The sequence below is a fragment of the Peromyscus californicus genome, unplaced genomic scaffold (assembly GCF_007827085.1).
Source record: "Peromyscus californicus insignis strain IS unplaced genomic scaffold, ASM782708v3 Scaffold_6__1_contigs__length_162567912, whole genome shotgun sequence".
Taxonomy (NCBI): domain Eukaryota; kingdom Metazoa; phylum Chordata; class Mammalia; order Rodentia; family Cricetidae; genus Peromyscus; species Peromyscus californicus.
Genome location: NW_026294584.1, coordinates 12,113,320 through 12,185,408, shown reverse-complemented (window position 1 = coordinate 12,185,408; position 72,089 = coordinate 12,113,320). Strand labels below are relative to the sequence as shown.

The following is a 72,089-nucleotide window of genomic DNA, read 5'->3' as shown; positions in this document are numbered from 1 at the left end:
GGAGTTTCAGAAAGCTAATCATGTTTTCATGTACAAAAAAGGAAAGATGGGGAACATTCTTATTCACTCTGACTGACATTGCTGAAGATTTTTATCTACAAAAATACTTTAGTTAGGCATTTCTACCTCCCAGGTCCAAATCAGAATGTAGCCACTTTGCTGAGCACCAGTTTTCCCTGCTTCTGCTCCACCCACATTAAGATTATATCAATCAAATTGTCCCTTAGATCAATCTCATCGTGCAATTTTTCTGCTCAGAACTTTGAATATTTCTTCTTTTGCTGAAGTCAAACCCAGAATCGTAACCATGGCCAGTGTGATTGTCGTGTGCATACAGCATGTTTTTACCTTTCCAGTCACTACTCCTTACATTATTTCAAAATATTGCCTTCTCACAATCCATTTGATCTGTCTCACCACTCAGGCAGGCTCTGTCTCAGGGCTTTGTGTTTGTTATTCCATTTACCTTGGATATTTTTCTCAAGTTTCTTATATGGCCAGATTCATATCTTCACCATAAAGTTCCTGGTCATATTCTCTACAATGTATATGTTGTACATACCACCCCTCTCTTACTTTTTGTTCACAGAGTGTTTCTAGATATGCAGTACACATAGATTTTGTTTACCTCTCTTGTTAATTGTTTTACTTCAAACAGAAAATGTGCCCGAAGAGAGCAGAAAGTTTGGTGTACACTGCCATATTCAAGTATGAGAACAGTAATTGATATGTAGTGAATATTAGATGCTTATTGAATAAGTGAATATGTTTATTAAATTTTGATTCTATGCCCAAACATAAATGCATAAATAGTTAGCTCATAAATTAGACACTTACTTGAGATTTTATATTACTCTAAAATTTTAACTGTCTGCTTCTGGGCAAGTGTTAGAAATACAAGAGTCAATAAATCCTGTACATGCTTCTTAAGAACGGAATTCTTGTTATTTTTAAATGAGGTTTAGAAAATGTATGTAGATTTTGGAGAGGTAGAAACACCAGATTCCCCAAGGGGAGAATTGTGAGGTCATTATCTCGTGCTTCTTGGAGAAAGTAGAATTGATCCCTTCATAAGGGGATCAATTTGTACTTTCAACTCATGATGAAAGAGATGAACAAGCAGAGGTAAGAAAAAAAATCCTTTTAAAAAATATTATGTGTGAGTGTATGTGCAGTATGTTTATACTTCATGTCCGTGGATCCAGAAGAAATTATTATCTAGCTCTGATATTCTGGAGCTAGAGTTGCAGATGGCTGTGGGCACTATGTGGGTTATGGGAACCTAACCCGGGTTGTCTGCAACAGGAGCAAACTCTCTCTACCTCTGAGCCTTCTCTTCAGCTGCAAGAATAATTGTTGCTTTAAAATACAGGTGTCCCCCCCCCCCCCCAGGAACACAGTACTTGACACATGTTATGTCTTCATAGATACTGGTTGAGTGAAAATTAACTCTGCTCTTTATCTGGAGGAAAGTGAGGCCAGTGCTGACTCAAGGTTCAGGAGGAGTCTGTATTCCAGAACAACTCACAGGAGACACTACTGAGAAGTATGGTAGATTGTGAGCCAGATGAAGTAAGACCTTAGCCCTTACAGTTGCTGTTGAGTGGAGCCTCTGAAAAGATGCAATTCCAATCTGGAGCCTGCGGTCACTAGTAACAATCAGAGCTAGGTCAGTAATGGCAATTAGGGGTCACATGAAAACGCTCCAGTGGAAGGCACACAGCTCAAGAGGAAAACCCAACTAGCATTCACATGAGGGCTGTTCGTAAGCATGTGAAAATACAAATTCTGTAAACTGGACTTCCACATGAAAAACAGCCAGTAGAGCTTCAGGTCCTTGATGATTTAATTCATCCTTCCTTATTATCCTTCATATTTAACTCTGTACACACAGAGCATCTGGAAAGCGAGTTCCTGTGGAGTAACTGTAGTTTTAAGAAAAACAATTTTTTTCTTTATTCTTCCTGTCTTAGCGTTCTACTGCTGTGAATAGACAGCATGACCATGGCAACTCTTATAAATGAAAGTATTTAACTGGGGTGCCTTGAAGTTTGTCCATTCTCATCATGGCAGGGAGCATGGCAAAGTGCAGGCAGACTTGGTACTGGAGAAGTAGCTGAGAGTGCTGTATCTGGATCCACAGGCAGCAGGAAGAGAGCAGCTGGGTCTGGACTGAGTTTCTGAAACCCAAAGCTCACCCCCAGTAACACACTTCCTCTAACAAGGCCACAGCTCTGAATCCTTCCAAATAGTGACATTCCCTGGGGACCAAGCATTCAAATCTATGGGGGCCATTCTAATTCAAACCACCACACTTCCCCTCTTTCAAAAGGCTCAAACTGTATTTATTAGCTCAAGGTACTTTCAAAACAAGCTTGAGGTTTCTAAGGATCACATCTTTTGTGAGCTTGTGTGTGTCAGTAAATGTGTGTGCAGGTACACAGGCATGTACATAAGGAGGCCAGAGGCAAATGTCTAGTATCTTTCAAGTTTTTGATTGTTTATGGTGTGTCTCTGTGTGCATGTGCATGAGCATATGCGTGCGTGTGTGTGTGTGTGTGTGTGTGTGTGTGTGTGTGTGTGTGTGTGTGTGTGTGTGTGTGTATAAGGCTGATATCTGGTAATCCTACAATATTTCTTGTCTAAATTCAGAGCTTGGCAATATTGCTAGTCTTGCTAATGGGCCTGCTCTGGGGATCCTGTGTTGTCTGAAATCTCAGGTGGGCCACTCATTCCACCTGTGTATAATGGGCTCTGGGGTCAGAGAACTTGCCCGTGGGGTGCAGATACTTCCCCCACTGCCTTGTTTGTTTGTTTTGGGGTGTTCTTGTTTGCTTGCTTGTTTTGGGGTACTCTGTTTGGGGGTGCTCTTATTTGTTTTGGGGTGTTCTTGTATGTTTGGGGGTAGTTTTATTTTTTTGAGATGAGTTTTTCACTAAACCTGGAGCGTACTGATTCAGCTAGACTGGCTTTCTCCTCTTAATTCCTGAATTATCTCTGTAATTGAGTTTCCTTGTACTCTTATCCCAACATCAATGTTGTGCAGCTCTATTTGCCTGAGCTCCATTTTATATCGTGATCTAGATTTTATTAAGAGCTCAGCCAGAACCCTCTATCTGCACTTCACTGACCTTCTCCTGCCTCAGAGTCTGGTGCCTCACTGGGCATTTTTGTGGTTGCTGCTCATTTATAGGTCTATAGATAAGGATGGCATATATGAGTAAAGCTACTTAAAATCAGTTGATATGGCCAAACACAAAACAAGCTCAGTGGCATTTTTACAGGTTGTTTGTCTCATAAGGTTTTGACAGGGCTTTTATTTTTCCTCAACCTTTCAGGTCTTTGTGTATACATTACAGCTTCCGATTTTGTGTTTTTAGGGAATCCCTGTGTGTAAGAACATGAGCGTCTCTGCATCTACTGCTTTTTCTTCTTTTCGTTTGTTTGTTTCTCTTCCAATTTGTTTACTTTTGTTTTTATCTTATATTATTGTTCCTTAGATGTCTGCTTGTTTTCCAATGAGACAGAAAGGGGGTGGGAAGGTGTGTGTGGAAAGCTAGGAAGAGTAGAGGGAGGGGAAATTGTGATCAGGATATATCGTATAAAAAAAATCTATTTTCTTTTTTTTGAAATTTAACATTATTTTTTAATTGATTCTTTGGGAATTTCGCATCATGCACCCCAATCCCACTCATTGCATAGTCCTTCCATGTCTGCCCCTCACCCTTGTAGCCTTCCCCCAAAAAAGGAAATAAAAAAAGAAGAAAAACGTTTCTCACCTGCCTTTCCTGCCTCTCTGTCATGCATCTTTTGTTGTAGTGGCCTTGAAAGCTTCAGTGTGTTCTGCAGTAGACCCTTTTGCCAAAACAGCTTTACTTGCGGGGTGTCTGCACCGGCCTGTGGCTTTCTTCCAGTCTTTCCAGCAAAAAAACATCTATTTTTCAATAAAAGAAAGAAAAAAAATAAAACTGCTTGCTATATATTTTAAAAGAATATTTATTTTTAAATCTGCGATTTAGCATAAGAGTTTGAGGAATTTTTGAGCACCTCTCATTTATAAACTTGTCTTGAGCAAAAGTCAACATTCTTTAAGAATTATTTGAAACTAATTGAGCTTGAGAATTTGACTGGTGGACAAGGAGTGGAAAGACACAAACCAAAAATATTTTCCTTTGAATTATGGTTTGTTTATACTACTTTAAAATGTTAAGGACCACAATTACAGTGGATTAATTTTTATAGATAGTTTAATTCAGATTAAAACAAATTATATACACAAAGATATTATATGATATTGTAATTCCCTTACAATAGATAATTATAAAGATAAACTAGGGTATTAACATTCCATCATCTTGAATTTGCCTTATAAACAGTACATGTGGTTTTGATCTTTTAGGTTATTGTGTTTTTCTTGTAACTCATATCTTTTGCTTCAATATGAGGGTCAAAAACTCCTAGCACATATAGTACTCATGTGCAAATAAGTAAAACCACAGTTAATTTCCTGGCTTAATATGATTTTGTGTACACACACACACACACTCTATGTAAACTTTTTAGCTTTAATGTGGTTTTCCTGGCTAGTTTTTATTGTTAATTTGACACAAGATAGAGTTATCTGAGAAGAGAGAATCTCAGTTGCAAAGGAACCTTTCTAGGGCTGTAGGCAAGCCTGTAGGGCATTGTCTTAATTAGTGATGGATGAGGGCCCAGCCCATTCCACATGGTACCACCTCTCAGCTGGTGGCCCTGAGTTCTGGAAGAAAACAGGTTGAGCAAGCCAGTAAGCAGCCTCCATAGCTTCTGCATCAGCTTCTGCCTCCAGCTTCTTGCCAGGACTTCCTTCAATGATGAAGTGTAAATAAAATAAACCATTCTCTCCCCAAGTTGCTTTTGGGCATGGTGTTTTGTCACAGCACTAGAAACCCTAACTAAGCCAGAAATCTTTGCCTTAAAAAAATCATCACGTGAGTTATCAAGTAAAGATATGCGAAATTTCACATCCTGATATTTTTCGTCCTGTTCTTCTAATAATTTTAAATGATATTTTAATCCAAAGGCAGAAAAACTAGACAGTGAATACCAATTTCATATCTGAAGAAGCGTGATTTTTAAAGATGACTGTAACCACTGAAGTTCTCAGATTATCCCTGGAGAGAACAAGGTTGTGGAGAGAATGCATTTTTCACAGGGGCTGGAAGAGGATTTTCTTAAGTAATTAACTGCTTGTGGCTTTGAAGTGTGATGCAGTGTCTTCCCTGTAGTTGACACACAGGCGCTTTTTGCTCTGGGCTTTAACAGGGAACAGGTTAAGGACTTTTACCCATCCTGTGTCTGTGCTCTTTGTGTCTATGGGCCTGTGATTTTATTTTCTGGGATTCCTGCTCAGAGCTTCTAGCAAGCCTTTTTCACGTGTGGTCTTGATAAGTGATGTCAAACATATATGCTTGGTGTATATCTTCTTTATCATGTGAAATATTGAAAAACAATAATAATACTTTATAAAATAGTTTTAAGAATTAAGTAGAGCACAAACACCTGTGTTAAACCCAAGCCATGTTCATGCCTCACACTGATGCTCCACAAAATGAGACCCATTTTGTTCTTGTTGATAGGTAAACGGCTCTGGTCGAGGTGCCGGTTACCACGTGGAAAGTTCACAGTCACAACAGAACCCAGTGGTAGTTTTTAGAGCTTTATTAGAAGGGAAAAGGGGGAGAAAAAGAGGGGAGCCAGGCCTGGGGGGAGGGAGCAGAGCAGATCAGAGGGCCGAGAGGGAACAGAGAGAGAGAGAGAGGGGGGTGGGTCACACCTGGCTTTCTGAGTGACAGCGCAGCAGGTACTAGTCACCAGTGCCCCCTGATGATGCATGAGAAGCAAGACCCTGAGGAGTGAGGGCAGGATCCTAACACTTTGTTTCTCATCCTTTTCCTAGAGCAAAGATTCTTAATTTTTTAAACTATATTTTTAAATTAAAATTACATCACTTTTTCTTCCTCCCTCCAACCCCTCCCATCTCTCCTCTAGTCTCTTATCAAATTGATGGCTTCTTTTTCTCTATTATTCTCTCTCTCTCTCTCTGACACACACACACACACACACACACACACACACACACACACACACACACACACACACACACAGTGTCTGCTGACTTCATGTGTTGTTGTTTGTGCGTATTTGATTTCAAGACTGTATTGGATAAACAGTTAGGGATCTCATCCCTGTGAGAGGCTAATTCACTTCTTCTCAGCAGTCAGGAGTTGCCAGTAGTTTTTTGTCTAAGGGTGGGACCCTGTATTTCCTTCTTGTGCATTTACATGTCTATTTATACTGTTAATGTTCATGTCACATTTAGGCAGCCTTTCTTGGAAAACATGGTCTCATTGCAGACATCCTAGTCCTCTGGCTCCTACGATCTTCCGCCCCCTCTTCAGCCATGTTCCCTGAGCCTTAGGAACAGGAGTTATGCTATAGATCTCTCTGTTGGGGCTGACTCCCCACAATCCCTTGGTCCCTCCATTGTTACTAGTTGTGGTTTTATAATTGTTTATTTTGGAAACTCTTTATGCCTTGGAAGTTTGTACTGCTGCTTCTTGACTTATGGAATTGTAGAGATGGTTTATTTTCATCCTGTTGTGATAGCATAGGATTCAACACATTTATGTTATTATACACCTGCAAACTTTGCAACCAATCTACCTATATTATCCCTTTCTAGTTTCTTCTTTGACAATATTTGTAATTATGTGATATAAAGAACATCCAAGGGCTGGGTATCTAACCTAGTGGTAGAGTGTTTGCCTACCAGGCACAAGGCCTGGGATTCTACCCACAAACTCATCAAAATCAAATCTTACTATGGACTTTCTTTCCTACTTCAAGCAATAGTTTTTGAATCTATAGTTTTGCAATAAGACTGCTAAGACTCCTGCCTTTTGACCATTTCTTTCTCCATTCCTAGTCCTCAATTTATTTCATTGTCAAAAGCTGCTAACATTCAGATTCTGTTCATTTTTTAGATGGAGTGTTCTCTATGGGTTAACTCTAAACACTGAAACCAATAGAAAATATTTCCTCCATGAAGAGCAAATGAGTTCAGTAACATGCTTGTACTCTCCAGTTCCAGAATGAATGCCCACAGTAACCAGCAAGCTTTAATAAGTTCCTTTGTGGTTTTTGACAGCTGCCGGCCACATATGAGTTTCCATCATATTCCCAAGGCAATTCTCACATAGTTTTATCTTCTGGAGTTTCTGACTGCCCCTTTTTACTTTGAGGAAAAACAAACCTGCATCTTTATAAGCATAACCATTTTCTGATTTTTTTTCCCGTGTTTTGGAGTGCATTCTATTTTTTGAAAGACAATGAACATTGTACTCTATTGTTGAAATAATTACTGCCCCTGTGAACCTGGACTTCAGTAAAGCTTCTAGTGTAGTACTAACAGCTTCTAATCGCTTCTCATTTATTTTATCTTGTATTATCATCACTTTTCACTCAAACTATAAAATTTCAAATTTATGCTAAAAAGTTATCCATTTCTCACTTATTGTTTGGGGGTCAATACTGCCTCTTTGCTGCACTGTGTCTTTTATTCCACTCTGGATTGATAGTGATTGACTTGCAATTTTCTGATGTACAACCTCACATTCCCATCGTACACTCTTAGGTAACCGCACCAATTTGGACCATACAAGAGACCTATATCTGATCCTTCGTCACATAAAATGTTTCTGTTGTAGCCTCATAATAGTTAATATACTTGGCTGGAATCTGAAGCATTGTTTTACCACAGGCCTTTGAAGAAACTGCTCTGATTGTTGTCTCATCTTTAACATTGCTGGCTGAAATTCCCATGGAAGGCTGTTTCTCAATTCTTTGAACGTGACCATTCATTTTTATGGGTGGTTGTTGACTTCTGAAAACATTGAGTTATTCTTGGTGGTCTGAAAGTTTACAATGATATATATTTTGATGAATTTAAAAACAGATTCTAGTTGAAACACACAATCTATTTCTTCACAGTTCTTATTCCTTTTTATTCTAAAATATTTTGTCTTTATTTCTTTCTTTAATTTCCTTAGTATTTTTTTCTCATTTTGTTTTTCTGGAAGTACTGGTAATTGAACAACTGAACTATTGGATCAATCAAACTAATCTTTGATTATTTCATATGTATGTTCAATATTCATATATATATTCACATATATAAATGTATTATATTCCTTTATATTTCATATACATTCATATATGATACATATTATTTTATACATGTGTATAACTGTATTTATTTCTCCCCTGGGTGCTTGATAGAGGGCTGATTGCACTGAGCTAGTCAGGAACGTCAGCTTGGCTGCTTCTCAGGACCATGTGAGTTGCCATGGCTGGTCATCTGCTTTCTGCTGCCCTGAGCATGTGTAAGGTGTTCCTACCTGTGAAGTTAGAGGTCAATGTCATGTGTCTTTTAATTATTTTCCACCTTAAGATTTTGAGAAAGGGTCTCTCACTGAACCTGGAGCTCATAGGTCGGTTAGAGCAGTTGACAAGTGAGTTCCAGGGATCCACCTGTCATCCTCCACACTGCCCCATCCCCATGCTAGATCTACAGATATGTGCACCATGAATGGCTTTTACATGGGTGTTAGGCATCCAAACTCAGGACTTTATGTTTGCAGCAACAACTGCTTTTACCAGAAAACTCATTCTCCAGTCTCTCCTCATACATTTTGAGATTAGCCTATTACTATATGCATGATGTGAAAATATTTTCTCCCATTGTCATTTGATCTTACAATCTGTAGACTGTTTCATTCAGAATGCAGAAGGCATACTAATATGAGCTCGTTTTTCTGCTTTGGGTTTTGTTTCTGATGCTTTTGGAGTTGCCAAGGACAATGCCTGGAAGATTTTTCTTTTATATTTTCTTCTTGAAAGCTTATAGTTTCAGGTCTTACATTACAGACTTTGATCCATTTTGGATTGATTTGTTCTTCTGCTTTTGGATGCTCCATTTGTTAGAGATTGTTATTTATCCATTATTTGCTCTTGACAGGCTTCTCAAAGATCAATTGCCTGTATACATGTGAATTCATTTTGGTGATCTCTGTTTTGCTCCCTTTGTCTCTGTGAATACGGACCGGCTGGCCTTGTACTTGTGAATGCTGAGACAGCTCATGAGGCCTGAGAGGACAGGCATGGACCATTGTGCATAGCTTGGATAGATGTTTCTATCAAGTTTGATCCTTTCAGCACTTTATTGTGGTTGTTGTTCTCAGGGTTAAGCTGATGATTCATGGTTCTTGTAGTTCTGTATTTTCTTAGATTAATCAGGCTGTTCTAGCAAATGCCTCCCAGTGAGTATCTTTAAAAAAAAAAAAAAAAAACAAACCAAAGACTTGAGTTTTCAAAGTTATAGAGGCTAGGAGATGTCTGGTGAGTACTTGTCTATTGGTTTAGAAGGGTACATTCCTGCTTTATCTAAAGATGGTGGGAGTGATGAGTGAACTTTACAACTCTTTTATGATACTGACTAATCTCATTAGTGTCTACTTCATGATCTAGTTATTTCCCCAAAGGCCTCACTTCCCGAATACTTTACATGGGTGACTAGCATTAACATAAACTTTGGGAGGACACAAACATTCAACCATAGCATATTTGACAGTGACTTTTTTCTTTCTTCCTGATTTTGTACAAAATGAAACAGGGATTTAGATGGGAAGTTCATGTATTCTGTATGTTGCTTCAGAAGTATGGACATTTTGGCAATATCAAATTTTTAAATTCATCAACATGATATTCCTTTCCATTAGTTTTTTTAAATATTTTTTTTTGAAATTATACTAATTGCATCATTACTCTTTCCCTTTGCTTCACTTTAACCCCTCTCAGGTAACCTCCTACCTTGTTCTTGTTCAAGTGCATGGCCTCTTTTCCTTGAATTATTGTTATCATTTTCATCAATGTTTTGCAATTTTTGTAGGTTGTATGGTATTCCTTATCTTAAAATATAAATTTAAACACACACACATATACACACACAGAAAAAATTGAGAAAAAAGTTGAATTATTTTCTTAATTTTTTCCAGCTAGTTTATTGATACTGCATGGAAACACAATTAACTTTTGAATGCTGACATTACATCCTCTATTGCAGTGATTCTTCAGAACTGTTTCTTATGACTGGTCAATGGAGATCTCATCTGTAAAGGGGATGATTTAACTGATCCCTTTGTAATTTGGACAATTTTTTTTTCTTGTAGAAATTACCTAGGACTTGCACTAGTATGGTGGGTAGAAATGGCAAGCTGATATCCTTTCTTTGTTTTTCTGGGTCTGGGTTAGCTCACTCAATATAATTGTTTCTAATGCCACCAATTACCTACAAATTCCATAATTTCATTTTTCCTTAACAGCTGAATAATATTCTGTTGTGTAAATGTAACCCATTTTCATTATCCATTCATGAGCTGATGAACATCTAGGCTGTTTCCAATCTCTGGCAGTTATGAGTAGAGCAGCAATGAACATGGATGAGCAAGTGTCTCTGTGGTAGGATGTAGAGTCCCTTGAGTATATGCCCAAGAGTAGTATAGCTGGATCATGTAGTAGATCTACTTTCAGCTTTTTGTGAACCTCCACACAATTTCCACAATGGCTGCACAATGGTATGCACTGGTTCCATTGTCTTATTTCTTCAGTGTAATTGCTTTCAAAGTGGGAAACTGATGTTACAAACAGAAACTTCATGGAAATAAAATCAGTAGGAAAGAATGTGTTTGAGAAATCTTAATTACGAGAAAACCTGTCTCACAAAAAATCTTTAGTTTTTAACTAATTCACACCTGTGTACAAGGGGTCCAGATATTGCTAGCAATGCACAGAGTCTGCTTAAAGGGCAAAGAAATTTATTAGAGAAGGAAAACTCCCTACACAGAACAGAGGAATTATTGCAGGGTCCTGGAAGGCTGAGGCACAGTCTCATGCTGTTCTTTCACCTGGTCTGTCTCCAGCATCCAAAACCACGAGGGAGTGAAGAGAGAGGCTTGTATGCATATCCCAATTCTTAAGGGTCTCCAGTGGCCAGGCCCCAGGGGCATGTACTTCAAGGTCATAGACAGGTGTAACAGTTACCTACTACCTCACTAGGGGCGGTGCTTCAAGGTCATAGCTAGAACAGCTACCCACTACATGTGTACATTGAGCACATCAACCTTCTTTAGTGTCATATTCATAGACATCACTTTCATGGTTACTTTGGAACTTGCACATACTTGATATAACCTTCTAGTCTGATAGCTTAATCTCAATTGCATCTAACATTCTAAGTTAAGTCTCATCACCTCTATACATTGTGTTACTGTTATTAGAATTTACAGAGTTATAGTACACATCTTTAAAATACTTTTTAGGTTTAATTATTTTCAAAAATCAAATTTCTTTTATTAACTAGACTTAAAATTGAATTGATTTACTTAACACCATCGCTGTAACACAGTACTCTGTATTTATCGAAGTATTTTATTTTACTAATAAACTTTATATGTTCCTTATATATGCTGCTCAAAATTCTTTACTTTTATTTGTAGAACCCCTCTTGGTCTTTTCTACAGGAAGAATTATAAAAGTAATGAATTCTCTCAGCTTTCTTTTGAATCTAGGAATCTAGTGTGTCTTTACTTTTGAAGGAACATTTTCCTGTTGGTGTTATTCTTGGTGGATAATGATTTTCCATGAACACTTTGGGTGTATCTAACACAATATTTCTGGAGAAAAGGCCAGTGTTAGTCTTATTGACATTACCTTGAATATGATAATTCCTCTCTCTTGATTCATTCAAAATACCCAGTCTTTGTCTTTGACACAGTGTGATGATAGTGTGTCTTGGTATGAATCTCTTTGAGTCCTTCTTAAGTGGGGTCTTCTATGCTTCTTGATTCTTTACACTTATTTTAGAGGAGGCAGATAGTATTTCTTACACATACATACACACATACACACACATGGACTCATAAAGATGTAAACACTGTCATTGCTAAATGTGTCATTATACATGGGCTGTAGGAGCCTTTCAACTGATTTCTGAGTTTCTCACAAAAGGATTGGTTTAAAAATTGTTGCTAAACTAGTGTACATGTAAGGAGATAAAAGATGCAGGGCTGCTTTCTCCACCATCTTGATCAGGTGCAAAACACAATTTTTTTTCAACCATAATGTAAATACCATTTGACTTCATTACAAAGTATTATCAATTGCCTTCTCTGTTGAGTCTCATGAGGGTGGTGAATCTTTTTTAAGGCTCATTTTTTTTGTATTATATATCCATTTCTTCTGGAGCAATTTTCTTGCTTACTTATCTTGTTATCTGTGTTCCATGTCAAATACTCGCCCCCATACCTTGAGAATCTTTTCTAGTTAAAGAATATAAGAGTGAGTGAATAATGAGCTTTTTGTAGGTGGAAAAGATTTGTTAGAAAGTAAGTTTTCCTTTATAATGTATCTAAATTGTTTGTAGGATTTCTAAGCACTTAATTTAGGGAGTATCATTTGGGGATGTGATGCCAGTATATACCCCCTTGATTTGATAAATATCCATCCAGTTTTTCATTTATTTCGGTGATGAAGAAATGGCACAAGTATGCTCAGGTTAAGACTTTAGTAAAATAAAGTACTTGAATAAGAAACAAAATAGAGGCCATTATCTAAAGATCTGAGGTTTTAGACATAACCCATCAGTATCTTTTCTTTATAAAAAGAACATGCTTATTTTCACATTAAGAACTTCTAGTACATGTTCAAGTTACCTTGGGAAACAAGGTATATTCATTGAAGTATTTTATACCCCACTGGTAAGCATTATGGAGGTCCTAATAGGGGTACTTTATGTAGCTGCAAATTAATCTACCTGCACAGCAAAGATATTCCTGAACATGACATTTCCCTGTAGCAGCTGTCTTTATTACATGCAACCTGATATATGCTTCTTCTGCCTTGGTTGTTACTCTTCCTACCTCATTGCAGTTTTTCAGACTTATGTTGAAACATCTTGAATATTGGTAAACCAATGGGTTATTAGTTCATCTATTTTAAATAGACCTATGAAGGTAGAAAAAATAGTGAATAGTCCTGTTCCCTTTTCCACATTCCGACATTTAGAACAAGAACTGATCTCATTTTACAAAGACATTTTATGATTTTATATGTTGGTTTTACTTAGTAAAAGATAGAAGCATAGAAGTGCCTATTAGTGCACACTGGACTGGGTGACTATGTGAAACCAAGACTGTGAAGGTGACAGCTAGAACTCAGGAGCTCAGTGAAGTTTTTCCTTTAAGAAATGGCACTGAGTGTTTTGTTTATACAAAGCACATTTTCATAAGAAAACTAATTATTCTACATTTAATTTATATAAATTGTCCTAAAGGAGCTTGAACTGTCATGGATATGTCTTAACTCTTTCCTTCTTACGATTAATACATAGTTCATCAAGTATAAAATTTTAAGGTTTATAGCAAAAAGGTGAAGTCTGCTTTAGTGGGGGATGATGAATTTTGTTTTTGTTTTTTGTTTTTTGAGGCAGGGTTTTTCTGTGTAACTCTGGCTGTCCTGGAACTCACTCTGTAGACCAGGCTAGCCTCAAACTCACTGAGATCTGCCTGTTTCTGCCTCCTGAGTGCTGGGATTAAAGGCATGTATCACCACCACCCGGCTGATGACATATTTCTTAAACTAAATGTTAGAACTCTGTTAGTAGTTCCTAAATTCTGTGTTTAATGTCATTTCTATTTCTTTATAATCTTAGGATATACTACATGTATTATTTTAGGCAGACATGAAGTATTTAGTAAGGATAGCCTTTAGTAGAATTGAATATATCATAATTTTTAAGCCAAAAAAGGTATAATCCAATTTCTAAAACATGAGATTTACAAAAACAATCATTTAGATTAAACACTTGTTGTTACTTGTTGTTATTCATTGAGTAAGTTGATAATTAACCATGTTGCAAAGTTATTCTAAATGAAAAATGATTTTAGTAATAGGCTGCCTAAGCAGAAATTAAATTTATTTTATTTACTATAGAGCTTCTTGACATTTAAAACTCATTATTAATTCATAAGAATTATAGCACTGTCAGTGTATAATCTATTTGAATTATCGGCTCTTCAGATGGAACAATCTGTATGTCCTTAAACTGACCTATATATTTTAAGAGTTCTATAAAATATTGCAGTTGCTAAGGATTCACTGAGATTTTTATTTTAAAGTTTTCCCCTTCTGTTTGGTTGTATATCAAATAGACCTTAATGAAAAACTAATATCCAAATATTCTCATTAATACAAGGTGTGTGGTTCCCTGGAAAGAAATGCAATTATACCCTAGAGGTAAGCAGGTTTTTAAGACTTAAGTTTGCCACTTAAGCTGTTTTTAGCTACTTTGTTCTCCTTATTTTAGATTGTATTCACACAGAGAGACCATCTGTATTCTATACCAGGCTCTAAATATTTAACAAAGATTTCAATGTACTATTTAAAATGAAAGACTGTATTTCTGTATAGATTTAGCTCATTCTTGCTTTAGTCTTTTTTAATTACCTGGATTCAGAAAGTGTTTTTTAAAAGAAATATCTGGAGTTGAGAATAATGGCTCATACTTGTTATCCTAGCAGGTAGAGATAGGGGGATTGCAAATTTGAAGCATGGTGGAATACATAGGGAGTCTATCTCTCCAAAGAGTTATCTATGTCTATACCTGTCCATTGTAGCATCCAAGACTATAACAATAAAATAGAAGAATACTTCTCTTTGTATAGATTTTGAATAAACACAAATTGTTATGCTCAGTGCTAGAGAGATGTTTGAGGGATTAAGAGCACTTTGCTGCTCTTTCAGAAGGAACCAAGGTCAGTACCCAGCATCCAAGTCATGTGACTCAGAATTATCTATAACTCCAGGGGATCAAACACACTATTCTGGTCTCTGTGGGCACTGCACTTATGTGTCACACAAACATACATAGATAAGATACATACGTACACATAAATAAAAAAAATAAACCTTAAAATTTTATACTTGATGAACTATGTATTAATCGTAAGAAGGAAAGAGTTAAAACATATCCAGGACAGTTCAAGCTCCTTTAGGACAATTTATATAAATATAACGTAGAATAATTAGTTTCCTTATGAAAATGTGCTTTGTATAAACAAAACACTCAGTGCCATTTCTTAAAGGAAAAACTTCACTGAGCTCCTGAGTTCTAGCTGTCACCTTCACAGTCTTGGTTTCACATAGTCACCCAGTCAAGTGTGGGTGACTATGCCAACCTTGCACCCAGAAGAACTATCTCTTTTGAGAGAAGAGAGGTTGCCATTGTGCTGGTGGTTACCACCTTCACAGGGATGCTCCACAGGATTCATGGAGCTCCACCCTTACACATGGCCAGAACTTCTTTGCCTTATATTTGTGGTATGCAAGGTCAGTGTTAAAGAATAAGTTAATATAATTTTATACTTCCTGAATCTTTGTGCTCTTTTTCTTTTTCTTTCTTTTTTTATGTGTATGGGTATTTTGCCTGCTTGTATGGCTGTGTACCATGTACATGCAGGGCCCATTTAGATCAGAAGAGGGTGGTAGAGCCCCTGGAACTGGAGTTAGTGCTGCCCTGTTGGTGCTGGGAATCGAACCGGCTCCTCTGGATGAACAGCAATTGCTCTTACCCACTGAGCTATCTCTCCAGCCCCAATTTCCTGATTTTTTAAGGCTTATGCAAAATAGCTACCTTTTCACTATAAAATTAGCTTGATAATAACATTATACTTTTTATTTGATATATCTCAAACACGTCTTTATATTTTTGTACTGTTATCTTCTTTTGTTTTCTCAAAGTTTTATCAGAATATAATTCATGTAATAAATCTGAAAATTTTAAAGTGGACAATATGTTATGACTCATGTTGCTTCTGTGCCATCATGACTACAATTAAAACACAGAACTCGGGTTACTGAAACACTCTGTCATTTTAGTTTTGGGTCTCTGTCTCCCAAGTTTTGTTGCTAGCAACATCCTCAGGTGCAATTGAATGACTTTTTGATCATTATAGATTGCTTTGCATTTATTGAAGTTTCATAAATGAAATTAGGCAATATTAATTTCTTTTTTACCCAGATAACCAATTTAAGATTGTTTTTATTTTTAATTGTCCTAATATTTATACTTATTTATGGGATATAAATATGACAATTTAAAACAATATATAATGATTAAATAAAATATCAAACATTCCTCATATATAACTTTATACATTATAAAATACTATTTGGAAATGAAAAATTAATTGCTAATATACTTACTGATGATATGTTTCATTCTTTTTTGAAATTTAATGTATTCATGTATCAATACAAAACATTTTATTTGTTTGTTTTTAAATCCATTCACCCAATTTCACCCATTTAAGTGACTTTCAGTTTTGATCTTTATAGATGCAACAGATAGGAAGCATTTGCTTCATGTAACTAGATGGACATGTGTAGTGGGTAGCTGTTCCAGCTTTGACCTGGAAGTACTACCCCCATTGAGGCTTCTGGTAACTGTCACACCTATGAGGCAGGGCTGAGACAGGAGCCCTTAAGACCTGAGATCCAGAAGTGCTGGCTCTCTTGGTTCCTGGTAATCCTGGATGCCGGATGTAGACTGAGCAGAGTTCTCCAGAGAACACCGCTGGACTGCACCTCACCTCTCCTGGACCCTGTAACCTATCCCTATACTTGTAAGTTACTCCACAAAATAAACCTCCCTTTTAACTATGAACACTTGCCTTAATACTTCCACCAATAGAGAGCCCTTTGTTAGTAAGGACAATTGCACATTGTAGCAGTATATCTGACCTGGATTATGTTTTCTTAATTTTATGCAAAAAACCAACAGCAATATGCTTTACCTTTTGTTCAGTCTTAAAGAGGAAGGCTTACTCCTGTCAGTTAGTATGATGTAAGCAATACTTTAAGAACACATTTCCAGGTGAAGGTGGTTTTCTTGTAGTGCTAGTATAAGAAAAAACATGGTCAGGAAAATGTGATCAGAAAAACATGTAAATCAACACCCGTAAGCACATACTAAATGTTAACAGAGCAGGCCTTTCCCAGAATTTTCTCAGAACAGATCAATTTAAACACAATTGCTTGGATCATACTGTAGATTATATCTGGGAAGCATGAAACTAAGGCAGAAGGCCATATCCAGATTCAGAGTACACTGATGAGATTGGGTTCTGTAGCTACATTCTGACATCCAACAAGAATAAACATGCCTTATAAATTGAATGTAAATGCTTGTCACAGGAGGCGTGAAATCACATCTAAGAACATTTCAGGGAATAAAATGCACTTGAGGTAAACGGCCCTCTGCCTTTTTTTCCTGGAGTCTCTTTCACGGTGCCCCAAGGCATTGTTCACCATGCGTCATTTCTTTGGCCATGTTCCCATAGGTTGGTGTTTACCTTCTTCCTCTGGTAGCGTGCACCGTACCTTCCAGAACCATCGACACTAGTCAGTAGGGGTAGGAGCTCCAGCTAAGCAATAACTCAACTTCTCTGTGCTCAATGAGATATTGAAATGTTGTCTTCAGCAACAGGACCTTGCTATCAGTTTATGGAGAGCGACCAACAGCCTTGGCAATAGCCTAATATGTTTGGGGGTTTCCACGGGGCACCTTTGGCCAATGAATAGATGTAAGCCGTTCTTGGCACTGGAAGTTTCAGTTGGTAACAAAGGATGTCAGGTTGGGTCATTGGTTCCCTTGTTAGCTGGTGACTCTATTTATACTTCTTTCATACATGTATATATTTTAGTGAGCTTCTACAGTGGTAGGTTTCCATAAGAACCCTCAAACAGTCCTTAGTGTTACTTGACCCTCACCTTATTTCCTCTTCTACCCTCTCATTCATCCCCCTCCTCATTTAAGCTTCCTGTTTTAGTCTCCCCTGTCTCACTCTAACTATATATTCTATTTCCCCTTGCTTAGGGAGTCCTCACTTCCCCCAATCCCTTACTTTATACCCAACCTCAATGGTTATATGTATTTTAACATGCCAATCAAATGCTTAAAAATTATCATTCAAATATAAGAGGAAGCTTCCAATATTTGTTGTTTGGGGTCTGGGTTACTTCACTAGGGATGATTTTTTTTCTATCTTTATCCATTTACCAGCAAATTTTATAATTTTCAGTTTTTGTTAGCTGACCTACAACTGGCTATTAAAATCTTGCTTTAAATTTTCTTAGGTGAAAATGCAAGACATTAATCCAAGCTTATTTTTTTTCTGTACTACAGAAACAAAACTCCTGTTAATGCTATGTGTCTATGTCATGAAATTTTCTACTCTATTGGGAACAGACATCATTCCCAGGTCCAGGGGTACAGCAAGCAACCGTTTTCAGAGTGCCTTTCAGGTGACTCTGGTTTCCTCCCCACAGTCTACATCAGCACATCTTCAGGGCTCCCTCTCTGTGGAGCACTCTCCTCCTCATTGCTGGGACTCTCATCTGAAAACTCTAGCCTCCCTGATGTCACAGGACTCCAAGCTCTGTCTTTGGCACATTGTCAGATGATATTGGGCTTTTCTTCCATGAGTCACACAATGGAAACTTACTCTTGGCAGGTTGTACAATCCTGCTCAGTGCTCTGCTACCGTTCCTAGTGTCTAATGTTTTGAAGTTTTCCTTTTATACATTTTCTTTAGATTCTTTTTTTCTGGTGGAATAAATTTGGTGAATGTTTTTCTTTGCTGACTGAAAGCAAAAATCTTTCCCTCTTTTAATTTTTTAAAATATGTTGCTGTAGTGCTTATGTGAAAATTTAACTAAATATTGAATGACATAGCCTTTAATCTGATTATTAATAGGCGAATAAAAGTTCTATGGTTTTATTTTAAAACTTGACAAGATGAAATGCTCTCATTTTTAACATTTTCTATTTTTTTTTGAGACTTACATCATTTTCCCCTGCCCTTTCCTCCCTCCAAATCTCCCATGTACTCTATCCCCTTCATCTCGTTCAAATTCATGATCCTTTCCTTTAATTGTTTTACACACACACACACACACACACACACATACACACACACACACACATTTCTAAATACATATTGGCAAGACAATAAATAAAAACATTTTAACCTTGTTAGCTTCATGTTAAATCTAGAAAAAATTTAAAGTGGCAATTAAGAAATTATTAAGGTAATATTTTGATATCTTTTTCACAATTCTGAAGTAAGAAGAAAGTATAGCCAGGTATAAATGTTGTTATTTATTGAATTGCTTTAAAATTCACTCACTTAAAATGTTTGAGCTCTAGTTATTGAGTGGCAATAACACACTTGGTATTTGTTGAAAATGATATACAATAAATTGAGTAGAGTCATTTTATGTTTTACGTTAAATTCTGTATCTTAAATGATTTCTCCTTTAAAGTTTTAATTAAAACAAACAGAAGGTGCATTTTATTTATTTTTTATTTTTATTTATTTATTTTTTGTAGGGCATTTTCTTTTTTGTTTTAAATTAATTTATTATTTATTTATTTATTTTTCTTTATTAAGAATTTTTCTACTCACTCCTCATGCTATCCACAGACCCCCCTCCCCCCTCCTTGCACCCCCAGCCCTCTTTCCCAAGCCACCCTGCATCCCCACATTCCCCCAAATCGAGGTCTCCCATGGGGAGTCAGCAGAGCCCAGCACACTGAGCCTAGGTAGGTCCAATCCCCTTCCCACTGCACCAAGGCTGTGCAAGGCTTCACCACAGGCACCGGATCCCAGAAGTCTACTCACAGACCAGGGACAGATCCCGATCTCCCTGCCTGGGTGTCCCCCAAACAGTTCGAACCAAACAACCATCTTCTGTATCCAGAGGGCCTAGTCCAGTCCCATGGGGGCTCCACAGCCACCAGTCCACAGTTCACGGGCTTCCACTAGTGTGGCCGGTCATCTCTGCACGTCCTCCCATCATGATCTCCATGTCCCTCACCTGCAGTATCTCTCCTCTCTCTCATCAATTGGATTCCCAGAGCTCAGCCTGGTGCCTGGCCGTGGATCTCTGTATCTGCCTCCATCAGTCACTGGACAAAGGCTCTGTGATGACAGATAGGTTATTTGCTAGGCTGGTCACCAGAGTAGACCAGTCCAGGCACAGAAGGTGCATTTTAAACGAAATAAAATCACAGTCACCTCCATATGATTTTATTTGTGTGTATTATTATAATAGTAGTAAAGACCCCTTCAATACCAGAAATTGTCATGTACTTACTGGGAATAAAAAAACCAATTATTATATCTGTGGAAGTAGGTTTCATTTACTTAAAGTTATTGTTTTTCCACTTGTCAGGAAATTTTATAGTGTAAGTAAACATTGTATTTGTGAGGTTCTTATCTTTTTGCACAATGACATGTTAGACATAATAGATCTTTTCATATGTATTGATAGTATGTGATAATGACTTCCATTCAGAATTCTTATTTATCATTTTAGGCGATATCAGAATTAAGCAGTAAGTAGGTTTGTTTGGTTAGAGATGTGTCCCTTTCCTAGAGAAACTGCAAGGAGGTGAGGGCACAGGAGAAGTGCTGCTCCATGAACCACTCTTTATGATAGAAATAGTTCCCAGTCCCATGCTTCTCAATAAACACACAATGGAAAAGTATTCTGTAACTAATGCTGCCTAATAACTTTGTATTTCAGGTGAGTAGCACCAACTTTGGACAATTTGATGGAAGTGGGCAAGAGAGTATAATATAAAATCTAAAACACATGATTTGTTTATAAAAGGAGTATTTCCACTTATTTACAGTGTCATTAAATGCTGTCAGCAATATTTTATCATTATTATTATAGATGAGCTTTGTATTGAATTTTTTTTATCTGTGAATGGTTTTAGTTCTATCTTAAAATTTCAGTTCATTTCTAGTATATAAAATACAGCTTGGGTTGTCTACCCCAGTCTGTATCCTGCCTGGCTATGATCCTCAACCATTCCACACCTCTTTCAGATTCATTAGCATTGCATGCTTCCTATGGCTATAATCCTACAGACGCGAATAGACAGTTTCCTCTATTTTCATCTGTCTTTGACTTTTCAGTTCCTCTTTATCTGTCTGAGAATATAAGCCATGCTTGACAGAAGTGTCTAGACCAGATACACCCCTCTCTAGATCATAGAAACTTTACTTTTAGCAAGAAAAATGTAAATAACCTCAAAATATAGTAACAATATATACAGTAATAACACAAGACTTAGATATTAGCATTTCTGTTCTAGAATACATTTCTAGAGCTGAAAATACAACAAAATCTTCTTTATATAATATAAGCCCTTTAAATACACATGTTTTTACCTGGGTAGAAAAAGGAAACAAACAGCATGTTTTCATAGTGTTATTTTTTTTCTTTTTGATTTTCTAAGTATTCTGCTTTGAATTTGTAATTACATAAAAGTCCTGTAGTGTCCCCTTAAGAAAGAGTTGTCAAGGACAAGAGGAAATGGTACATATACCACAGAATGGAAAACTAGGAGGTCCTCTAACCTTGGAGGCTCGGCCAGTCTCTGGGGAGCCTCCCTGCCTATGTTGCCATTTAGTGCGTGCTTCCCATCTTCCCCCTTTCCTGCTTAATGAGCTGCAGCACCTGGAGAGAAGCTAAGCTGTGAAACACACAGATGCCACACAACGTAATCCTGAGTAAAACAACATTGAAAAAGCCAGTCGTGATCGGACGTGTCATTACATTTCACAACGCTGACGAGAAGGGTGGTTTGTATCTTTGCAGGGGACAGAAAATGTTTCCCAGGCATGTTAGGAGACTTTTTGTGGGAGAACCAGGAGCTGAAGATTGTTAAATTGGTGAGCAGAAATGAATTATTTTGGCTTGAGGCAAGTTGACCTGCCAGAGAAAGGAAAATGAACAGAAGGGTGTATTCCACACAACACTTCATTTTCTATATTTATCTGTGCACATGTACAATGCTTTAAGAAGTAATGTACTATTGTGCATTTTTGTTGTCATCTAATATTATGACAAATTGGAATTAAGTATCTATGACAATAAGCTAATTGTTAGCAGTGTTCTTTTGGATAAAATAAAATCCAGAAAACGACTCACACTTGAATGAGAAATGCCAAGATCTTAATATATTTTGATAGTTTATATTTTCAGAATGTTACTTAGTACTTGATAGCTGTTAGCAGGATGAAGTATGATCCAATTTGTACTTAAGTAATTATACAACTTCTTTTCATATTAGGAGCAAAACATTTATATTATAAGAGAAAAAGAATTTATAGGAGAACTTAAATATGATGAACATGTGCCTATCTACACACACACACACACACACAAAATTTGGCATTGTGTTATACCATTGCCAACATTAATGAATGTTTTTAAAAACACATTTTCAACGGACATATAATATTCCTCTGAAGGAGAAGCCTCTCCTCTTCCCCATCAGCCAATATACTGCTGATACATTCTTTGTCCCAGAATGACCTAATATCATTATGCTAACAAACTTTAAGAAATATGTTTATAAGCTACAATTTAAGTGATCATACCATCAACTTAAAACAGAAATAAATTTCTATGCAACTTCTGTTTTCTTTGTAACTGAATATTATGCCATTTAAATGACAACATTTTAATTCTTTTTTTGCTAGAAGATTTAAATGTCATCGTAACCTGCTTCTCAAAGTTCTATTAATTTTCCTATAGGTAAATCTCATGTTTGTAAAGTTATTTTAGCTTTTCTTACTTATTTTTCTTTTGAGATATATTATGTTTGTGGGAAAAGTTAGTATATAAATAAAACATGAGAATCACAAATATAAAATTACCATAAGGGAAATTCCCTGGCTACTTTGAATATCAGTTCTTTATCTCTAAAATGTGGATAATTTTTTCAGTGTTTTGGGATAGGGCCAGTATTAGGTTTAAATTAGCTAATTTTTCTATTACAGATGCCATGAAGAGGTCAGGGAAGTAAGGTGTTTTCCTTTGAAGATAAAGCCAGTTGGTATAGGTAAATTCCATTTTCCTTTAGATAACACACTCATTGTTAAGGGAAGACATTCTGAAATCTTCCTGAGTAGATGATAACATGTTCAGTGTTCCACATGGATTGACATTTTCAGTTGAGTCATAGTGTTTGCAAAATATATATCAGTCAACAAGGAGTCAGAAAATATTTAGTCTAAAATTGTGTTGTGCTCAGGAAATGGTAGACTTGGACACACATGCACAAATATGAATTTTACTATTAGGGTATTTATATTAAAGGGACAGTAATTATACATGGAGAGTAATAGTGAACAATGAACATTGATATTTTAGCTTGGATCTGCAATTTCCTACAAAGGTTTATGTATTAAAGATCTTGTCTCCAGCCACAGTACTTTAGGTACTGTGTAATAGTACATGGTACTTTAGAGACTGTGTAGTATTAGACCTAGGAGTCTTCATGCTATTAGGGGCACACTTTGGAGGGTATGATGGGATCTCCATCCTTTCTGCTTTCTCTATTTTTGCTTCCTGGCCATGACATGAATATTTTGTTCTGCCAGGAGCTCTTCTCTTGTTGTCCTACTACAGGTACAAAACAGTGGTATAATCATCACAGAATGAAACCTTTAAAACTGTGAGCAAGTAGAAATCTTTTTTTCCTCTTTATTTGTAAACTGACGAGCTCAAATGCCTGTGACAATACTGGAAATCTAATAGAGCAGTTTCATTGGAATGCATTTATTGTAGAACTATTTTGAGCATCCTCAACTTTTAGGCAAGACAGATGGGTCTTTTCTTTCTCAACAATTTGGCCACCCAGCCTGAATGAACCTGGGGGACTATGTGAAAGCCATCAAAATAAAAAGAAATCACAACGAATACTGTCTGTGGAAGGTAAAGTATGATTACATTAAGGTATAAAGCAAAATTGCTCAAATATATCACATGCTTATTTCCCTTTCAGTTGTAATGCTGACGATATGCTTCTGGGCTTGGACAGAGGAAATTTCTTCTGTATCAGCTGTTTCAGGAATTTTAGGTTATTGGAGTCAAATATCCAAAAGTTATTCTTTCTGGATTTTTTCTGGTACACCAGTGAGTGTATAACTCATAAAAATCTGATACTAATATGCAAAGATGACAGATCAGACAAAATACTCTATTTAAGAGGATTTATAATTAATTAAGTTTCAATAATGACTAGTCATGAATAGTGCCCACCATCAGTCATTTTTGGAAAGGGTTTTAGGAATCATTAAGGACCTTAATTTGGAATAAGAGATCTTTACATACTTCAATGTGAAGATACTTTTCAATGGAAAATTTTATTTGATGTTAAGCATTTTTTGAGAACAAATGTGGATTGTGGATATAACTAAACAGTAACACCTAGTAGGTACTGCTGAACAGAGCAATGATATTTTAAATTATAAAGTTCATGTCAAATATTAGTTTTGAATCTTTGAGATAGTCACATATTAAATTATAGTCTTCTACTTATAACATGGGTTATAAAAAAAATGTACCAACCAGTAGTAAGCTCAGTAAGTCTTTAGAATTTCATTCATATTCCTGACAATCATCCTGATTAGAGTTCATTACTAATGAGCTACTGTATCCTTACTTGTATTCTTACTGTTATGAATGGAGTGTTACATGAGGAAAGACTAACTCTGGTTAAGGCAGTCTTTTTGACAAACAAATGTGCAGACAAACTTGAGGTAGCTACTTTAGGAAATACATTGTATAGGTTCCAAAAGGGTTACTTCTGATTGTTCCAGTTAATTTGGTGATATGGTTGTGAATGAAACATTATATAATGACACTTCTCTTCCTCAGTCTAGTGTCTTTCCATGCAATTGTGCTCCAGCATGCTCAGGGATACATGTTAGCTCCTGTTTGTAGATGTAACCGTCTTGTTAAATAAGAAACACAGAGCCAAATACGGAGTTAAAAGCCAAGAGGTCAGAGCAATAGCTAAGAGCTGAGACTAAAAACCTTACCCTACACTGCCGCTGCTGTCCTACCTTTCTGCAAGAGACCTCCTTCCTGTGTCTGTCTTTTTTATAGACTTTCTGTTCTGCCTTCTCATTGGTTGTAAACCCAACCACATGACCTCCTCGTCACTGCCTGTCTTACAGACCTCCAGGTCTTCTATGGTTGGTATTGAGATTAAAGGCGTGTGTCTCCATGCTGGTTGTATCCTTGAACGCACAGAGATCTGCATGTCATGTGATCTGGATTAAAGGTGTATGGCACCACCGCCTGGCTTCTGCTATGGCTTGCTATTAGCTCAGACCCCCAGGCTACTTTATTTATTAACATACAAATAAAATCACATTTCAGTACAAATAAAATATCACCATATCTCTGCCCTAAATTTTCAAAGTACTCTTCGCAGTGTGACTGCACACTCTCATACACATACATAGACTTGGGCTTTGGGGCAGCTGTGTAAGAAACTTCCAAATTCTCAAATTACCAGACACTTTTTAATGTATCTATGAACATTACAATCTTGCTGTTATTTCACATTTACTGTTTGAAGCTATTAGAAATCTAATTCTGTCTGAAATGGAGACAGTTTTAATACAATAGGTCAATATACAAGGAAATAACAGTAAATTGATAAGGGGCTCATTCAGTGTTAGACACTTTTATAAATTTCAAAAGATATGTTAGAATTAAAAAGGATATATTACAATTATATAAAATATATAATAATATGTCAAAATATATAATAAATTATGCAGTATATTTTAATTATACAGTATATTATAATTATATAACATGTATGATTATATATAATAATATATGTATAATGTATTATATATAACTGTATAATTATATATAATACATGTTATATGTATGATATAATATAATGTATACTATATATAATTATATAATATATGTATAATTATATTATTTGTATATTATATTATTATTTTTAATAATATATTTATTTTAATATAGATATGAATATACATTTATATTCAAATAATATAACTATGATATAAAATTATATACAATACAATAATTATATTTTATATAATTATATTTGTATATACTTTTATATTTGATGTATAGTGTATTATTTAATATATATTATATGTAAATATATTATTTAGAATATATAATATATTATATTACTTAAATTATATATAATACAGTATATTACATATACTATATAAGTTTATAATATATTATTAAATATATAAAAATATAATGTATATAAAAATTTATATGTATTAAATCATATATAATTATATAGCAATATATCAAAAGATATATTAGAATAGAAAAGATATAATAAAATGTAGAATAATTTTGTTGATTGGTTAAACCTTGCCAATCCCATTTTACTGATGGAAGCAAACATTTTAAGATTCAGTAGAGTGTGTAGCTAGTTAATGTTATCACCAACACTCAAAATCTTCCTCTTGATTTCTTATCCAGGGTTTGTTGCTTATAATGACTTAATATTCATATAACAGACTTTCTGGCTAAATTTTGTCAGCTTAGCAATTTCTAAAATTTGCCTTTTGCTCCAAGCAAACAAGAATTATTATAGTTCTTTTAAAGAAATTTTTTATTCATTCCACATACCAACCACAGATCCCTCCCTCCTCCCTCCTCCGTTCTCTCCCAGCCTTCCCCCCAAGCCCACCTCCCATCCCCTCCTCCCAAAAGGTAAGGCCTCCCATGGGGAGTCAGCAAAGCCTGTACCTTCAGTTGAGGCAGGTGCAAGCCCCTCCCCCTGCATCAAGGCTGTGCAAAGTATCCCAGCACAGATAATGGGCTCCAAAAAGCCAGTTCATGCACCAGGGATAGATCCTGATCCCACTGTTAGGGGTCCCTCAAACAGACCAAGCTACACAACTGTCTCATGCAGAGGGCCCAGTCCAGTCCCATGCAGGCTCCACAGCTGTCAGTCCAAAATTAGTGAGTTCCCACTGGTTTGGTTCCATTGTATCTGTAAGTTTCCCCATCATGGTCTTGATGCCCCTTCCTCATAGTTTTCCTCTTCCCTCTCTTCGACTGGGCTCCTGGAGCTTGGCGTGGTGCTTGGCTGTGGATCTCTGCATCTGTTTCCATCAGTTACTGGATGAAAGCTCTATGATGACAGGGTATTCACCAATCTGATCACCAGGGTAGGCCAGCTCAGGTACCTCCTCCATCACCGTAGTAGGACAGGCCCATAGGGTTGAGGAAATTGGCTCAGACCAGTAGCCAAGGCATGCACATAACCACTCCTTAAGAGCCAACCTGGAGTCTGCCTGAGGGTCTAGCAACAGGAACTGTCAGAGTTCCTGATCATGCGGAGTCTGCTTGAAGGCCTAGTAACAGTTGCTGTCAGAGTTCCTAGTCACTGTTAGAGTTCCTGATCATGCCCAGCCAATGAGGGATGACCACACAGACTGGGCACTGGGAGGAGGGTAGATAAGGCCTTCCCTGTTAATGAATACATGAGTTCGTTATTTGCTTTCAACTGACTCCTGGTGTCTGTGCCATTGATGCTGTGCCTTCTCACCCCCTCCCCCAAGGGAGCCATTAGGATCCAAGTAACATACCCCTGCTAGTCTAAGCTGGGGTCATCCCTGTGGATTCCTGGGAACTTCCCTAGCACCAGGCTTCTCCCTATCCTCAATGATGTCTCCCTCTATCAAGATAGCTCCCTCATTGCTCTTCCACTCTGCCCCTGTTCCAGCTCAACCATCCTGTTCCCCCATGCTTCCATCCCCTATCCCCTGTTCTCCATTGCCCCACCCCCACCCCCAGTTTACTCAGGAGATCTCATCTATTTCCCCTTCCCACAGTTCTTTTCAATATGGATTACCTTCAGGGTTTTTTTTTTTTTTTTTTTTTTTTTTTAAATCACAGTGTACGTTTCCTGGCAGTCAGAGCAAGTACTATGTATAACAAAACTGCCTAAATTCCAGGCTGAAGGTGAAGTTCTTGAAAACACTTTTTAAGTGACAAGTGTAAGAAACCAAAGGGAATAGGAAGATAAAAACATAACTTAAGAAAACCAGAATTAGAACAGTGTCATGTTGCGATTTCATGATAGATGGTTTATTTCTTAAGGAAGCATCTGACAAGTTGTTTATACATTTCTGAAGGATAAAAGAGTTAAATTAATATTACTAGTATTGTTTACACATTTATACCTGGCTAATAGGAGTTATGAATAATGACAATCTATAGAGGTATGTGGGGAGTTTTAGTGCTTTGCTTTTAACTGTTAGCAAATAGCTTTATAGAAATGGCCAGTTTTTTTCATTTTTCTTTATTAAGAAATTTTCTACTCACTCTACATACTATCCACAGATCCCACCTCCTCCCTCCTCCTACCCCCCAGCCCTCTTTCGTAAGCCACCCCGCATCCCCACATCCCCCAAATCAAGGTCTCCCATGGGGAGTCAGCAGAGCCCGGCACACTGAGCCTAGGCAGGTCCAAGCCCCTTCCCGCTGCACCAAGGCTATGCAAGGCGTCACACACAGGCATCAGATTCCCAAAAGCCTGCCCATGCACCAGGGACAGATCCCGACCCCCCTGCCTGGGTGCCCCCCAAACAGTTCAAGCCAAACAAACCATCTTCCATATCCAGAGGGCCTAGTTCAGTCCCATGGGGGCTCCACAGCCACTAGTCTACAGTTCATGGGCTTCCACTAGTGTGGCCGGTCATCTCTGCACGTCTTCCTATCATGATCTTGACGTCCACCGCCTGCAGAATCCCTCCTTTCTCTCATTGATTGGATTCCTGGTGCTCAGCCTGGTGCCTGACCGTGGATCTCTGTATCTGCCTCCATCAGTCACTGGACAAAGGCTCTATAATGATGGTTAGAGTATTCACTGGACTGGTCACCAGAGTAGACCAGTCCAGGCACCCTCTAGACCATTGCCATCACTCCCAGGTAGGGTCATCCTTGTGGATTACTGAGAGCCTCCCCGGCACCCTGCCTCTTCCTATTCCCATGATGTCCTCATCTATCATGGTATCTCCCTCCCTGCCCTCCCACTCTGTCCCTGTTCTGGCTCGATCCTCCCGTTTCCTACGTTTTCATCCCCCATTCCTCACCCTCTGCCACCCACCCCTCACTCCCAGTCCACTCATATAGATCTCATCCACTTCTCCTTCAGTGGGCCATCCATGTGTCCCTCCTAGGGTCTTTCCCTGCTAGCTAGCCTCTCTGGAGCTGTGGGTTGCAGTCTGGCCATCCCTTCCGTCACATCTAGTATCTACTTACGAGTGAGTACATACTATGTTTGTCCTTCTGAGTTTAGGTTACCTCACTCTGGATGATATTTTCTAGTTCTATCCATTTGCCTGCAAAAGAAATGGCCAGTCTTAATTTAATTTATTGTGTGAGCAGATGGCCACAAAGACAAACTATACACACAAATACTGTTATATATCTCCAATACAACACTAAAGCAATGATAATTTCTTTTAAGGATTTTCTTTTCTGGACATGAACTGTGTGGTATTTATCATAAGTAAGAATATGAAAAGATACATAGTTTTAAGTGTATTATAAAAATTAGTAAGTCCTGTTCTCTGAACAGTGAGCTCTTTTTGGTTATTAATGAAATAGCTTGCAATATCATGAACAATTAACAGAAAAATAAATCTTTAAGATATTTTATGCTTAAGAAATATACCTTAAGTAATCCACGTTTATCTTTTAGCACACATTTGTGAGGTTTGTTGGATCATTACTTTTTCTGAAACACAAGAGGGATGCATCTGTTTCTCTAAGGTGGGCTTTAGTCTGAGCTTGTATATTCCTGAAAGCCTCAAATAGCTCTGAGTATAAACTGCTGAGTCCAAGCCTGGGGCCTTTTGCAAAAGGGGACATTTGCAAAATGTCTTCTGACTCAAGACTCTTAGATGCACATATTTTCAGTGCAAAAGTAATGTCTATAACCTGTGAGTGAAAGTTCTCAAAAATGGTTGGGACCAATAATTGCCCTGTTGGATTACCTCAGCCCTGTCCTGGTTTGCTCATTTTGAAAGTTTGGTTTTCATATGATACCGATAAACCTATAAAAAACAATACATGATAAATAGACACATAATGCCTTGACAACACAATATAAAGAACTAAGAAGTTACAAAAATAAATCTTACTATTGGTTTTAATTTCTATAAGAAATTAAGTTGTAAAGATTGTTTCTTCATGAAATTACAAAAGAAACCCACTGTCATAAAAGTTAGCAAAAATGTCTAATGTTTCTTGTAATATATTTGAAAAAGTAAGACCATGAAAAATGTCATTCCTAATTCATTAGCTCTAGTGTTGCCCAAGTGGTAGAGTCTTGTCTTCCTGGTCCACTTTCATCTGCCTCTGTCAGGTAGCTAGGGCAGAGGTGGGCAGAAACCACCGTCTTCACTGATAAGTGGACAAAGTTAGAATTAATAGAACCATTGTTAGAACTGGGAAAATCCTTGGGAATACTGGAATGTATCTTTGAGACAGGTTCCCATGTTGCCCAGGATGGTCTCCAACTTTAATGTAGCCAAGGGTGATGCTTCTCCCTCCTCTTCCCAAAGTGGTAGGTGTGTGCAGTGCTGTGGCTTGAACCCAGGACTTCAGACATTTTTAAACTCTTGGCTTCATTGTAAAACTATAAACTCTGAGAATTTCACAAATGGCCAAAGAGCTATTTAAGTAGAAGTTCCTACATGCTATGTTTATTTGTAGAAGGTAATTAATTGGCAAAGGTCCACCTGATCTCAGATAAAATGTTCCTTCAAATGATGTATTCCTCTCTGTTCTGACTCTCTAAGCCTCTTAATTAATTTGGCATTATAAATTTTAAATGATGAAAAGTTTATAGGTAGTTTGGTACTCCAGATGTTTTCATCCTGAGACTGGTGTGCTCTGATATTAGAGGTTACTAGACAGGGACTAATCAAATCTATCTCACAATTTATTGTGTATTTTATGAGATGAGCTAAGAATAGTTTTCACATGTTCAAATGATTAAAAATCAAAATAATAATATGTGACATTTAAATTTTAGCAAGCATACAAACAAACATTCCACTCACGAGGCTTCTCTTCTTGTTGCTTTCATGTGATAATATGTAAAATTGAGTAATTGTAGTAGAGTTCACATGATCCGCAAAATATTTGCTCCAGTGCTTTATAGAAATACTGGCTGCTTTTTGCTGTAGTTTATTGTCTGTAATCTGTGAGTGTTCAGAAATAAATCCTCATCTTTATCTCCTGGAAATGGGACTGGAAATTGGCAACACAACATCTATAAGGTAAAAATTGCAGGAGGAATAAATAGGGATAATAAACCGACATAGAAGGGCAGCGTGGCACTGTTTTCAGTGTTCTGAATTAGTTTTAGCTTTGTGCTGCCCTGACTGAATTAAACACCACTAGGCAACTGTTTCATCATCTAAAAACATTACTAGACATTGTGAAATACAGATTTAAAACTATAAACTTAGAATAGTAAGTCAGCCCATCATGGGTGGTGCTATCCCTGGGCTGGTGGTGGTCCTGGGTTCTATAAGAAAGCAAGCTGAGCAAGCCATGAGAAGCAAGCCAGTAAGCAGCACCCATCCATAACTTCTGTATCAGCTCCTGCCTGAAGGTCCCTGCCCTGTTTGAGTTCCTGTCCTGACTTCTTTTGATGATGAGTAGATATATGGAAGCGTAAGACAATAAACCCTTTCCTCTTTAAGTTGCTTTGGTCATGGTGTTTCATCACAGCAATAGTAACCCTAACTAGGACAAATACGATAGACTTCAATAAAGAAGATAGTGACAAATGAAGATGGAGAAACAGAAGTAAAGAAGTTTATGTGTTGATTATTACAAAATACGTACCATGCCTTACTAAACTAATACTATCTTTTATGTGTTATGGTGTAGATACACTTTTGTCTTACACTTTCAATATTTGTGATGATGAGAGAATGGCATATAGACAAACTTCCTACCCATGGAAGCATATATATATATATATATATATATATATATATCATCATCATATAATTTCTTTATAATATCTATTTCATTACTTAGAACTTCTATTTTAAATCAAGTAAATTTGATTTAAATCCAGAGAACTAAAAATGCATGGCTCTAGGCCTCAGAGGACAGAGACTTGCGACCTTTGGTGTTAAGTCTAGCAGCTCTAGCTTTGATTGCTGGTGGCCAGGCCCTCGGTAGCTAGCATAAGCCTTCACTTCTAGCAGTAGCTAGCAGCATCAGCACTCAAAGTCACAGCATGAAAGTCTTGGGTGTAGGATCCAGGGCTGTGTAACAATAGCTGGTGTGATAGTTCTGGAACCTTCAGCGAAGAAGAAGCCTTGGAATAACATTATTGTTCTTTGTCTTGGGTTTCAGGACCTTTGGCCCTTAGGGCTTGGTAGTTCGCTGCCACTCTTTTAATGCCTAAGACTCCCAGTCTCGCTTCTTACTCTTTCTGCCCCACGGCTACCTAGAACCCTTCAGCAAGCCTCTTGCCAAAGCTGAGTGCTATCATTGTTACTGCCATTACCGCATGGTGGCAGTTTCCATTGCACAGTTTTCTTTTTGCATCAACCCTGATATATTTATGATAAAAAATGAAAGGTAAGCAAAAAAAAGACCACAGTACAACCAACCCTTCAATTGGGCAGAATATTGTAACACAAGTAGGCAGCACAGGAGGGTATTTACAGATTTACTTGAAAGTGAGCTGAACAAGCTTGCTTATATATCCAGGGAAGCACAGCAAATGTTTCCACAAACCACAGCATAATCCTTTATATAAATGAGTGATTGTGTTTGCACTAATCATAGGCTTTCTGCTGGACCAAGGGAGTAGGGTGTGGGGATAGCTCTTCCTCTGGCTTGGGTGAAAATAGCTCCAGTTAGTTAAGGTTCTCCTTGGTTTGTCTTCTTAGAGTCTTGCTTTTCAAGCTGGAGTCTAGAGTGGTCACAGTGCAGTATGTTTTCAGCTATGGTTGTAGTGGTCTTCTGTGGCTTCTTGAGTGTCTTGGAGTGATTACAAAGTGTGCCAAACTCCCAGCCTGTGATCTGGACAGTCCAGCTGGCTACAGGTAAAGGGGTTCCCTTACTCAAAGCAGCCATGCAAAAGAGAAGGGCCTGTCAAACAACCCACTCTTGACAGTTTGAATCATTCACAGGCAGCATTGAAATGGCATTTCTAATGAAAACTCAATGCAGATCTATTAATTTCCTAATATTTTTGTATTTTAAAATGTGTAATTATGTTTAACTTCTTGTTGCTTATTTTTGAACTGTTACAGCTCTTCACTAAATTCACTGACTACATGTGTAGGAAATATTTTTTAAAAGCTGTGAATGAAATATGACTCAATTTCCTAAAGAAAATAATTATAATTAAATTAATATGATTATGTAATTATAGAGTATTTAGGATTTGTGGGGATACTGGAACATATGCAAAATAAAATAAAAGGGAAGTCCATGGGGGACCGAGGATAAATGAGGGTTTGGCAAGGAGGTGCTCGAGACAGGCAGGTGGGTGGGGAATCAAAGCTATGAATGTATTAAAGAGCCAAAAGGGAACTCGATAATGGTAAGCAAATCAAAAAATAAAAGGTTTCTTTTAAATATAATTTCACTATAACAACTTCAGTAAGAACAGGTACCTTTTCCATACCAAGCTGTCATTGTTTGTATTCATACATTATTTGCTCTTTAGACTAGCTTTGTAACTTCTGTTTCATCAGCGTGGGTCTCAGTAGATCTGGAAGTTATCGCCCTCACTTAGTACTGCTCTTAAGAGGCAGATCCTGGGATCTACCATTCCGAGCTGGTCACTGTGTTAGAACCACCTCTTTGCATAGTCTCAAATGGGGAAAACCAGAATTTCCCCAAATTTTACATCTTTCTCAAATATGTAAGTTTTCTATTCTTGAGTTCTCAAAAGTGGTGTGTCCTATTATTTGTACCATTTTATCTGTTGGACAATTTTCAGTGTTGTCTGTCTCTTTCTTATGTCCAAAGAGAGAGCTTTGCTGTCCTGGGCTTTTGGGAAAGCTGAAGTGCCTCTTGCTGTCTGTCGTATCAAAAGTCACTTGAAAACATGCAGCACTGCTCTTGACTGTTAATTATTTGGTAGTGTGTTCTGGTGAAAGTAGAAAAACAAAACAAACTTCTGTTTTAAAAGCTGACAATGATCTGTAATTAGATCTGCCTCCCCTGAGTATTTCCATTTTATGAGTTCCATTGTCCACTGAGGAATTTTTTTTTCTGTTTGTGATGTTGGCGTGCGCACTCTTTTAGTACATTTAAGAAAAACCTGTTCTAAACTTGTTGTTCTCTGAAAACTTTCTTTAGTATTCTTTTTTTCCCTCCTGGGATTTGTTGTAATTATTCTTTTTTCTTCACTTTAGTTTTATTTTCCAAGTACTACAAACAAAACATTTTCAAGTGCATCTTTACTTGCTGTACAATTCTTCTGCATAGTTATTAGGTAAAAGCTGATAATTTGATAGCACTTAAAATCTGCAGTTCTCAAATAGTAGATCAGCATTTCCAACTCTTCAAACATTGATAGCTTGTACTTGGCATCTTCAAACTCTTCCAAATCTTTTTTCAAAAATATTTTTATTAATCCTTTGACAATTTTCTATAATGTTTTTATTTGTTCACTGCCTCCACCGAGTGTTCCCAGACCCCTGCCCTGCCCAATTCCCTATGCTATGTTATTTATTTTTAATCATTAAAACCCATTTGTGCTGCCAAATATTCTTGGATATGTGGTACCCCACTGGAGCATGATTGACTTACATGGGGCTACACTCTTGCAGAAAATTGACTGTCCCTCTCCGTGCTGGGATTTTGTCTGGTTTGGGCTCGCACAGGGCTTGTGTAGCTGTCACATCTGCTGTGCCTTACATGTGCACTGCTCTGCTGTGTCCCGAGGACACTGTTTCCTCATGGTCATCATTGCCTCTGCCTGTGACACTCTTTCTGCCACCTCTTCTACAGTGATGCCGAAGCCTTGGTGCAGAGGTGCACATCGAATTTCCATTTAGGAGCGAACATCCTGTGGTCTCTTACTCTTTATTCTCTGCACTTTGACCAGTTTTGAGTTTCTGTGTGGTTCACCATCTTCCAAAAATACAAGCTTCTCTGAAGTGTAAATCTAATTAATCTTATCAAAAAGAACCAGGAGTCAGATATCGGGGTAAAATCCTGAAAGATCAGAGAAGCAGGGGAGCAGTCACCAGTTGCTTCCTACCCCTCCTGTTCCTCCTTCCAAAAGGGGCCTAGATTTGCCCCACCTTAGCACTTCCTGTCTCCTCTCTGTACAGACCTCCAGACTTCTATGGTTAACTAGTGGCTAGCTCCACACTTTGACTCCAAGCAAGCTTTATTTGTCAGAACACAAAGTATCACACATAACTTCTCTGAAGAACTTGAAGGTTGAGAGATGCATTGATCTATGCTTATAAAAATAAGTTAATAGGATTCAGATTAATACTACGTCCTTTTAGGAGCATAATCATAACCTGTGGGGACACGGGTTCTTGCCCTATAATGGTGCCAGGTATGGGTTTCATCTTGTGTAGCCGGACTTAAATTCAACCAGAAAGTGGCTGTTTACTTCTACAATGTTCATGCTACTCTTGCGTCAGTGGGTGTGTCTTGGCAGAGCAGTCGATATTGCAGCTCCCAGGTTCACAGCTTTTCTCCTCTGGTGGTGTATATAGCACTGGAACACACTGTAAAAGCTATCCCATAGGGAAGAAGCTTCCAGGTCAGAACCAGCTTGAATTCCTGTGTTCTATGACACTACAGCATGGGCAATAGTCTGCAGTGTTGGGGAGTTTGGGGGACCTTATAGGCCAACAACTCCAAAAGAAGCTCATTTCTGGCACTGGACTTTTATTTGTTGGTCTGTTGTGTGTGGTAAGGACATTGCTGCTCTATTACAGGGTCTCTCTCTCTCTCTCTCTCTCTCTCTCTCTCTCTCTCTCTCTCTCTCTCTCTCTCTCTCTGTGGGTGTGTTTGGAAAACTTTTATAGGAGGCAGTTCTCAAAAAAAAATGAAATACAAATAGCTGAAAAATATTTGAAAATTGTCTTAGTAGTATCCAACAGCCTTAGCCATCAGGAAAATGCAAACTAAAACTATTTCTAGATTTCATCTGACCCTAGTCAGAGTAAGATTTTAAAAAAAGATGACAAATGATGGCATAAATGTGGGTAAAGGGGGATACTTATTCACTGCTGGTGGAAATGAACATTGATATGTCTACTTTTAAAATCAATGTGGAGGTTCCTCAAAATTCTAGAAATAGATCTACCACAATAGATTCTACTCTTGGACATGTACTCAAAAGTTTCCATGTCTTACTATTTATTTATCCCTATGTATTGCTGCTCTATTCACAATACCCAGGAACTGGAAACAATCTAGATATTCATCAACTGATGAATGGATAATGAAAATGTGGTACACCTACATGACAGAATATTATCCAGATATTAAGAAAATGCAATTATAAAATTTGTAAGCATTTGGAGGGAGCTAGAAACAATCATTCTAAGTTAGGTAACCCAGACACAGACAGTCAAATATTAAATTCATTCTCTCATTTGTGGATGTTAGCTTTAAATCTTCATATGCATATGGTTCATTTGGAAATTCTCATAGACATTAGGAAATTACTAAGGGTAATCAGAGGAGTTATCATGACTGGGGTGATAGTATAAACTGATATAAAGAGTTAAAAGGGGATTATGGAACAAGAAGGGTGAAATTGGGGCTATGGAGGGCATAGTAGAGGTGGGAATACAGTGAAAGATGGATAACTCAGAAGACCTTTTGAAAAAGTCATGGAAACCTACTACTGAGTCTTCCTCTTCCGAGTCTTTTTAATGCATATGATAAGAGCTTATAAACCACGAGCAGCAGAACACTGGAATTTAATTTTTACATCTAGTTTTACTTTATAATTCATATACAACTTCCTTCTTACCTTTTCCTCCTCTAGTAACTGTAGCTGGAGTTTTTTCCAGTCCCTCCCGGGCCCGCAGCTGCTCAGACCCAAATAAACACACAGAGACTTATATTACTTATAAACTATATGGCCATGGCAGGCTTCTTGCTATCTAGTTCTTATAGATTAATTAACCCATTTCTATTAATCTATAAATTGCCACTTTACATCTTGCTTCTCATAGTGATGGCAGCTGGCAGCATCTCCTGACTCAGCCTTCCACTCCCAGAATTCTCCTCTTTGCTTATCCCGCCTATACTATACTTCCTGCCTGGCTACTGGCCAATCAGCATTTTATTTATCAATCAATCAGAGCAACACATTCACAGCATACAGAAAGACATCCCCAGCAAGTAACCATGATTATACTACTTTCTATGAGACAAATTTTTAGTTCTGCACATGAATGTGAATGTGTGATTCTGATTGTTGAAAATTTCAGCTGTTTTCATTTTTCCTGAGTATTATTTATTTTACCTTTTATTTTCTTTTCTCCCCAGTCCTAGGGAGTGGACCTTACAGATGCTAGCTATGCACTCTCCCTGTGAGATGTGTCCCAGTCATATACTATTTTCAAAACTAACTTTTGAAAATTATACACAAATGTGACAATAAATAATCTAGAAAATTTAGTCAAGAACACACCTGTGTAACTTACAGAAAAATTACAAATATATTGTATAGAAAATCTTTCCCCCTTTTCTATTTATTTACATGGATGCTTTGAGTAAAATATTTTTTTTGAAATGGTATTCTTCATTTTTTGCTTTCCTTATCATATAATGTTATTCTTGGTGTTATAATTTGTACTAGGGAAAATCTTAGATATGATCCATTAAATTCTATTGTAGCAATGGCATGCTGAGATTTTTTATATTTTCAGTATTTTTCAGAAGTAAGCAGCTACAGTGAGAGTGGGAGACATTTTGTTATTAACATTTTGTTCTGATAATATGTGGAAGAGGACTGACAATCCTTCAGCAATTTGAAAGTTTTCAAAGTGTTTATATATATGTGACAGATGAAGCAGAGATTCCACAACTGTTTGCTGTTGCCGTCAGCAGCCTTTTTTACATGGACCCCAGGGTCCTTATTAGGATGTGTCCCCGAGCTTCTGTGTTCCTTCCTGGCTTATCACAAATGCCAGAAACAGAGTTTGTAAGTCAAAGATAGTATCTGTATCTTTCTCTATATCCATATGCATCTATATATCTATATGTGCGTCACCTACCTTTCTATCTCTACACCTATAATCTATCTATCTATGTCATCTATTTGCAGAGTGGAAGCATCATCCAGTTTTGAAGGAACGACAGGAATGGGTGGGGTAAGACGTACCCTTATATTGTTTTGGAGGAGGCTGAAATAGTGACATTTAAAATAACAACACTACTAATGACAATAAAACTGGTATCAACAAAAAGCCTATTTTTAAAATAAGGATTAAAAGAAAAATAAAAACAGTAATGAAATCTAATATGTTTTTTAAGGCATGCTATTAACTAGGCTATATGCTAAGTTTTTCATTTGTATCATTTTTGTTTTTCTTTATAAAAATCTTACAGCTTGTTTTTTTAAAAAAGGAAATTGTCTACAGCTAAGTAACTTGCCTAAGGTCACAGAATGGGTAAATACATGGTCTAAATTTTATATACATATGTTCTCACCTCCAGACACTACATTTCTTAATCTTTGCATTTTACCTGCTATTGGTAACCATATGTCAGCATTACAAGACACATTAGTTCCCTTTCCAAAATGTGTGGTTATGGTATCCCCCCATTTTGTAATATTTCCATTATTAAATATAAAGAAATGTATAAATTTAATACAAAAGAAAGGAAAAATATTACAGGTCATGAACAAACTTTCCAAATTTACCCCTGGTATTCCCTTCCCTGTCTGCAGAGTAACATACTGCAGAAGTCAAACAGAAGACCTACTTCTTGTCTCTTTGAAATTTAGTATATAGTACTTGTCATTAAATTAAAAGGCTGTAGTCTCTGAGTTTCAATGCTATGCTTTCCATTATTTGATTACATGTAAGTTATCTTAATGCTTGTCATCTAAGAAAGGAATTGCTGTTACTATTGCTAGTGGGAAATAACAAGCTAGAGAATTATACAGACGCAATGTAATAGCTCCACAGAGCACGGAGAAAACAAACAGACAGGAAAGGGTAATCAATTTTCTGTATCAGAGGGTGAATAGTATTCTATAAATAAGAACTCCTTCCTATTAACCTGCTGCAAGTGAAGTGACTCACTTGGTCAGTTTTGCTTCTCAAGTCTAATGTGCCTTCAGCATTAGAACTAGTGCAAGCTAATAATACTGCACAGTTCATTTTTATAACTGATTAAATTGTATCATGGCCTATTGATACAAACCAAGCAACAAATGGAGAGAAAATGTCATGAAGTTTTAATTCAATATAACATAAAATTAGTGACCTCTGAGAGGGAATATGTTAGTAAAGTATACAAAATTAATCATGTTTGGACAACAAAACAAAACAAAACAACTAGTGAGGAAACTTTTGTTTTGCAGCAGCTACTGAATTTTAATATTACTGAAAATAGCTACATTATATATACATATATATGTATTTATATACAGAGAGGATTTATTATTAGAGCAATTTTAGACTCATTAAAATTTGCATGAAAGTTACAAGGATTATTCACACAGTCCCTGCCACCACATGGGCTTGTTGTTATATCATTACATATTGTTATTAACATTCCTTATATGTTTGGAATGATTATTATAATTGATGGAATGCATTATCTCTTAGAGTTTACAGTTTATCTTTTTTTTCCTTTTTCCCATAGTTTGTCCTTGGGTTCATTTCTGCTATTGTATATTATTTGTGTAAATATGTTATGATATATTCACTCTTATAATACTATCTACAATACTTTCATAGCCTTACAATTCATCTGTGTTGGCTAGTCACCCTGTTTGTTTTCCTGGTTCTTAGAAACTGTTACTTTTTTTTAATGCCTCCATAGTCTCATTCTTTCTAGAGTAGAAAATATTTGGAATCATACAATATGTGTCCTTTTCATAGTGACTTCTTCATAATAATATACATTAATATTTCCACAGATTAAAAGCTACATTTCCAATGTGGAGTATCAGCACATTATCTACATGCACCAACAGTTTATCAGTTTATCCACTGAAGGACATTTTGCTGCCACCAAGTTTTGGTAATTATGAATGATGATAGCATAAATATTTAAAGGAAAGATTTTGTGTAGACATAGGATTTTAAATTCCATTGAATCAATTCTTGTGGTACAGTTTTTGTATTATTTTTATGATTATATGTAGTGTTGTAATAAACTGCCAACCTGCCTTGTGAAGTGGCTTATTTTGCATCATCATAAGCAATGCACAGAATCCTCTTGTTTATAGTTGCACAAGTATTTGCTTCCTTTGAGTTGGTTCTAATGATACCACTTTGACCTCTAATTCTGTTTATTTTTTTCTCTTTATTTTTCTCAAACTGACGAAGCATTTATCAATATCATTTGGTTGGTTGATTTGGGTTATTGTATTTTTTACTATCTATTTCATTAATTTCCCCCCAATCTTAATTATTTCTTGCTGTATACTAGGTTTAGGATTGGTTCCTTAATGTTTTTAAGAGCCCCAGAGTGCACCATTATGTTATTTATTTGATATATCTTAGCTTTTTAATTTTTTCTTTTACTGAAAATAGATTCTTATCTCGTACAGTATGTCCTGATTATAGTTTTTCCTCTCTCTAACTTCCCAGTTCTTCCCCACCTCCCCTGCCCTCCAGATCCACTCCCTTTCTCTCTCATTAGAAATTGACAGGCTTCTAAGAGATAACAACAAACATGATGAAATATGTAAGATAGACAAAGACCATCATATCAAAGTTAGACATGGCAATCAAACAGGAGGAAAAGAGTCCTCAGAGCAGGTACAAGAGTCAGAGACCACTTATTCTCATAGTCTGGAGTCCTATAAAAATACAAAGCTAATAACTATATAGTAGATGCAGAGGACCTGGTGCAGACCCATGTCGTCCTGTGTTGCTGTTTCAGTCTCTGCGAGCTCACATGTGCCTGGTTGATTCAGAGGCCTTGTTCTCCTGGTGTCCTCTATCCACTCTGGCTCTTATAATCTTTCTGTCTCCTCTTCTGTGTAATTCCCTAAGCTCTGAGGGGAAGGATCTGATGCAGATCTCCCATTTAGATTTTCTCTTTGTAATTTTGGGCTGTGGATTTCTTCATCTTTTCCCATCTGCTGCTGGAGAAATCCTTTCTGATGATTGGATAAGGCACTGATCTATGAGTATAGCAGAATATCATTAGGAGTCCAGGTAATTCTGATCTTTCTTCCTTTATATGTGAGCAAATGTGTTTCTCATGCTACTTTTGTGTTTTTATTTCTGCTGTTTTACTTTGTGGTTTTGACATCTACAGTGACAATTATCTCATGAAAAATAATCACTCAATTTTATGTATTTTAAAATTACATTAATCATTGTTTTTATTTAAAGTTTTTCTTAACATTTAAAGTAAAAACTGAAATATCTCTTATTTTTAGTGCAATTAATTCTAATTATAACTTCGCTTTTAATAATCTGTCTTTTTATTATTGAAGGATAGAAAAAAACTACACTTGTGCATTGAATAAAATTATATGGCTGTGGGAAAAATAATTTAAGATTTCATTCATAGTAAAAGTGTATTTAGAAAATTTTTAACATGTTTATTTAAAATTATCTGTGTTAACTTAGTTTTCAGACAGAAGAAGCACTGGTATATTATTACCCATGGCCTTAAAGTACTCTGTTTTTCATATATAAATTACAAGAAACTTTTGAACAATTAAAATATCCAAAATATACAGCATTGGTAGTTAAAAATACACATAGTATATTACACAGTGGTTTACAAAGAGACTTAGTCTTTTTCATATATTGGTTATTTTATTAATATAACGGTCTGCAGTAATTGAGTGTATTGTGATATTTTAGTACATACATTAATTATATCTAGCCATATATCTTCACCCTTGACCTTCCAACTCCAGCACCTTTACCAGTCCCTAGCAATAACTTTTTAGTTTTCGGGTTGATTTTTTAAGTTTCTCTTCATAGATGAACAATATTCATTTGTGTATATATACACAATCAAGTATATATACAATATTGTCTTTTTCCATTCATAAGTTGATTGGCACCTGGATGATTCCATAATTGGCTTTTGTGAAAAGTGTCACAATAAACTTGGATGTACAGTTATTTCCGTTATATTTTGATTTTATTTCTTTTGAATATATGCCCAGGAGTGGAATACCTTGATTATATGACAGCTATAGTTTTTGCTTTTTGAGGAATTTTAACAGTGATTTCAATACTGGGTGGCTAAAATTACATTCCCACCTGTGTTGTATATACAAATAGTTTTTCTAATAGGAATTCTAACTAATATGAGATGGGGGTCTCATTTTAGTTTTATTTATGTTTCCCTGATGGTTAAAGATACTGAGCATCTTCCTGTGTGTGTGTGTGTGTGTGTGTGTGTGTGTGTGTGTGTGTGTGTGTTTGTGTGTGAGAGAGAGGGAGAGATTTGTATGTTTCCTCTAAGATCATAGCTGGCCCATGGCACAACAGGTGAAGGTGCTTCCTGCCATGTCTGACAGCTTGGGTTTGATCTTTTGGACTCTCATGGTAGGAGGTGAGAACTGACTCCTCCATGTTGTTGTCTGACCTCACAGGTGTGTTGTGAAGCATGCATATGTATAAACACAAACACAGATGCAGACATACAAACACATAATTAAATAATATAATGAAATTTTAACCAAAAAGATGCTTAGTTAGATTATTTATCCACTGCTTAAGGCACATAGCTTCTTTTATACTGTTTATTTATTTTTTTATATTCTTACATAATCTGCATATAACCCTCTGTCAGATAAATTGCTGGCAGAGAGTTTTCCTGATTATTGGCTATTCACCCTGTTTATTGTTTCTATTTTTATTCATAAGCTTTTTCGTTTGATGTAATCTTATTAGTCTTTGCTTTTGTTTCCTGTGCATTTTGGTCATATCCAGATCATTGCCTGTTCCAATACCATGAAATATTTCCCTTATATTTTCCTGTAACAGTTTTTAGAGTTCCAGGTTTGACATTAATGTCCTTGATGCATTTTGAGTTGCATTTGGCACAAGCTGAGAGATATGGATCAAGTTTCAATCTTCTGCATGTAGATATCCAGATTTCCTGGCCTTTTTAGAAGCTAGAAATTTATTGAAGATGCTGTCTTTTCTCAATAGTATTTTTTTCCTTTTATTTTTTGAGATTATAATTACATCATTTCTCCTTTTCCTTTCCTCCCTCAAAGCCCTCCTAACTATATCCCCCCTCTCTCTCAAATTCTTGCATTTAATCTGTGTGTTGCTCATGGTAGGATGGACATTTTCACAAAATATATCCTACTACTCCATGAGCATGGTTGGGGGCTGTCTTTTCAGTTTCTTCCTTCAGTGTCTTTCTTACATTTTCATTGCACAAGTCTTTCATTCCCTTGGTTAAATTTACTCCAAGATATTTTGATGCATTTGAAGCTGTTGTAAATGTGCTGATTCCTTGGCTTTTCTCAGAAGGCTTGCAGTTGTTATATAAGACTACTGATATATGAAGGCTACTGAGTGTTGTGTGTTAATTTTGCATCCTGTTACTTTGCAGATTGTATTTATCACCTGTAGGAGTTTTCTGGTAGAATCTTTTGGGTCTTTCATATATAGAATTATCATCCCTAAATAATGATACCTTAGCTTCTTTATTTTCTATTTGTCCAATTTATCTCCTTCTCTTGGAATACAGAAAATAAACCTCAACATAATAAAGGCAACATGCAGCAAGTCAATGGCTGTAAACATGTTAAATAGGGAGAAAACTCAAAGCAGTTCCAGTAATATCAGGAAGCAGACTATGATGTCCATTCTTGTCACTTCTGCTCATCATAGTGCTTGAAGTCTTAGCTAGAGCGATCAGAAGCTACAGGGTTAAGAATTTTTTTTTTTTTTATCGTGCTACTTTATCAGATTTATTTATGAATTCTATTCATCTTTTGGTTGAATCTGTAGATTATTTGCCTATCAAATCATTTCATAGTCAAACAAGGACAATTTGCATACTTCCTTTCGTATTCATGTCTTTCATTTCTTTCTCATTCTTACTTGCTTTGACTAAAACTATTAAAACTGTATTTAATAAGAATAGTGACAATAGACAGCTTTCTATTCCGGTTGGTTTAGTGAGAATGCTTCCAGTCTCTTAATTCAGTATTGTGTACAATGTGGCTTTATTAGATCCAGTCCTTATGATGTTGAGATATGACTATTCTATATTTGTTTTGCGCGAGACATTTATCATAAAAGGATATTGAAATTTTTGAAAATACTTTTTGCTGCGTCTGTTGAGAAGATAACATTATTTGTATCTTTCCTGTTTATGGACTTTAATTTGCTCTTTGTGACTGTGCCTTTGCCAGGTTTCCCTAATGGGATAATATTAGCCTCGCAGATAAATTTTGCTAGATTCCTACATTTTAATATTGCTAAATTGCTTGAGAATTCTGGGTGTTAATTCTTCACTAAAAGAGTCCGATAAAAATAGCAGTGGTGCTATCTGACCATGAGCATCCATTGTTAGGAAACTCTGCGCCACTGATTCACTTTCTTCATTATTATTCTGTTAGGTTTTTAATTTTTTTAATTTATGAAATTATAATATAGTTACAAAATTTTCCCCTTCTTTTTCCTCTTTCCAAGTTCTCCCACATACCACTCCTTGCTTTCTTGGTTCAATTTTGGTGGGTATATATCTTCTTAAATAGCTCCAATAATTCAAGATTTTTCTAATTTTATGGCATGTTGTTTTTCAAAATAATCCCTGTTGGTCCTTTGTATTTCCATGGTATCATGTGCAATAACTTATTTGGTATTTATAATCTTAATTATTTGATTTTCTATTTCCAGTTTAGTCATAGGTTTGTTAATTTTTCTTTTCAATGATCCAATCTCTGTTTCATCATCATTTTGTTACCTGTTAGTTTTATTTCACTTATCTTGTCCCTAATCTTTATTATTCTTTTCCTTCTTATAGCTTTGGTTTGGTTTATTCTTTATTTTCTAAGTGCTGTAGACATGTCATTAGGTTTATAAATGTAAATATTTCAACTGTTCAATGTGGACAACCAGTTTTATGATTTCTTTTTAGTGCAGTTTTCAGTTTTATTATTTTGTGTTTTCTTTTTTCCAAATAATATTTAAATTTCTTTTTTTAACTTCATATTTGTTCAAATTTATGCTGTTTAGTTTCTACATCTTTGTACAGTTTACAAAACTCCGTTGCTGCTGACATCAAGTTTCACTTCATTATGATCAGGTAAGAGACAAAAATTTACTTAAATAATTTAGAATTTTTAAAACATATATTCTTATGCTTAAAGTATTTATTTTTTCTCTATTTCTTTTTTGAGACAGGATCTCATTATGTATCCCTGGCTGTCCAGGAACTCACTGTGTAGATCAAAATGGCCTCAAACTCACAATGATTTCCTTTCTTTTGCTTCCCAAGCAAAAGAAATTTTGAAAAATTTAAAATATACTTTTGGTATACTATATAGTCTATTGTAAAGTTCCATGTGTTTTTATTAAAGAAAATATTATCTGTATCTTAAAAAAGAATGTATATTCTATAGCTATTGAATCAAAGACTCAGTAATTGTCTATGTCTGTTGATCTATAACATAGTTTAACTCTGATGCTTCTTTGTGGTAGTTTTTCTGCTCTGGATAATGTACTCATGATAAGAGTGAGGAACTGAAATTCTGCATTAATAGTATACTGGAGTGCACTTCTTCCCTAATGGTGCTTGTTTTATAGAGTTGGGTGTTCTAATATTAGATTCACCCATGCTCATAATAATTATTTTATCTTTTTTTTTTTTACTGATTTCTATATTATTATACAATGGCCTTGTTGCCAGTTTTCATTTTTTCCTTTAAAATTTAGTGTTTTCTTATGTACATTTAGCTATTCCATATAGCCTTTTGATTCCATGTGTTTGTAGTATAGCTTTGCAATCTTTTCTTTCTATCTCTGTGTATCTTACTGCTGAAGTGAGTTTCTCACAGGTAGTATGTTGGATGTTTTGTTTATCTACTCAGCCAATCTGTGTATTTTAATTGAAGAATTTAGTCTATTTATGTTCAATGTCATTATTGAAGGGTATAGACTTTTGCTATCCTTTTGTTGTTCTTCTAATTGTTTTGAATGTTGTTATTTTCTTTAATTTGTATTTACATTTTCAGTTTTACTGAATTTACATGTTTGATTCATTTTAAAATATTCTTTTTGCATGTACTCTTTTATAATTTTTATTTTCACATTATATCAAAATGACAATTAGTTTTCTTTCAGTTATGGATGTAGGACTCCCTTAAATGTCTTTTGTAAGACTGCTTTGGTGATCATGAGTTGTCCTAATCTTTGGTTGTCTCTCAGAGTTATTATTCTTTATTTTTAGAAGATAACCTGGCTAGGAATAGCAATATTGGTTAGCAATATTCAGGACATGAAAACATTACTTATTGGAATGTAAAGTTTCTGCAAAGAAATCTGTTGTTAATCTAATGGAAATGACTTTATATGTAACTTCACACTTTTTTTTCTTTTAAACATTAAAGTCTACCTTTGTATGCTCAGCTTTTGACAGTTTAACTATAATACATTCTCATGAAGGCCCCTTCTAGACACGTCTATTTGGCATTCTAAATGACTACTGTACACAAATGTTTTTGTCCATAATAGTATACTTTTAAATAATAGCTTTATGATATTATTTTACACAGTTGATTCTCAATGTCCTTCCCCTTTATATCCTCATGGTAGGATTTTCCATTGATATGAATTATTTATTATTGCATAGTGTCCTAAAGACCTTGAATAATCCCTTTATTCTTTTTTTGTTTTTTATTTCTCTGTTAATGTGATATTCAAAGGGCAGTCTTGAATATTTGAATACTCTTTCTTCTGTTTGATCTAGTCTGTTCAAACTTTCAAATTAATTTTTGATTTGTCTGTGGAATGCCATGGATAATCTTCATTGTCAGTTTGACTTGATTTAGAATTATCTGGCAGATTCAGACTTACCTCTGGGTGTATTAATAAGCACATTTCCAAAAGGGTTTAGTAACGGGTGAATGTGAGAGGCATCACTTCTGTAGCTAAGATGCTAAACTGAATGAAAGAGAAAGGAGCACCCACTGCTGTTTCCCACCCAAGCTGGGGTGGATTGCTTTGATCTGCCATGTCCTTCCTGCTACCATAGGCTGAAATTTGTGAAATCATAAGCCCAAAGAAGTCCTTCCTCCCTTACCTGTTTCCATCAGGTATTTAATTACAATGATGAAAGTTTGATTAATACATTGAACATTTTATTTCCCAAATTTTTGTTTCTGTTTTCCAAAATAAAGTTTGAATCTTCAATGAATTTATTTGTATCCTACTGTCTTTCTAATTTCATTTAATCATTTATTTATAGTCTCTTTGATCTCACTGAAATTATTAAAATCATTCTTTGGAATTCATTAGCAGGTACTCCATCCATCCTGACTTCTGTGGAACCCGTTGCTCGAGAGTCGTTATCTTTGGTCGTATCATTGCTTTCTTTGCTTTTATTGCTTATATTCTCCCAGTGAGAGATGCACACGTTGGGCATCTCTACCACTTTTAGGGGATTGCCTTCATAGTAAGTAGCTTTCTCCTGAAGATAGCTGTTGAATTTATTTTCTATTGGGATGTTAAATACATCTCCAGTGTTGCACTGAAATGTATTCTTTGTCTTTGATCAGTTAAGCATAGTACATATTGTGTCAGAATTGGTGAGGTCCACAATCTTTGCAGTTTTACAAGAATTAAGAAACCTGCAGTTCAGACAGTTACACTATAAATTGAAGAGAGAATGTGGTGTAATAGTGTAGCTAATGTTTACAGCAGAAGTGATAGCCCCTATCGGGTGACTGTAGTTTCCTTGGGCATTGGTAATTCTGGTTCCATTATTTGAAGTACTGGCTGCCTCAGCAGTGGTGAGTGGACAGACTGAAGCACTTCTTCAAAGTGGTTGGTGTGTTGGTTCAGATGTTTCACAAATGGAGGCAGAAACTGATGCACTGCCTCTGTGGAAATCAGACAGTCCTTTCAGAATACATGATTGAATGAGGTGTGGGTATGTCCAGGGATGCAACTGCATAGGGTTGGTGAGATCACACACTGTAATGTTCCTTTCTGCTTTCACTGTGGGTAGATTTACTTAGGAGTGGAACCTTCAGCCCACAGCGGTCAAATGTGCCTGTCACTGTTGTCATAACTAGGGCTTTCCCCGAAAGACTTTCAGTTAAAATGCCAGTGAAGCAAGAGAATACATACTGTCAACACTGAGCATAGTTTTCTTTGGACATCTTTAAAGTACACACAAAAAGCAAGGCAATTGTTGGAATCACCACACTGATCAGTACTGTCCCAACATGCTCCTGTATGCAGGCCTGGATTTGAACCATGGAGCTCTTTTCCTGGGCTCCAACAGATAGCTTTGTGTTGTGCTTGAGGGAGGGATGATGTGAACTGCATGGGTGAGTTCTTTTAGTTCTGACATTAGCGGAAATCCAGACAGGATTATGCTAATCTCAAAGGACTGGCACCCTGACCTTCTGATTCTCTCCAATAATGCCACCCATGCTGCCCATGAGATAACAATTCCCCTATAATGTGGGATGAGTTTGAGTCAGAGTAACTCTATCTAGCCAAGTTTTGTTAACAAGGTAGCTTCCTGTTGGGTCAGTGCAATGAAGACTCCTAGAAAACTCTAAATTCAGACCCTTCTTAGGATGGCGCAATGCCCTGCCTAATTGCTTCGAGATAATACGAAGTATTCAACGTAATCATGCTCTAGATTTTAAGTTACTCATATTGGTAGGCTGCAAGTCTTGAGGATGTTGAAATTTTCTACTAGGTATCCACAGTGATGTTAAACCCTGCAGAAGGGAGACTCCTCTGTGCTCACTTCCCTGCAGGGAAAAGTGGCGGGCTGTAATATTTCCCCATGTTATTGTCTCAGTTTTTCTTGTGCAGGTTTTCAGTGTTCTGTTATTATCATCCTCAAAAAGCAGCAGTACATTGGGAATTGATCTACTCAAGACCCAGCTATACTACTTCTGGGTGTATACCCAAAGGAAGTTCCATCCTACCCCAAGAACATTTGCTCAACCATGTTTATAGCAGCTTTACTCATACTAGCCAGAAACTGGGAACAACCTAGATGTCCATCAACTGAAGAATGGATAAAGAAAATGTGGTACATTTACACAAAGGAGTACTTACTCAGCTATAAAGATAAACAATAACATCATGAGATTTGCAGACAAATGAATGGAACTAGAAAAAAAATCATCCTAAGTGAGATAACCCAGACCCAGAAAGACGAACATGTTATAGTCTCATTTACAGGTTAGCTGTAAAGTAAAGGATAGCCATGCTACAATCCACAGACCCAGAGAGGCTAAGTAACAAGGGGAGTGGGGTGGAGGCAAGGTTCTTCCCGAGAAGGGGAAATAGAATATATTTCACAAGTGAACTGAGTGCGGGTAGGGTTGAGAACAAGAGGGATCAGGTGGATGTGTGTGTGTGGGGGGGAGGTACTGGGAGAAATGACTGGAATTGGGGACATTTTGAGGGCGAGGTAAAAACCTAGTGCAATGAAAACTCCATGGAATCTATGAGAGCAAAGCTAGCAAAGACTCCTACTGATATCAAGCCTGAACTGGCTTTCTTATGTAACCAGGCAAGGCCTCAGTGGAGGGATTGGGACACCAACCCAGCCACAAAACCTTTGACCTGCAGTTTATCCTGACTGCACAATGTTCTGGGACCAGAGCCTAGCAGAATCATCACCAAAGAGACCAGAGAGACTTCATCAAGCAACTGATGGGAGCAGATGCAGAGTCCTACAGCCAAACATTAGGTGGAGCTCATGGAATCTTGCAGAGGAGAGGGAAGAAAAAATGGAGACACCACAGGGGTCAGGGACACCACAAGAACATAGCCCCCAGAGTCAACTGACTAGGACTCACGGGGCCTCACAGAGATGAGGGGGCCTGTAGGGGTCTGACCTGGGTCCTTCTCATATGTTATGTTGTGTAGCTTGGTCTTCTTGTGGGGGCTGTCGCTGACTCTTTTAAATGCTTGTGTGTCCTTATTCCTCCTACTGGGTTACCTCCTTCAGCCTTGATGTGATGTGATGGCATGTGCCTGGTCTTACTGTTGTTTGTTAGGCTGTTTGTTTGTTGTTTGTTAGGCTGTTTGGTTGATATCCTTGGGAGCCCTGCTCTTTTCTGAAGGGAGGCAGAGGAGGGTGGATCTAGGGAAAAGGGGAGGTGGGGAGAGCGATTGGCAGAGGGGAGAGAGGGAGGAAAAAGTACAGTTGGGATGTAATATAAGAGAGAAGAAAAAAATGAAAAATTACAAAAAATGCTGGTCAGTGTATATACACTTCAGTGAGCTGACCTTTGCACCCTCCAGGTGATAGCGTGATGCCTGCATGTTCCACCAGACAAAATAGTGCCCATGAAGCATGAATGAGAAGGCAGGGCAGACAAGAAGTAGATTCCCAGTGAGATGAAATACTGCTAGCCTGAGAAACTGGGAGGCCGCTTCTTGGATCCCCTCCTCTCGTACCGCGGTAATTTGAATGAGCCATGTCCCCTATAGGCTAATGCATTAACACTTGATCCCCAGTTGGTGGTGCTGTTTGGGGGAGGTGATGAGACCTTTAGGAGACAGAGCCTTGCTGGGTGAGTAGTTACTCGGGTGAGCTTTGAGGTTTTATGCCTTGGCTTTATTTTCTGATTTCACTTTCTGCTTCCTGTGTGCAAGTGACTACCAGGCTGGCGTGACACTGCTGTTACCAAGTGCTTCCCTGCCGCGGAGGACTCTATCCCTCTGTAACCGGAAGCCAAAGTAAACCCCTTTGTTGTCTGGAAAAAAGAGGGGGGGGGGGAGCAGCTGGGCACCATTTTCTGCTTTAGTTCTTTGGAAGGGAACAGCTGAGCCATGGCTGACTGGGTGGGACCTCCACCTCAAACCCCTGGCACCCCAGGAGCCCTATACCCAAAGAGTCTGGAATGTTTGGAAGGAGTTTGGTGGAAGATCCACCTCGGCTCCCTTCCCCATCTCTTTCCCTAAACTTGCCCTTTCAAAGCCTGCCAAACGCAGCTCCTCCCCAGAGAGGCTCAAATGACTCCCACAGGGTATGTATAAGCAGCATCCCAGAAAGCAAACTTGTAGTTCTTCCAGTCTCACATCCCTGTCTCCTCTCTGCAGGGCTGGGGAATCGCCAGGGAGTGCTTTACCCGTTAAACCTGGGCTTTTCCTGATTTGGTCTGATTCGGTTTGTTGCAAGGGGTGGAGAGGCCTTCAGGAGGCCTAAAGCTTACCAATGGCTAGCTTCTTCAGCATCCATCTCCCTCTCCTTCTCTATCCCCCTCTCTATTTATAACTGTAAACAGAGGAAGATATGCTCAATACATTAGAAGGTGAAAGAGATAAAAAATAATACAGACAGTATGACCTAATTTATAAAGTATTTACCTTGTGTAGAAATAGATCAAGGGCTATGCACCAACGTGTCAACAGTGGTTACTTTGGATAGTGCAATTAAAAGTATTTTTTTTCATTTCTAATTTTTCAGTAAATTAAAATTCTTATAAACAAGATGATATATTATTTTAAAAAAGTATTTACAGGAAGACATTTGAAAGACCTTTTTTGAACTGGCCTGTTCACCATGCTTTCATTAAGATTGGTGTTATTTTACTCTTTTAATTTTCATAAAAATGACAGGATATCTCACAATTACTATATAATGTCACAACAATACAGGGACCATCCAAGAGAAATAAAAGTGGCTTCTGATTAATGAGGATGATGATGGGGGATAGATTTGGAAGGATCTTTGTGAGTAGAACTGAGTTTAAGTCTTTCATGAGCAGATGTTTGGACACTGAACTTATATCTCAGTTCAGATACAGTTTTAGAAAGTTGAGAATATTTTGTAGGGAAGATACTTTTCTTTTTTAAAAAGTTATGTGTAAAAATGGTTCATTTAATAGAGTACCACTGACATTTTGATATGTGTACAAATTGTGTATGCTTGTATTGGAGTAAGAATATATACAAATTTATGTTTTCTCAAATACACTTCACATGTTTTCGTGCTGAAAGAAATTCACAATCTTTCTTGTAGCTTTTCTGAGTGTACAGTACATAACTGCTATTTATACTAACTCCAACAAGATGGCTTTATACTAAAAGAAAATCAAAAGTTAGAAATCTGAACAATAGGCATATTTTTAAGAATAAAACCTGATCATAATTAATTGCTTGAAATAAAGCACACAACTCTCAAACTTCTATGTAAATTATAATTTGGCTTATTTTCTTCTCAATATAGAGAGGTAAGGTAGTGCTTCAGATAATGTAAATAATACATATTGACCTATATGAAACACAGTGGACTTCTCCACTGTTTCAAAATATGTGTGAAATATCATACAGTGTCATTACTTAATGCTAGTGGTTAGTTCCTGATTCTTTGACATGGAGTTCTCAGAAAAGATAAAAGACATCAAGAGGCATCTAAGTTGATGGATTGAATCTTCTGAATGAATCCTTGAATAAATTTGAAATCTTTTCGTTGGCTTTTTTGGGAATTTGTATTTTTGTATATATCTGTGTAAAGTGTTTTATGAAGAGCCTGGGTAGAGGAGACAGAGCTGTGTCTTCTCTCATTCAGATGAGGATGTAAAAATGAGGGAGTGTAACCGTTTTGATACGACTGTGCCTTATCCTCTGTGGGATTGAGTGGGTTATTTGTTTTATAATTAAATTACTCTTTGAACTATTATCTGCCAGAACATTTATTTTCGAGTTAGCACAAGGTGAGCCGCTCTCCTCTGAGCATGGGTCTGAGCTGTCTGTACCTGAGTGTCATGCGTTGGACAACTGAAAGCTTTGGTGGTTTACAAATGTAATTCAAGAGCAGAGAAGAGTCAGCTCTGAGTCACAGGCATTCCTTTGTCAGGTGCTTTGAAATAAAATCTATAGATCAGTAAGTTAGCTTCATGATCTCCTCAATATTCAGATAACATGGTATATGTTTTCTGAGTCCAGTGCACATTTGATAATAATATAAAGATGAGAAAACACTGTCATCTTTATTATAAAGGGGGCATAACTGTAATTCAGCATTTCAGACCATGTGATTTCCATATAATTGAAATACAGCAGGTAAAGCTTAAGCCATTAAATGCATTTTTGAGATATTTACGTTTTCTTGGGAATATGTCAAACCTAGAATTTTAGTGTATGTAGTACTGGTGTGTGTATGTGTGTGCACGCGCGCATGCATGTGTGAAAGACTAAACAGAGAGGGAACATGAATTATCAATGAGGAAGAGTTGCAGAACAAAGAGATGAGGAATCGCAGTTCTCTGATTCTTTTTCTGTTTCCTCTTGACGGAGCTTAAATTTGTAGGTTGTGCTGTGAGATACAGCTGGGGGCTTTTCTGCTCTCTCAGAAATTATAGTTTGTGACTCCCCTTTCCAGTCAGTGTTTCCCAAACTCCAAGTGGCAGGAAATGTAGAGAATAATCAAGTCAACAATGACTATTTATTTAGTGCCCTCTGAGGTGCCGAGAGCTGAAGCAGAGAAAATTAGTAGCTGTAGATGCTTCAGCTCCGATGCGGTTCTGAAGTAGAGTCTCTCGATATGTTTCCAAGGACAGTTCACATCTACACTGTGTGTGGAAGAGAAAGTATTTGACCAGACTGTTAGCACAACGTTAATATCCAATGTATTATTTCAAAATTAGATATATTAAAGCATAATTGGCACATTGTATGCTGTGTGCTGATTGATGAATTTGATAAACCTATAGGGTCACGTTGTCACTACAATCAAGATATAGGACCTGTCGCCTCATCAGCATCTTGATACATTTGCCACAGACACTTCTCCCACAGCCAGCTCTAGGCCTGGATTAAGTCTCCTCCTCCCTCCTCCTACTTCCCCCCTCCTCCCCTCTTCTCTCCCTCCCCTCTCCCTCTTCCCTTTTCTCCCTTTCCTTTGTTGTTGCATGTTGAACTCAGGACCTCACTCTATGCTGTGTCTCCATGCCAAGGTCTTGTCCTGTGTATCACATGACCACAGCATACACAGTTCATCTTTTGGAGACAAACTTCATGCACTTGGTATGATATATGACATACGTACTTGCTATTAATTCACGCTACTGTATGAACTGGAAGTTCATAAAGGGCTGGTGAGAGGGCTGGGCAGACAAAGGTGCATGACAGTTGCTGGTTTCTGGAAGAGGGACTCAGTGTGTGGTGTGTAGTGTATATATGTCTGTGTAGTGTGTGTGTGTAATGTGTGTATATGTGTTTGCATTGGTGTGTATAGTTTTTGTGTATGTGTGTAGTGTGTAATGTGTGTTGTGTGTATGTGTGTGTATTGTGGTATGTTGTGTAGTGTGAATGTATAGTTTGTATGTGTGTGTAGTGTGTGTGTGTGTCTGGTGTGTGTTAGTGTGTGTTTAATGTGTATGTGTATATAGTATGTATGTGTGTGCAATGTATTTGTAGTAAGTGTGTAGTTGTGTGTGTGGTTTATACGTGTATATGTGTAGTCTGTATGTGTGTAGAGTGGTGTGTGTACTGTATATTTGTATGAATGTGGTGTGTGTGTGGTGTGTAGGTATGTGTAGGTATACATGTAGTATGTGTCTAGTGTATATGTATGTGTGTGTTTGTGTATGTAGTGTATGAATGTAGTATGTATGTGTGTAGTGTGCACATAATGTGTGGTGATATATTGTGTCCCCCAATATATTGTGTACCCTAATAAAACTTATTTGGGGTCAGAGAATAGAACAAGCCACTAGATTAAACATAGAAGTCAGGCAGTGGTGACACACACCTTTAATCCCAGCACTAACCATAGAGGTCTGGAGGTCTGTACAGACAGACAGGAAGTGATGTAGCTGGGTGGAGAGAGGAAGTGAGAGGGCAGGGACAGAAAGGCATATAGGTATGAGGATACAGGAAGTAGCTCTCTCTGGAGGCTGCAGAGTTGGTGAGGTGAGGTTAGCTGTGGCTTATCCTATTCCCTGATCTCTCAGTTTTTACCCCAATATCTGGCTCTGAGTTTTTTATTAATAAGACCATTTAGCAATTTGTCTTACATCTGGTGCCTAATGTAAGATGAATCTTAAAATGTCTTATTAATAAAAAAAAAATGGAGCCAGATCAGGGGTGAACGCTGAAAGATCAGAGAAACAAAACAAGCCACAGCTTCCTCATCTCGCCAGTTCCTCAGCTAATCCTGTTTCCATGAACTGGAAGCCTCTGAGTCCTCATCCGAATGGATCTCAGCTGAACTGCTCTAAAAGCCTCTAGTTCTTGGTCCTCACGCTTTATATACCTTTCTGCTTCCTGCCATCACTTCCTGGGATTAAAGGCCTGTGTCCTTCCCAAGCAAAGATGTGAGATCTCAAGTGCTGTGATTAAAGGCGTGTGCTACCACCATCTGACTTCTATGTTTAATATAGTGACTGTTCTGCTCTCTGTCCCCCACATAAGTTTATTGGGGGACACAATATATCACCACAATAGTGCTTATGCATGTGTGTAGTGTGTATGTGTATTGTGTAGTGTGTGCATTGTATAGTATGTATTTGTAACATTGTGTACTGCACATGTATGTGTGTAGTGTGTGTGTAGTATATATACTGTGCATGTGTAGTGTGTGTATGGTGTGTATGTGTGTGAAGTACGTGTATAGTGTATGAATGTAGTGTGTTTGTAGTGTGTGTATATGTAGTTTGTATGTGTGTTTAATGTGTATGTGTGTGTCATGTGCATGTGTGTGTGTAAGTTTTTATGTAGTGTGTGTAGTATGCATTTGTGTATTTGTGTGTGTAGTGTATGAATATAGTGTGTATGTGTGTATGTAGTGTGTGTGTGTAGTTTGTGTTTAGTGTGTAGTGTATGTTTAGTGTGTATGTAGAGTGTATGTGAGTGTATAATGTGTATGTGAGTGTGTAGTGTGTACAGAGTGTATATTTGTGTGTAGTGTAAAAATGTAGAGTGTATATGTGATGCATATGTGTATGTAGTGTGTATGATGTGTATGTATGTGTACAGAGTGTGTGTGTGTGTGTGTGTGTGTGTGTGTGTGTGTGTGTGTATTTATGAAGCTTTTGTTTTCCTTGGCAAATACTTAGGAGTTAATTTTGGGCTTTTATGAAAAATTATGATAAAATTTATAAAATTTTATTTCCAAATTGGAGATGCATTAAAGATAACGATAAATCCATGTGCTTGTCAGAAACTTTTCATCACTATTTTTAATTTTAGTACATTTTGCTGTACAGTAAATAATAGTCAGTGGTTTAATTTTCTTCTTTCTAATTAATAATATCACACTCATTATGTAATTGTGTTGTCTGTATCTCATCTTTGGTGAAATTAGTGTTCATAACTTTTGCCCACTGGACTATTTTTGTTGTAAACACACATGCTTAACACACACACACACACACACACACACACACACACACACACACGCAAAATGTAAGCCGTTCTTTAGGTATATATGACAAATTTTTGCTTCCAGTCTACCTTTGCTATCTACTTGTTTTTCACATATTTCTCTAAGACTTTTTAGTATTAATATTGTCCAGAGTTGTCTATTTTAAATAAATTGTTAGTTTTATGCCATCAATGAAATCATTGCTGCTTTTTAGCTTCATACGCTGGGTCACAAGCGTCTGTGACCACACTTGTTTTCAATATGATTATACAGTTGACTTAGAACCCTTCATTGAAATAATTTTATAAAACTACATTTATTAACTTATTGTGCACATGTATGGGGTGGCATGTAGGGGGACGTGTGGTGGGCATGTGTGGGGAAGCATGTGTGGTGTTGGCATGAGCATGCAATGGCACATGTGTGCAGGTCAGATGACAACTTGTAGGAACTAGTTCTCTCCTTCCAAATTACGGGTCCTGGAAATTGAACTCAGGGTCTCAGGCTCAGCAGCAAGGGTCTTTCCCAAAACGCCGAGCCACCATGCTGGCACATTGATCTCCTAACTTCTGCCTGGAACCATATGTGCTGAGATTGTCGGTGGTGGCACCACACCCAGCATTTGATTGGGTTTATTCCTCGGCATTTTTTTTAGGTTGTTAAGAATGGAACACGTTTACGGATGTATTCTTGGTAGGTTTGTTATTCGTATACAGAATGCCACTGATGATACATGCTGATTTCTTCTCCTGCTCTTCTGTCAAGCATATTCATCAGGTTTAAAAGCTTGTTGTGATATCTGCCTTTCATCTGCTAGTCTATTCTTGTGAATATTCTCTCTCTTTCTCTTGGTTCATCTGTCTAAAGGTCTAACATCCTTATAAATATTTTCAAAGAATTATGTTTTTGTTTGTCACATTCTTTTAGATTTTACTGCAATGATTTCATCTCTAATGTTTATTATATCTTACCTTTCAGTGACTCTGGGCTTGGTTTATTCCTGCTTTTTGTAGACTTCAAAAGCTGCTATTAGGTTATTTCTCTCAGCGCTCTTAAATTTATTTTTAGTTGCTAAGTGTTGAATCCAGGGTCTTGTACTTGTAAGGCAAGCAGCGTAGCACCGAGTGACAGCCCTAGTCTGTGATTAGTTTTGAATGTTAACTATCATAGCTGTAAATTCTCCTGTAAGAGCTGAACTTGATGTATTGGATTCGGATATACCATGCCTCGTTCATCTTCATGTTTTCAAATGTATGCCTTGATTTATAAGTGACGCAATAATCACTACAAAGCATACTGTTTATGTTCCATACTTTTATATTTTTGGAAGTGTACCCTGTGATTTATTTCTAGTTTTGTTCTTTGTGATCTGACATGATACAAACTATTTCATTTGGGGGGTATTTTCTAAGACTTGCTTTGTGACACATGTGTATTTTGGTTTTTGGATAGGACATTCTGTTTATTATGTCTATTCAACTTGTGGTATAGTAAACTGAACTTCCTTTGTTTTATCTTGTGAGTATACAGCATATCTATGGCAAGAGAGAGTATGTAGGTCACCCCTGCTTTTGTAGTGTGGCCTATTTATCTGTCTATTTCAGGCAGTGTTTGTTGTGTGCAGTAGATTAGTGTTATCTTCTCGATGTGTTGTTCCCTTCATCAGTACACGCTGGCACCTCTCATTTTCTATCACATTTACTCATTGGTCGTAAGTGTAGCTCCTCTTGCTTGTTTCTGGATTGTGTTTACTCAGATTGTCATTTTTCAGCTTTTCATATTCAGACTTCATGTCTTAGCTACACAGGTGTGTTTCTTACATTCAGAAATGAATTGCATCTCACTTTTAATCTAATTAGCCAGCCTGTGTTTTTCACTTGGAGAATTAAAGCCATTTACATTCAGGGTATGATTGAAAATATAAACTAAAGTTGGTCATTTTGCTGTCTTTAATGCTTATTGCTTTCTTTTGTAACTTAAGAAATTATTTTATTCATTTTACATATCAACCACAGATCCCCCTCTCATCCCTCTGACCACTACCCCCCTCAGTCTACCTCACCCCAACCCACCCCCAATCATCTCCTCCAAAAGGGTAAGGCAAATGGGGAGTCAGCAAAGCTTGGTACATTCAGTTGAGTCAGGACCAAGCCCTTCCCCCCTGTATCAAGGCCGAGCAAGGTGTTCTTAGGAAATGGGCACCAGAAAGCCAGCTCATGCACCAGGGATGGATCCTGATCCCACTGCAGGGGGCCCCTCAAACAGACTCAGCTATACAACTGTCTCCTGTATGCAGAGGGCCTAGTTCAGTCCCATGCTGGTTCCATAGCTGTCAGTCTAAAGTTCATGAATTCCTATGAGCTTGGTTCAGTTGTTTCTGTAGGTTTCCCTATCATGATCTTGACCCTCTTTGCTCATATAATGCTCTTCCCTCTCTTCCACTGGACTCCCATAGCTCAGCCTGGTGCTTGGTTGTGGATCTCTGCATCTGCTTCCATAAGTTACCAGATGAAGGCTCTATGATGACAGGGTATTCACCAATCTGATTACTGGAGTAGGCCAGTTCAGGCATCCTCTCCACTATTGCTAGGGTCATCTTTGTGGTTTCCTGGAAGTTTCCCTAGCACCAGGTTTCTCCCTATCCCCATAATGTCTCCCTCTATCGAGATATCTCTTTCATTGCTCTCCCACTCTATCCCTCCCCCAGCTCTACCATCCCATTCATTCATATTCTCATACTCAATCCCCTCTTCTCTATTGCTTTTCATCATCCCGAATTTACTCATGGAGAACTCCTCTGTTTCACCTTCCCAAGGTGATCCATGCATCTCTCTTAGGGTCCTCCTTGTTTCCTAGCTTCTCTGGAGCTGTGAGTTGTAGTCTGATTATTCTTTGCTTTACATCTAGTATCTACTTATGAGTGAGTACATACCATGTTTGTCTTTCTGAGTCTGGGTTACCATACTCAAGATGATATTTTCCAGTTCCATCCATTTGTCTGCAAATTTCATGATGTCATTGTTTTTTACAGCTGAGTAATAATCCATTGTGTATATGTACCACATTTTCTTTATCCATTCTTCAGTTGAGGGGCATCTAGGTTGTTTCCAGGTGCTGGCTATTACAAATAATGCTTCTATGAACATAGTTGAGCAAGTGTCCTTGTGGTATGATTGAGCATCCCTTGGGTATATGCCCAAGCGTAGTATCATTGGATCTTGAGATAGATTGATTCCCAATTTTCTGAGAAGTTACCATACTGATTTCCAAAGTGACTGTACAAGTTTAAACTCCCACCAACAGTGGAGGAGTGTTCCCCTTGCTCCACATCCTCTCCAATATAAGCTGTCCTCAGTGTTTTTGATCTTAGCCATTCTGACAGGTGTAAGATGGTATCTCAGAGTTGTTTTGATTTGCATTTCCCTGATAACTAAAGATGTTGAGCAATTCCTTAAATGTCTTTTGGGCATTTGAGATTCTTCTTTTGAGAATTTTCTGTTTAGATCTGTAGCCCATTTTTAATTGGATTGCTTGGTATTTTGATATCTAGTTTCTTGAGTTCTTTATATATTTTGGAGATCAGCCCCCTGTCAGATGTGGGGTTGGTGAAGATCTTTTCCCATTCTGTAGGCTGTCACTTTGTTTTATTTACTGTGTCCTTTGCCTTAAAGAATCTTCTCAGTTTCAAGAGGCCCCATTTATTAATTGTTGCTCTCAGTGTCTGTGCTACTGGTGTTATATTAAGAAGTTGTCTACTGTGCCAGTGCTTTCTAGGCTACTTCCTACTTTCTCTTCTATCAAATTCATTGTAACTGGATTTATGTAGATGTCTTTGATCCACTTGGACTTGAGTTTTGTGCATGGTAATAGATATGGATCTATTTGCAATCTTCTACATGACATCCAGTCATGCCAGCACTCTTTGTTGAGGATGCTTTCTGTTTTCCATTGTACAATTTTGGCTTCTTTGTAAAAAATAAGGTGTTCATAGGTGTGTGGATTAAGGTCAGGGTCTTCAATTTGATTTCATTGGGCCACATGTCAGTTTTTATGCTAATATCTAGCTGTTTTCATTACTATTGCTCTATAATAGAGCTTGAAGCCAGGGATGGTGGTGCCTCCAGAAGTTGCTTTATTGTAAAGGATTGTTTTAGCTATCCTAGGTTTTTTGTGTTTTCATATGAAGTTGAGTATTGTTCTTTCCAGGTCTGTGGAGAATTGTGTTGGGATTTTGATGGGGATTGCATTGAATCTGTAGATTGCTTTTTGGTAAGATTGCCATTTTTATTACGTTGGGTCTACCTAACCATAAGTATGGGAGATCTTTCCATTTTCTGATATCTTCTTCAATTTCTTTCTCCAAGGACTTAAAGTTCTTGTCATACAGGTCTTTCACTTGTTTGGTTAGAGTTACTCCAAGGTATTTTATATTATTCATGGCAATTGTAAAGAATGATGTTTCTCTGATTTCCTTCTTGGTCCATTTATTATTTGTATATAGGAGAGCTGATTTTTTTTAGTTAATCTTGTATCTTACCACATTACTGAAGGTATTTATCAGTTGTAGGAAATCGCTGGTAGAATTTTGGGGGTCACTTATGTATACTATCATATCATCTCCAAATAGTGAAAGTTTGACTTCTTCCTTTCCAATTTGTATCCCCTTGATCTCCTTTTGTTGTCTTATTATTCTAACTAGAACTTCAAGTACTACATTGAGTATATAAGGGGAGAGTGGACAGCCTTGCTTGTTCCTGATGTTAGTGGAATCACTTTGAATTTCTCTCCATTTAATTTGATGTTGGCTGTTGACTTGTGGTAAATTTCCTTTATTAGGTTAGGTATGTTCCTTGTATTCCTGATCTCTCCAAGACCTTTATTATGAAGGGGTATTGGATTTTGTCAAAGGCTTTTTCAGTATCTGATGAGATGATCATGTTTTTTTTTTCTTTCAATTTGTTTATATGGTGTATTACATTGACAGATTTTCATATGTTGAACCATCCTTGCATCTCTGGGATGAAGCCTACTTGATCATGATGGATGATTTTTTGATGTGTTCTTGGATTCAGTTTGCCAGTATTTTATTGAATATTTTTGCATCGGTGTTCATGAGGGAGATTGGTCTGTAATGCTCTTTCTTTGTTGCATCTTTGTATGACTTGGGAATCAGAGTAACTGTAGCCTCTTTTTGTTTTAGAGCATCCAGGTGTGTGGTTAAGTCACTAGTGTGAGATTTCTCCAAATTCTTTATGTAGACATTTAGAGCTATGCATTTTCCTCTTAGTACTGCTTTCATAGTGCCCCATAAGTTTGGGTATGTTGTACATTCATTTTCATTGAATTCTAGGAAATCTTTAATTAATTTTTCTTTTCAGGATAAAGATACCTTCGCCCATACCCAGCAGGAAACAATTTTAAGAGTATGATGCCCACATTCCGAAAGAGGTGGTGGGGGGTGGGTGGTTTTTTGGTCTTTTTAATGGGTTTTGGGTCTGGGATAATTTTCAATGTTTAGTGGGGTTGGTTACAAGTTATTGTTAAGGGTTAGGAAAAGGGCTAAGCAAAGGAAATTAGATTTAAGGATCTTGTTTTTAAAAAAAAAGACAATTACTAGTTTTAAATACTTTACATTGAATTGGATTGTTTTATATTATATACAAATTATATATATATTGAAATTGATATTGTTAGAAAATGCCTTATGTATATTTCTAATTGTACTCATACCATTCATTTAACAATGTAATGAAATTTTCTGATCCTTGAATGTCATTATTACCAACTATTAGGACATAAAGAAATGAAAGTTAGTAGTTAAACATTATAATAGAGCTTGTAGTCATATTAGGTATGTTTTCAAAATTGAGCAGATATATTTTAGATAGACAGGTCATCTTCAAACCCTTCAGAGATCTACAGAATATGGCATTTAAAATGTTTTAATAACTTAGAATTTTTTTCTTTTTGTTATGACTATGAGATATGTTGGCTCCTGGCAGTACCAATTTACTTCAGAGAAAATATGGGAATTGAAGAAACTGCATATGGAGTTAACTTTCATTGTGACAAAAGTTAGCCACTGGACAACAAAGTATCCTCGAATCAAATATTGACAAACAGGACAGACAGGACATGAAACAAAGGACTACTGATTCTTGCCAAAACAAGTGTGGTAATGGCTTTATCAAAAGGCATCTTCTGAGGCCAGGACAATATGGCACCATCCCTGAAGTGGCCTTCGCAATCCAGAAAAGGTACAGTGCCCTTTTCTTCGAAGACAGCTGAACAGGCAGTGGGCCGATGGCTTCTGATGTGCAATGGAACAGCAGCTGAAACAGTTATTCTTGAAGATTAACTAAACTCACACCTCTCAATAGTAGACTGCCATTTAATAGAAGGATATGGAGAAGAACAGGATGCTGAGATGAAGCCACACACACATAGCCAAGAAGAATGGACAGCTGAATTAAAAAAAAAAAAAACAACAACAATTTCCAGAATTTAAAATCCTGAATCATGACAGGACACTAGTGGAATTCAGGTGTTTCTGGCACATGGACTGCTCTCACCCAATGTGAGGTCGAACTATTGACCTTGTGTACATCTTACTTCACAAATGAGTCTGTCAGATACGCTAAGCCTATAGGCTGAAGATGATGCCCCAACACTGCGGAGAAACCTCAGGTGACTGTCCAGGCAGCTGGCTGTTTCTATCAACTCATATTTTTTTTTTTTTGGAGGCTGCTTGCATGCACTTCCTGTTTTTATTTTTTATTAGATAAAATTATTTCCTTCTTGGGTCTCTGGGGAAGTTGAAGATTAGTTAGTTATAGTTGAAGATTAGTTAGTTATAGTTGAAGGTTAGTTAGTTATAGTTGAAGATTAGTGAGGATAGAAAGTGAATTAGGTACATTTTGGACTTACCAAAATAGGATAGATAATAGAATTATTTTCTCTGAATTTGTCAAATATAAATGGACTAGACATTGTTTAGTTATTTATTACTTGTATATATGGCATATAGTTATTGTACTTTTGTATATAGCTTTTCTTATATTAGTTACAACTTTTTTCCTTTTTTCTTTTTATTAAAATAGAAAAGGGGAAATATGGTATTTTATTTGTACTAAAATGTGATTTGTATGCTAAATAATAAAGTTGCCTGGGGGTCAGAGCTAATAGCAAGCCTTAGCAGAAGCTGGGCGGTGGTGGTGCATGCCTTTAATCCCAGCACTTGGTAGGCAGACCTAGGTAGATCTCTGTGTGTTCAAGGATACAGCCAGCATGGAGACACACACCTTAAATCTCATAGAAGACCTGGAGGTCTGTACAGACAGGCAGTGACTAGGAGGTCATGTGGTTGCATTTAATACCAATGAGAAGGCAGAACAGAAACACTATAAAAAGACAGACACACAGGAAGTAGCTCTCTTTCAGAGAGGTAAGGCAACAGCGACAGTGAAGGGTAAGGTTTTTAGCTCTTAGCTATTGCTCTGAACTCTTGGCTTTCATCTCTGTATTGGCTCTGTGTTTCTTATTTAATAAGACGGTTGGTTACATCTACATCTTTCTTTATTTCTTCTTTGACCTGATGGTGATTCAGTTGAGCATTATTCAGTTTCCATGAGATTGTAGGCTTTCTGTAATTTGTGTTGTTGTTGAATTCTAACTTTAAGCCATGGTGGTCCAATAAAATACAGGAAGTTATTCCAACTTTTTTTCTGTATCTGTTGAGATTTGCTTTGTGATTGAGTATCTAGTCAATTTTAGAGAAGGTTCCATGAGGTGCTGAGAAGAAAGTATATTCTTTTGTGTAAGGGTGAAATATTCTGTAGATATCTATTAAGTCCATTTGAGTCATAACATCTGTTATTTCCCTTATTTCTCTGTTAAGTTTCTGTCTGGCAGACCTGTCCATTGGTGAGAGTGGGGTGCTGAAGTCTCCTACTATTAATGTGTAGGGTTTGATGTGTGATTTAAGCTTTAGTAATGTTTCTTTTACATGTGTGGGTGCCCTTGTATTTGAGGCATAAATGTTCAGACTTGAGACTTCATTTTGATGGATTTTTCCTGTGATGAATATGTAATGTCCTTCTCAATCTCTTTTGGTTAATTTTAGTTTGAAGTCTATTTTGTTAGATATTGGGATAACTACCCTAGCTTGCTTCTTAAGTTCATTTGGTTGAAAATTCTTTCCCCAACCCTTTACTCTGAGGTAGTGTCTATCTTTGAAGTTGAGGTATGTTTCTTATGTGTAGCAGAGGGATGAATCATGTTTTTGTATCCATTCTGTTAGTCTATGTCTTTTTATAGGCAAATTGAGTCCATTGATACTAAAGGATGTTAATGACCAGTGATTGTTAATTCCTGTAATTTTTTGGTGGTAGTGTGTATGTGTTTCCTTTCTTTGGGATTTGTTGGTGTGGGATTTTCTATTACCTGTGTTTTTGTGGGTGCATCTAACTTCCTTCAGTTGGATTTTTCCTTCGAGTGCTTTCTGTAGGGCTGGATTTGTCATAGAATATCTTGTTTACTCAGTCTATGGTAATTGAAAGCTTTGCTAGGTATAATAGTCTGGGCTGCTATCCATAGTCTCTTAGTGACTGCATAACATCTGTCCAGGACCTTCTGGCTTTCAGTGTTTCCATTGAGAATTTGGGTATTATTCTGATGGTTCTGCCTTTATAAGTCACTTGGCTTTTTTCCTTTGCAGCTCTTAATATTCTTTCTTTATTCTGTGTGTTTAGAGGTTTGATTTTTATGTGGCAAGGGGACTTTTTTGGGGGGGTCAGTTCTATTTGATGTTCTGTAAGCTTCTTGAATCTTCATAGGCATTTCCTTCTTTGTGTTGGAAAGTTTTCTTCTATGATTTTGTGGATATTTTCTGTGTCTTTGAGCTGGTATTCTTCTCCTTCTTCTATCCCTATTATTCTTAGGTTTGATCTTTTCATGGTGTTCCAGATTTCCTGGATATTTTGTGGTATGGCTTTGACTTTGTTGGCTTTAATGTTTTCTTTGATTGATGAATCTATTCTCTCCATGGTATCTTCAATGCCAGAAATTATCTCTTCCATTTCTTGAATTCTATTGTTTATGCTTGAATCCATATTTCCTGTTCGTTTATTCAGATTTTCCATTTCCAGCATTCCCTTGCTTTGTGTCTTCTTTAATGCCTCTATTTCAATTTTCAAGTCTTGAACTGTTTCCTTCACCTATTTGATTGCTTTTTCTTGACTTTCTTTAAGGGATTTATTGATTTTTTTTCCCCTTGTTTGTCCTTTCCTTGATTTCTTTAAGGGAATTTTTCATTTCCTCTTTAAAGGTCTCTGTCATCTTCATAAAGTCATTTTTTATTTATTTATTTATTTGTTTGTTTGTTTGTTTATTTATTTATTTATTTATTTATTTATTTATTTATTTATTTATTTATGTGATGCTGAATGCTGTTTATTGAAGGAGGGAGGAGGTCTTAAATACAGACTTACAGCACAATGGGAGAACCCCAGAGGGCAGAAATTCACTACTGATGTTTTACAATCTTGCATCTAAGCTGTTAATGCCCATTATGCAGGACACACAGACAAGGAACTTCCCTTAAGCATTCAGGAAGGTGGAACCTGGCAGGGAGTTAGCATAGGGAGGGTATCAAGGTCAAGGTCAGCAAGCAAGGCAACAGTTACCCAAAACGGGGGGCCAGGACCCTATAGGTCCCCCTTTTACTAAAAAATGAGCTTCTGACTTAGGTTGCGTGGGACATCAGCAGGTCACCTTACCCGTCATGGAGATGCCTGCCCAGGTCACACAGGTGCTCTGTCTTAGGTTGGTGAGCGCCCCCCAGGCATTACCAGTCTCTGAATACTCATTATCATACAGGCTCAATCATGTGTGAGCTGCAATAAAGTCATTTTTAAGGCCATGTTTTTGTTGGGTTGTTCAGGTCTTGCTGTTGTAGAACTGCTAGGTTCTTATGGTGCCATATTGCTCTTTATGTTATTGGATATATTCTTGCACTGGCATCCACTCATCTCATCCTCTAATCAGTGCAATTGGTGTCTGTGTCTCAGGTAGCCACTCTTGGTCCATTCAGCACTGGTGGAGTCTTTGTCTCAGGGAGCCTCTGATGTCTCAGGGGGTGGATTGGTTTGGGGGATGGAGTGGGGCTTGTAGATTACAGGGTTCCATGGTGGGTAGAGGTAGGCAAGTCTGTCTGCAGGAGTCTTGCCTGCTGGCATGCCCCTGGGGCTGCAATGGATGATGTGGGGGCATGGTTTGTGCCTCGGTGCCTAGGGCCTACAGATTGGGTTGACCCTCAGAGAGAACAATCACTCACCTCTTGGTCCAATCAGAGTTGACAAAGTCTGTGTCTCAGGGAGCTGCTGAGGTCTCAGGGGATGTGTTGGTTTTGGGGTACAGTATGGGGCTTGTAGATTACAGGGTCTGATTGGGGGGTAAGTGGGCAGGCCTGCCTGCAAGAGTCTTGCCTGCTGGCCTGCCACTGGGGCTGCAATCATTTATTGATTTCTTAACTTTCATTTGCTCATCTATTCTTCTCATAGCATCTATTTACTCCAATACCCTTGTAGTTGCATTCATCTCATGCCCAGTACGATTCCTGTTGCTGTGATAATACATTCTGACTAAGAAATGTGGAGAGAAAAAATTTTATTTGCTTTCCACGTCCAGGTCACAGTCTATTACTGAACGAGGTTACGGTGAGAACTCAAGCAGAAACCACGAAAGAATACTGCTTACTGGATTACTCTCTGCCTGATACTCATTTACCTTTTAGTCTATGCTTACCTGCCTAGGGATGGTACCATCTGCAGTTGGCTGGGCCCTTCCAAATCAACCACCAATCAATCAGTCTCTTACAGACATGTCACAGTCCAACATGATTGTGCAATTTCCCTTGAGACTCCCTCTTCTCAGGTGAGTCTAGATGTATCAAGTTGACAATAAAATCTAACCAATACATTGTCCTCTTCTTTGTATTAGATCCATTTAAGGGGGTTCTGGAATTTTAAGTTCGTTTATCTTGTTTTTCTTAGAATGTATTTTTGTCCTTTGAGTCGGAAGGATAACTTTTCTGGAAACAGCACTCTTGGTTGGCAGACATTTTCTTTCAGGACTTGGAAAAACTTGTTTCATGTATTCATTGCTTTTAGAACTTTTGTTGGTAACTTTGCTATTGTTCTAATATTTTTTGCTTTATAAATAAGTTGACATTTCTGTTTTACAGCCTTCAATATCTTTTTCTATTTATATTCTTGGCATTTTAAATATAATTAGGCATGGGGAAGGTTTTCTTTCTGGGGCAATGTATTACATCTATTTGATGTTCAAAATGACTAGAATAAAAGGATGGCAATAATTTTCTCAAAATATGAGATAAGTGCTAATATTTCACTAGAGAAATTTGTTTTTTAAAAGTATCAATATATATTTAATCTGTGCATTGGCACCTTCTGCACCAATATGTGAACTTTGTCTTTTAACTGCATGTTTTATTCATACATTCTTTTTATTTTAAAATATTTTATTTAACTAAAATTTAATTACATAATTCACCTCTCATTTTCTTTTCTTTAACCCTTCCTTTGCCTCCCTCTCTTACTGTCTTTCAAATTCATGGCCTCATATTGTTTAATTATTATTGCTACATATATTTGTGTGTATATATGTATGTGTATATATATATGTATATATATGTGTGTGTGTATTTATGAGTAATTATATAAATTCAACCCACTGAATTAATTTAGTATTGCTTGCACACACACACACAGACACACACACACACACATATATGTATGCATGTAATTTTTAGGGCTAACCACTTGGTACTGAATAACTACGTAAGGGTTCATCCCTGGAGAAGACCAACTCTCCCTCTTTCAATAGTCTTTAACAGCCTGAAGCTCTTCATCTAGAGTTGGGATCTAAGAGATTCCCCTGCCCTCTATTTAGGCAAGTCAACTGATGCTGTTTTATTTAAGTAGTCATGTTGTTGAGTTTTCATGAGCGTAGTTTCCCTGTCACATGTGGAAGACATGATCTTGCATCTGACTTCCTGGTCCTTTGTTCTTACAATTTTTGTGTCTATTCCTCTGTGATACTCCTTAAGCCATAAGTGTAGAAGTTGCGTTTCTTAATGAATATCAGAATATTCTCATTTGTATGCTTTGTCTTCAAGGCCCAAACTGTTTCTAGTCTATTGGTAATGACTTTCTAAATTAGAATTATTAAAAATCTTACTTCCAAGACTGGTTGCTTCTTTTTAAAATTGTTGATTTCTCTATTGAATTTCAGTTGTGCTTTATATTACCTTTCATAATCCATTTAGATTTTTTACATTTTCTTGAGATGCAACAATCTAAAAAAACATTGTTTTGAGTTTTCTTAAAATTGTTTTTATTTATTTGTTGAAAATTTCACACATGTATACAATGTTTCCTGATCATATCTACTCCTTATTCCCCAACTATACCTAGGGTGCTCCATCATATTTCTCTCCAGAGTTCATAATTTATTTATTTATTTTTATCCCACTGAGTCCAATTAGTGCTGCTGATATGCACATGGGCAACAGGGTATCCACTGGGCATTGGCAAGCCTACCAGTGGGCACATTTTGAAATAAAAATGACTCTCCCTCCTCCTGGAGCCATCAAATACCAATGTTTCCTCAGTTACAGGTAGAGCCTTAGGAACCCCTCCCTGACCATCCCAGAATTTCCCCCCTCCCAATCCCTTCCAAATAGCTTTGGTTTAAAGTCTGTTTTGCTCTTTCTAGAGGAAGAATGTTTCTCCTACTCTCAGAAGTCTTTAGTTCTTTGTGTATCATTGAGACCTACAGGGGTTGCCCTGCCACCTCTATCACCCATGTTGGCATGTCTATTGTCATCCTTGTTAATTCCCTTAGGCAGTCATGTTAGTGAGGCTTTATGGGTGTGGCTTCTGACAATACTAGGAGACATAGTCTCTCAGTAAACACCTTGATCCCCTGGCTCTCACATCTTCCCACCCCATATGCAATAATCTCTGAGTTTTAGGTACTGGAGTTGTAATGTAAATGGATCTTTTGGGACTGCCCTCCATATCTATGCATTTTGATTAACTGTGGTTTTCTGTAATGGTCTCTGTTTGTTGAAAAGAGAGAGTTCCTTGAGGAGGGGTGAGAACCACACCTATCTTTGACTATAAGGAAAAATATTTAGAATGTAGTTAGATTATCTGTCCTTAGTAAAGTGTCAGTTGTAGGTGCTCTACTAGCCCTAAATACTGTTCAGATTTCCAGTACCAGGTATTTCCTTCTTGAGTGGGTTTTAAGTCCAGTTAGAGAATTATTAGTTGTGTTTCTGTTCTATATCTGATTATTGTCTACTGTTCTGCTACATCCCTCTGTCTTTCCCTTTCTTTTAGCAATCCCTTAGTCATGGCACTGGGCTGCCACAGTCTCAGTCTGCCAAGCTCTTCTTAATCCTCCCTTGTGATAGCAGGAGTCTCTTCTAGGTTCTAGTAGTAAACCTAGGTGCGTTCTTTCAGCCCCCCACATTTCTGAATAGCTTTCTGGGGCTACTTTTACTCTGAGTCTGGCAAAGGTGCTGGAATGTGCTACTTGCTTGTGATTTACAATACTAATTGTTGTTCTAATTTCATCTCTGTGACAAAACATCCAGACCAAAAGCTACACCTGGGAAGAAAGGGTTTCCTTGGCATATAATTCTGACTGATAGAGCATCATTTTGGGGAAGTCAAGAATTGTCATTTTACATACATTGTTAGCTCTAAGAGAATAAACATATTCTTGTTTGCTTGCTCTTTTCACTGATATAGTTCAGGCCCCAGTCCAGGGAATGGTGCTTCCTACACTGGAATTGGTCTTCCTATAGTAATTAGTAATTAGGACAGTCTTTCACAGACATTGCTATGAACCAACCTAATTTACATAATTGTTTAATTCAGATTCTCTTCCCAAGGGATTCTACATTGTGTCAAGATGACAGTTCAAACTCGTCAGCAAGTCTTCCTAATTTAAATAATTTTTTTCCAGGAATCTATAGGATTATGTCTACTTTTTAAATCTAATGTGGAGGGTGGAAGAGTGAATAATAGCTGAATAAGATGGGCCAACACTTATCTCATTCAGAAACCAATCTGAGCAGCTGTTTGTATATTCACCTACTTTCATGACAACCAAGGAAGGCAGATAAGAAACCACAATTCACAGTTTAAAAACTGGATACCAGCATTATTTAATAACATTACATGATAAGGAATAGGATTGTTGAAATGTTTAATGTCAGCCTAATACAGTCTGGAATCCTCAAGGAAAGGACTCTTATTCAGCCATTATCTAAATTAAATTACCCTCTGGGCATGTATATGGGGGATTAAGTTGATTATCTTAATTGAGGTAGAAAAACCTGCCTACTGTGGGCAGCGTAAGTCCCTAGTCAAGAAATTAGGAACCGTGTAAGAGTAGACAAGTCCAGTTGAGCTTAAACACATATGCACCAATTCACTGCTCTTTACTGTTGACTGTGGCTGTAATGTGACTGGCTGGTTCAAATTCATTCATGACTCCTTGACTTCCTAGCCATGGTGGACTGCACCTTGGAATTTTGAGTCAAACAAAGTTTACCTCCTTAAGTTGCTTTTCTCAAAGTATTTTAAAAAGAAAAATTTCAAATTGTTTCTTAAGCTCTTTAACCTAAGTGAGCACCTAAGTGATATTTGGCTAAGAGAGACAGCGTTATTAATGTTATCACCTGGAGAAGGGTTTTGGAAAATGTAAGTGACTGTGACACTAAACTCTACTGGTACTAGTTTACCAGAGGCAAGGCTAGGAGGAGAATGTGCTGTGAGAGATGATTAATACATATCATTGTCTTAGATCCTCAGGGTATCTCCTAAACGTGTCTTCTAGTTTCTACGTGAATACTGAACAAACTAAGAGGTATCCTTATGCCATTTTGCTGCTTGCATATAATTTGCTTACATTCATCCTTTCTAGGACCCTTTTTCCCTCCCTTGTTTCCTCTTTGAATCCCCAACAGTCCCCATGTTATGTTTATGTTCTTTGTTATCTCCCATAAATTCTCATGACAGAAAATGTGATACATTGAGATTGAACACAGTGTTAAGTGAAATTTGGCTGCACTAGTTAGTTTTATGTCAATGTTAAACAAGCTAACGTCATTTGGGAAGAGGAAATCTCAGTTGAGAAAATGGCCCCAGCAGATTGGCCTATGGAAAAGCTTGTGGGACATTTTTCTTTTTAATTTATGATTGATGGGGGAATGTCCAGCTCAGTATGGG

At 37.2% G+C, this 72,089-nt stretch overlaps 1 long non-coding RNA gene across 1 annotated transcript; it reads left to right on the top strand.

Annotated features, from left to right (window-relative positions):
• The first annotated feature begins 45,374 nt into the window (after positions 1 to 45,374).
• Positions 45,375 to 46,825, top strand: LOC128099899 (uncharacterized). The gene is made up of 2 exons (XR_008214592.1): positions 45,375 to 45,504; positions 45,603 to 46,825. It is a non-coding gene; the product is annotated as an uncharacterized LOC128099899 (long non-coding RNA).
• Positions 46,826 to 72,089: the final 25,264 nt, after the last annotated feature.